General features: G+C 39.9%; 1 protein-coding gene across 1 annotated transcript; it reads left to right on the top strand.

Annotated features, from left to right (window-relative positions):
• Window positions 1–46,783: 46,783 nt before the first annotated feature.
• Window positions 46,784–58,718, top strand: LOC119156412 (phospholipid scramblase family member 5-like). Its single transcript, XM_037406095.1, has 7 exons — window positions 46,784–47,002; window positions 49,565–49,716; window positions 54,214–54,256; window positions 55,085–55,305; window positions 56,292–56,453; window positions 57,510–57,671; window positions 58,641–58,718. Exons 1-7 carry the CDS (start codon window positions 46,990–46,992, stop codon window positions 58,677–58,679), a joined length of 792 nt encoding a protein of 263 aa, XP_037261992.1. The 5' UTR covers window positions 46,784–46,989; the 3' UTR covers window positions 58,680–58,718.
• Window positions 58,719–72,089: the final 13,371 nt, after the last annotated feature.

Raw genomic sequence — 72,089 nt, 5'->3', positions numbered from 1 at the left:
CTCCCACAACACCTAATCAGGTAGAGCTCTTTTGTTCAGTGCCATGACCTAGGAATTCTCATTTTCACACGTGGCTCCCAACTTCTTTGATTCCTGCAGAGTTTCAAACCAAAATGGTTGATGCATATATTCAGGGGACTGGAGTATATTGCTTTGATTGTTTAGTATATCAGGAATCAATACAGCATTTATAGTTTATTATAAGCTTAACACAAAAGTGAGTTGGAAACTACACAGACCGAATAGAAACATCTCGCCGGTCATCCCTGGTGCTGTAAGGGCAACTTCATAGTTCATGGGGGTGGAAAGTTATCGTCAGCAGTGTTCCTCCCCTCCTCCTCCTCTTGCACTGAATGAACTATAAAAAGACCAAAATGGTTACGTGACGAAGAATTAAATAGATTGCAGCAGGTGGTATCACAGGTGCCTGCCTAATTCCTGTTGACACAATCTGTAGCTCAGTGACGGGGAAGGGTGGAGATTCCCTGACTGCTGGTCAGAATTAGGGTAGGGTGAGGGGAGTCAGATTAATGGCTCTAGCTCAAGCCATGAGCCTATTACAGGGGATTATTATTATTAGTGGAATTAGATGTACTGGAACAGACCATGGGTCCACCCAGTCGAGTATCCTGTGACTGGAAGAGGCACATGCTGATATGTTAAAAGGAGGTTTGTTACATTCCCTCGCACCCCCCTTGGAAAAGGCAAAATGGTCAAATCTGTGTTGTCTCTCTTGCTGGGACAGATAGAGGGATTGCTTCAGCAATCTGCTTACAGTTGGTTAATGCAAGCACAAAAAAGTTCAGGTTGAGACAAGCTTAGTGTAGCTGCTGCTATTGGTCAGGGGGTGAGCTCCTCTCCATCCCACTGGCAGCACTGCTGAATTTGGGCCATAAGGCTCCTGGCTGGGAGCATCAGATGTTGGTGCATGAGGGACATGCGTGGACCCTTCCTACCAGATGGGGTGCTTTGCTAATCATCTAAATCTGCTTTAGCTGATCTTTTCATAGCATGGATGGAAACCAGATTTTTGAGTTTATTTAAGTGGGATGGGAATATCTAGCAGCTAAACACAGGCTTTCCTTTAGATTGCACTGCTGAAACAGGAGGTATACATAAACTGATTTCCCAAATCAAGGCAAATGTCTGCATTTAATGTAAGCGTCTGTATCTTTTTGTGAGGATTGTTTTCATTCATATCTGCCTAGGTTAGTGATAACAAATTAAAAATTTATTGTGGTCAGGTGTAAACAGCTCTCACACTTGTACGTTAATCTCAAATAGCGGTGGATTCCAGGAAAATGGATCAGTCCTTGCTGAAAGACTGCAATAACCAACCTTGCAGAGGATACCAAAATCATATGTGATAGGAGGGGTAGCTCCCTTTGTTCTGCACATGTCAACCTGCCGTGGCCTAATGAAAACAAGAGGAGGATAGCTGTCACCAGAATGATGGAAGAGTCACCACTGCATCCAAAAGCAATGAGGAGGTGAGTAACCATGGCTGAGGAAGTATTCAGGGGAGCAAAAGAAAGACCTGTGAAGAGCAGCCCCCAAGAGCTCAATTGCAATGAATTTCCAGTACAAAGGGATGGAGAAACAAGAGCTACCCGTTCCTAGCTAAGGGAAAACCCAAGGAGACAGCTGCTGCTTTAAATAAGTTTAAATCTGCAGGTGGTTCTGGCTGAAGAATGGTAGAGACCTGTTCTCTGCAGTCCCCGCGCTGCCAGTGCCCTGCGCTATGTGCACCTGCCTGTGCAAAGCCTGTGTACGAATGAATTTGGATGTGTGGGTCGGGATGAAGTGTGGCATGGCTGAGTGAGCTGGGAACTCCCACAATTTGGTAACTGCCAGAGGTACCGGGCAGGGGAACTGCTGCTTGCCTCTGGCAGCAGGAAGTCATTCTTGCCTCGCCTGTGTGTCTGCCTGTCATGGTTTAACCAATAACACAGTGGGTACAAAAAATATGGAGAAAATGCCCTAAAACACATGTTAAAGGATATTTTGGAACCAAAATTTAGGTATAATCTGCCCATCTTGATCTCTAGATCTGAGTGCTTGTGCTTTGTCACAAAGACTAAGCTTTACCTAGGTCCTAATTTATGTTTATAATGGAAATGTGCTTATGACTTATAACTAGTCTGTTTTAAAGAATCACACTTCATTGAATGGTGTAGTTTTGATCCACGCAGAAAAGAAACTTAGTAGTAGGTATGCACACTACACACATTAATCCATTCTGCATGAATTATGCCATGCGTGGCTGTACAATGACACTATTATTCAGGTCAAAAGCTGAGCAAATGTTTTGTTATAATTCACGTGATGATAATTGATACATTTATATTGTTGCATTTTTATAATGAATAAAGGGATCTGCTTTACTGTTGCAGCCAGTAGTTTCTCTCTTTAAAATGTTTGGAATTTTTTCCCTATGCTTAGTTATTAAGGTCCAATTACTCTGCTTGGTTTTCCTGGTTTTGTATTGCAAGTTGTGAGGAAATGGACTAAGGAGGAAACGTGAATACTAGTACAGTATTATTTCTGTTGTTTTTCTGCTTTGTGGTAGCACTTTTTACTGCCTTCAAGAGAGTATTTAAGAACTTATTAATGTGTAGCTGTCTGTCTTACTAATTAAAAACATTTAGTTTGCTCTCTAGTAATTGGGAGTTGGGTTTGCAAACAAGAGCTGGAAAAGTTTTAAATATAGGGAGTAATCTTTGAAAAAAAGTTTCAGTAGAGAGCTATCTTGGCCTTGCCTTTATTTAACACCGGTAACTTAGTTAAAATCATGTCTATACTGAAATCGTATATACAGGACTGAAGCACTATTAGATCAATTCCTTAGTATTACTATCTCTACTAGCTGAGTATCTTTCCTATCAAGCTCAATATGGACCAACAATTTCAGTCTTTGGCATCACAGACTGAGATTCATGTTGGCAGTTACCATCCAAGTAGTGTCAGACCTGCACAACTACAAACTAGTTCAGCCCTGCCCACATGAGCTGCAGCCACAATAGTACCAACAGACCTGGAAAACACTAGCTGGTTTTTATGAAAACACTGAAAATTTTGCCTGTGTACATTCCAGCCCCAGGTCAGTTGCTGGGCAGACAGCTGAATTAAGCTAAAAAGTATGTAACCTTGCTTAAGAAAGACCCAGTGATTTTGTGTAAAAGGCACAGGCATGATTTCCCATTCAATTTGTGCGTTTACAGCCTCCTTTTTGATGTCTGTTGCATTTCTGTGGCTGTATGATAATGGCACAATACAACATATGGATGCTACTTTTTTCTTGGGTATATATTATGTTGCATATGCATAGGCATGGATTATGGTAAAACCCGGTTCAAAACTTTCACATTTCTTGGTATGAGAGGCATCAAGAGGAGTGTGGAGTGTGATGGTTTTGTTTTGTTTGTTTTAAGAAAAGTCTAGAGGCTTAATGTGTGGAGACAATTTACTGTCATATGTACAGCAATTGCAACATAAAGAAAAGTCTTTGCCTAATAAATGTCACACCTTACATTAAAAGAATAATTTTCATACTTTTATGATGATACGTAACAACACAATGTGAAAGAAAGCATAAACCCTTACTTTTTTTCCCCTACTAAATCGTGTTAGAGTAGCTGAATCATTAAGGTACACAAGGAGCATCTCCCTGCACAAGGATTTTCTAAAATTTGCAGTATGAGTTAGATTTTATGTATTTGTAGTCTGGATTTGGTGAATGCTGGATGTAGTTTTTCATGTTAGCTGAAGCACTGTGATAGCAACAGGAAGAGAAACAGTTCTAGACAGAGTTGTGTTTTAGATGTAGTGCCTGGTGAAAGATGGGTTTAAAGCATCAGACTAAGCCCCTGCAGTGCCAGTGGCCAGGGATTAGTATTTTGATGATGAGTGTTTAGAGCTCTCATGCCAATGTAGCCCTGACAATTTGATTTTTTATCATCTTTCCCTTTTGAAAATAACAGCTCTTGGTCACTTTAGACTTTCCATACTCACCAGGAAGTATGTTTTGTTTTTACTTAGCATCTATATCAGATTTAAGTATTTATTTCCAACTACATAGCATATCTGGAGTCTAAGAATATATTTGAAGCAAAAGAAAGCAATGATTGCTGTGCCATAAAGATATTTTTCACAAGCTGTAGATTTAAATTTAAAACACCAACTTTCAGAAATGGTCTACTCTTTTCAGTAGATAGCAGCACAGGACAGAAAGATCTATGGAAAGTTACTTTAGATTAATAGTGTATTATTTTATTGTGATGTTTAATCCCTTTGTTTTATAACAGTGGCTTGCTTTCAACCTGCACATACTGCAGAAATTCTTGTCAGGGTTTCGTTCCTTGTCTGCTGCAAGTTTGCAGAGCTTACCTAAGCTCGACGATGACATGAAATTAATAATTTAGTCAGAAACCACTGTTGTAACAGTACATGCATGACTCTTAAAAACAAATTCCAAGCAGGTTTCCTCTTTCACTGAAGCAGGCAGTTACCATGGTGATGGGAAGTGTGCAAAAGCTAGAAGAGACAGAACAATGCATGACTTCAAAGTGCTCCCCTTCCCACCAAAAATGTCAGTGCTCCCCATTCCCCAGCAATTCCTATGCATCAAGTAGTATATGCCAGGACACAGGAGGAGTCCTGAAAAAGCTTTTGCACAAGCAGAAATGTCTGTCTTCTATTAAGCCAAATCTCACCATCCTCCGTGTGCCTTCTAAACTTTCCAGTGCCTTGGTTTTGGCAGAAGACTTTCCAACTATCTTTATTCAGAAATCATAATCGCTGTAATTCAATGCTCATGGCATTTTAACCTTAAATTGCTCAGAACAATAGAATAATTAATATAAATACAACAAAGCATATACCAAAAGGAGCAATCTGGGGTTTGTTTTGAAACTTTATCTTTCCAGCTCTGATTTAAACATTACTCAAGGCACAGAGGTAATGATAAATCTATGAAGAAATAATACTTGATCTCAAAAGAATATATTTTAGCATAAGATTCAAGACTGACTTCTGTCCTGACTCACACCTATGATGATGTCAAAGAGGAAGCAACACGATGCAGGTCAGGGTAGAGATTGCCCCGAGAGAGAAGCTTTGAACAAAAAGAGAAGGCCTGGAGCTTTACAACAAAGAAAGAAATGCCTACGGACAAATGTGGATCCCTGTAGGCAGTGGTAGGCATGGAATTTCATTCAAATGTAGAAAATAAGCAGTGAGCTCTTGGAAAGGTGGTGTGTGTACAGTTGTGCTCTCTTCCACTTTGATTCCCACCAGCAGTGGGAACAGATGGCACATTACACCTCCTCCCCAAAACGAACCATCACCTACGCTCCCATCTAGCAATCCCTGCACTGTGAAAGAGGCAGGGACCTTGGAACAGAACGCCTTCATGCTGATTTTGTGTTGGTTTATTTCCACTGAAATGATTTGTGTAACACTAATGGAAAAGGGCTAGGAAATAAACATGTTGTCTGTAGGAGAGGGAAGAGTCTTGAGGGAAGTATGGGAGGGCATACTGAAGATGCATCCAATTCTAGAAGCTGAGCTAGTCAAGAAGGTTAAGTTCAAAACTGTCATAAGATTTTGCTGTAGTAGATATCACCAAATAAGCTACTTAGGGGAAAATGCATCTTTAAAAATTAAGCAATTTCTCTTAAGGATACTGTTTTAAGACATGCATAGTAGAAAACCAAAGAAGTAGAAACCATTCACCAACCCCTCTACATAAAAGTATTTCTCAGACTTTAACAGAAATATTGCATTAAATAAACGCACACTGCTTACAGCCTCATGAAATTATCCTGACCACAGCCACATTGGCTAGGCTTGAAGTCAACTGAATCAAAGCCCATTGAAGTAAATGTGAATATACTGAGACTTCGATTTGACTTTAAGTGAACATCTAGACTTGAATTAAGCATACGTATTATACTTATATTGTACAATTTGGGCAAAGCAAAAATACTTTTGGAATATTTGGTGATGCTTAAGAGTCAGAATTTTTTACTTCAAAAACCTTTATTGCCCAGACCCCTTTTTTAAGGACACTTCAAGATTATCGTAGCTATTTTTCTTGCCTTTTCAATATTTATATTAGTGTTGTCTGTTCAACTTGTTCTCTGTGTTTCTGTTGTGGTATGTACTTGTGTGATACCAGGTCACGAAAGCTACAATAGCAGATGGTTAATAGAGGAATATTATACAAAATCCATAACAAATAATTAGCAAGCTGGTTTTTTGGGTTTGTTTTGGGGTGGTTTATTTTTTTTCTTAATTTATACAGCTGCAAAGTGGAAATAAAGATCAGAGAAGCACTTGGCTTGTGTATGAGAATAATGTGCAGGTTAGCAACTGGCTACTTATCAAGAGGAAAGCAAACTAATCATCCTCTTTTTTTATTGCTTGCTTTTTTTTTTTTTTCTTAGTGAAGCTAGTTTAGCTGGATGTAATGGATACCTATGTCATATTGCACCATTTTGGGCTGTACAATGGGTGTACAGCACCCTCTACTTTCTTTTGATCAAATAACACTCCTGGGCTTGAAGAGAAGGGTGTGTAGGGGAAACATCGATGTTTTCCTGCAGATTTTTGTACTGAAATCAGAAGAAAGAATTTGTCTATAGGGTTCATTAACTGTTGGCCTCTGCTGGCAGTAACCCATGTTATATAGGCCACCATTGTGACATCCTCAAAAGAACTCCCTGAAGGAGGCAAAGTCTAGAAGGAGAATATCTACTCTGAAGTTTCCCACCTTCCCTGAACTATATCTGCAGAGCCACCCCAGGAGGGGAGAATGTGGCTTTGAAAAATAACACCTTTGTTATTCCAAGTGTTAGAGATGAAGCAGAGTTTTCAGATGGCCCCAAGGTTTTTGCACCCTTCACCAAACACAGATGGAAACTGGACTCTTTGAACTGCTTTGAAAATCTGTTACCATGCATTGCTGTGGGGTCTGTGAAGCAGCCATTGCTAAATTCTGTCTGCCTGCAATTTTTATGACCATGTGATGACAAGGGATTAAATAGCTTCATTTTAGAAGCAGACAGCTTTTAAATGTAAAAATGAAAAACAAAATAAAACAAAAAGCCCAATAATTCCTTGCTCAAGGCAAAACCTTAATAGATGCTGAGGTAACGTTTCAATGAATGAGGTGAATTTTGAAGTAAAAGTGCAAGCAGTTTAGAATTTAAAATTGTATCTTAGGCAATAGTTGCAAGACCTTTATAACATTATGATCTTAGTACATTGGAATCCAGAAAATATAGGTTATCCCTTGTTCCCCAATTTAGGATTTATTGGAATTATGGTATATATCATGACTGTTCCTTATAGTGTTTTCTATTTAGTGCCTGTAATCTACACGAAATTATTATAGAGGTGCTGAAAAAACTGTCAATTTATTCATATAATGAAAAGTTCTTTGCCTTATCTGAATTAACTGTGTAGTTGATGGCAAATAGCATAGACCTTTCTATAAGAAAACATGGTCTTTAAAATTTGTATTGCATCTTATTCATTCTTCCAGACTATCTGAAATGCATATGTTTATTACATCAGCTCTTGGCTTTTTAAAAAAGCGATAACCTGTTTCTACCACTATTTTATATGATGAATTGAATTAGCAGTAGAGTGTATTTTCATAGTTTTCTAGAAGTACTCAGTTTATCTGTTAGTAAACAAAAAAGACTTTTTTTTAAATAGATACAGAGTAATTATTCAGATTTTGTTTTCCTAGCAGTAGCACTGATCTCGGATGCATGAATCGGGAGATGTATGATGCATCAGCTTTTATCCAGTTTTCATGAGCCCAAATGCTTTGGGCAAATTCAATAACACGCTAAACAGCTGAATTAGATGGGCCAACACAGACATCTGATAACCTGTGCTGCACTCTGCTGTATTCTTATCTATTCTGGGTATGAAACTCATATGCAGCAGGTTTTCTAGTGGAACAACTTCAGAGGAGACAAAGTGGGACCTTTACTGCAGTCTGTGTCCCAGCTGCCAGGGGTGACCCCGGGTCTAAGTGGGGCAGTGGGCACAGGAACCCCCGGGCTGTGCTTCTGCCTCCTTGGGCTGGAGCTTCCCTGAAGTCTCCTCATTCCAGATCCTCACCTTTTCCTCTCAATAAGTTATAGGGTTGGCTTTCTCTCAGCTGAGATCTTCTCTCCAGCTGGTGAAAACTGGGACATTCTGTGTTGGCAGAATGTTTTGTTGTTTCAAACACTGCGTGTCTTTGTTATCTGTGTGCTTGGAGGTGGAGCAGCTGATCGTACTCTGTTATCAGACAAATTAATCTTTTTCTGTAGCCTGTAAACATCTCTTACAATGATTAATTTTTCTTGAAGCACTCTACAGTTCTGTGCTGGGATATACTAGCAATTTGAGAAATCCTTGTCTAAAATTACTGGACATTTGAATCAGATTTGCTCTGGAAACTGCTGCTCCTCATGTCACTTCAGCCATTCTGGTCCTTTCGAATGCTAATTCTTAGTCCAAAATGCCTTATCACACAAAATACAATATGATATATGCAACTGCGGACTACAAATTAGTTAAAAACTATAAATAAATATTTTAGTCTGTCAGCTGGTAGGAGCTGCTGTGGTGACTTTGTAGGAGGTAGAGGGTTCTGCCTGGAACATGGTCTACCCAGAAAACGGGAGGGAGTCCTGGTCTGCAGCTTCTCAGCATGTTCCTCCTCCCAAAGGTGACAAAGGGCTTTCGCTTCTCTCCACTGAAAGTTTCCTTTCCCTGGGAACTGGTACTAAGAGTTACCAGTGTGTGAAGCCACTTTGGATCTACTGCCTTTCTGGGTGATATTGCCTATTTTGAAATAAGGTGGCAGTAAGGGCAAGTGCTGGAAGGCATATCGGAATATAAGGTGGCCTCCAAGAGCCGAGGTTGGAGCAGCAGTCCTGTGGATAATTTCCAGCTCAGCACTGAAGTGGCAGAATTATTTTATTACCATCGTGAGGCTGCAAAGTTCACCACAGCTTTCCTCTGCGTTCAGTGCAACTTAAAATGTGTACATGGTTAGGACAAAAGTGTGTTCTGCATGTACTTGCATCACATGAAACATCACTCATGAAAGGAAATTTTATCCCAACTCAAGGAACCTCATCATAGTTGCAGCTTACATGGAAATCCTAGCTTGCAGCAGGCATTGTGTCATGTGTATTAGAATTTTCACTTTGGGAGTAATTCTTCTGCTTTAAATGATACTATGCAAAAGGCATTTCAGCCACATACAGGGCCCTGCATCTCATCTTTTTCATGTTAACAGGAGTGCAAATGTGTATGTGTGTGTATAGAGCAAGGATAGCTTCAACAATTAATGAACAAAATAACAATGGAATTTTTTTTTACCATGTAAGAGTGTTCTTATTCACTTCCCGATAAAGGCAGGGACAGTGTGACATGCAAGCTGGACAGTCAGTAACACAAGGTGTGGAGGCACAGGGTTGGTGTGAGCAATGATAACCTGGTAACACATCTTTAGTACTTGTTTGCCATTAATATCACTGACATCTTGTTATCTACTAATTGAAATATTAAAAATAGAAAAGTGAGTTTTGAACTATAGCACAAGTCATTTTAACTCTGAGGAGAGCCCAAGGATGTTTTAATGTTATCACAAATCTAAGCTAATGCTGGAAACATAAGGGATTATATTTTCTTTAATGGAGGTCCTCCTGTATTAGGAAAGGATACACTTTCTCTTAATTTTACCAGAGAAATATAACCCGCGACAGAATTCTGATCACTGATTTTAAAAGCTCTATTCTATAAGATCCATAGATCTTCAAAGACAATTTTCTCGATCACTATTGATTTAATCCCCTTAAAGAGTAGGGGTCAGTCTAAGTCATATGTCACTAAAACTCTGTAACAGTTTTTGGAACAAGAACAAATGTGCAGGCACTGACATCAACCCATTTTTCTGTAGGTTTAATAGGTTTTGTCCATGTTTTAAATCTTGTTGGAAATATATTATAGAAACTTATTTTGCAAGCGTGAAATGTTCCAGGTGGAGCTTTTACTCACAACTTTGGCTTGGTAAAAATCATAAAATTGTTTCAGATACAGTCTTTACTGGCTTCTCAAGTTGTCTAGGTCTCTGTATTATCGTTATTTCCTTTTCTTCAGGATCAGTTCCATGCAAACGCGTTTTCGCAGGGAGTGGTGGTGAGAGAAACTACCACACTCTTGGGGTTTTGCGTTCCCCATTTTTTTTTTTTTTTTGTTCACACTTATAAGAAACAGGAAGGTGGAAACTTGCCACCAGCTTGTCTAATTTCTCAGTTAACCAGAACTCATTACTGCCCACAGGACCTGGATTTTTCAATTTTTGAAAAATTATTCTAGAGATGAACATAAAGGTAGTTAGCTATGCTGAGTGGTCAGAATCATTGCTTCTGTTTCTTTCAGGATTCCCTTTAAAGTCAGCTTTTCAGTCTGACTAGAAAAAGAAAGAAGAATAAGTTACTACGCAATAAATGTGAAAGAAACAAGAAAGAAAAACCTCAAAGCATTTTACCTTGCACACTACAGTTTTACTCACTGTGTATGCTTCCCAAAAGAAATATTTTGACTCTTGTTCTTTAAGATCATTTCACTACTTAATAGAAACACATCACTACCAGGGCTGCAAGTATCTGACACTATCAAACAGGGCCCTGGTCTTTCACAGATCCTGGAAATGTTTTGCAGCTCAGAATTACCATTGGTCTGGTGGGTCAAACACTTGGGTGCAGGAGGGATTAGCCTTGTTGCTGCTACAGGGGACCCGTCCTGATGAGGAGGTGAATAATGATTCCGGATCCTTGATTTGGTCAGAAACAGCACTGTGGTGCTTTCACCTTCCCAGATAAAGCCGAGCATCAAGAAAATGTTTCAAGTAACATATACTTTTATAGTATCATGACAACTTCTTAGATGCCTTTAGTTTGGATAGAATCAAAGGTTTGGGATCACTGGAAAGCTGAATCTTGGCAGTAAGAGGGAAATGGAGAACATGAGGAAATGCAAGTACAGTTATTGTTCTCACTAACAAGCTGAGTTAAGTTCTCATATGCTTCAAATAAAACCCTTGTGGATGTAATGGGGAGGTGTGAAAAAGACTTACAGGATAGCATCCTGCTCAAGGTTGTCCTGGCTCTATGTACCAGTAGTGTGTTTCTTCATTGCCCCAAAGCACACCCTTGTTGTGGTCTTTAAGAAGTAAGGCTCCCTGCTGGCAATTACAGCACCTGCAGGTATAGATCACCCTTTTATGCTGCTAATACAGTCAGATTCTCTACTGAGGTCTAAAGTAATACTATACTGGAGATATTCAGTCTTTTTCACATGGCCAAAGTTTTCTGTAGCAATAAAAGTTCAGTTCATAAGCCTTTCCCTCTACGAACTTCATGTGTGCGTAGCGCTGTCTGCCTTTGCAGTGTGACTATATTGATCACATCTAAATACTAGATCAATTGGTCTTTTAGCTCCTATCCCTCAAGCAGGAAGAGAGAGCTGATGTTTTGCAGCTTGGGTCTGTAAACATTGCATTTACTAAGCGTGCCACATGTTTTGGGGCAGTGGTAGGTCTATCCTTGTTCAGCTCACCTTGGCAGCCTAGGTCTTTCTCTCATAGCAGACAGTTATCTATGATACTTTAAAAGAGACTTTGGACTAATGACAGGGTGCATTAAGGCAATTCAGTTCGTATTAGGTGCAGGAGATGAATGCCTTGACTACAGAAGGGCAATTGGTAGAGGCTTAGTTTAATAAGATACTTGTAGCTCATTAATGCACATTACCTCAATCCCTTCTCCCTTGTGAACGTCCTACTCGGAGTACATCGATCTTGGTAACTGTAGCTTTGTTCAAGTCTTAGGCCCGACACAGAAACTGAATCATACAAAGTGCAATATATTTCAGACTACATGCATTGACCCTTGGTTGGCTTGTGAACTTTGAATGTCTCCCTGCAGCCAGGACCTGTGCTGCCTGCCTCACGCCAGCCTGCCATGCAGAAGCCCACTGCCTTCTACCCCCCTTCACCCTGAGGGCAGGGACTGATTCTTCCTTCCGTGTTCTTAGGAAAGTGATTCCACTTCTTGGTTGTGGCAAGGAGGCCACGAGCAGCATTGTGGGATGTCCTTACTGTTTGGCTGGTGTGGTGCTCATGCACCAGGCTTGTGCTCTCAGCCGCTGGGGAAAGAGAAGGCACCATTAATCATCTCTCTAAAACAGTGGAAGCATTTGGTGTGATGCACTGATTGCTGCTGCTGTTTAAAAGCTTGCAGATAAATGCTGCTGGTGTAACGCACCACTGGTCTGTAGGTAGGTAATATGCTTTTGTAGGTATACAACATGACACACACCTTGGCTACATCCTAAATATATGCCTGAGGAAAGACAGAAAATAACTGGAGAGTGGCAGATATTATTTTTGAGTCTCTCAGCTTTAAATGTAGGAAGGGAACAGAAATGAGCATCTCTGCAGCGTGCAGAGACACATTAATCCTCTGAGCAATAATGGTGTTTTTGCCACTATACTGTGAACAAGGGTTGTCTAATCTAAGGATAGAGAAGCATGCAGTGAGACAGTGTTGACTCAGCCCTGCCTCTTCACAGAGAGACTTTCATAAGTCTTGGGAGAGCATTTGTATCTAAGCCAGAATGAAATACTTAATTTTTGGAGACAGCGTGCAATCAGAATCACTCTTCCCAGTGTTACACTATGCCTACTGGTTTCAACACCCTTTTAAAGAAACTAAGACTGAGCTAGGCAAGCCTTTCCTACTGTTCAGCTTTCCAAAATGGCTAGCCCTAAAACTATGAATGCCATTTTCTTTAAGGAAGTGATGAAATGTTGTGTTCTATATTGTTGTTATCCTGGAGAAACATTCATTTTTCATCAGTAGCTAATGAATGCTGACAATTGTATCTTGGAGGTTACCAGACATACAAGAGACAGTAAAATTGGTCATTGTGATCTAACTAGTAGGAAGCAATTATTTTCACATATTTTTTTCTTTTTCTAATACATCTGTAAAATTCACTGCTGTAAATGACAAACAATGCACCATCTCAGGTAAAGCTCCTTAACATGTGGCTCTACAAGATTTAGACTTAGGCAAGCAATACTTTTCAGTACACAGATGACAACAACTCTGCATCTTACGGTTTTTCACCTTGTGCTGAACAAGTCACAGCAATTTGCATGTAAAACACTTTCTGTACTGGCAAGTGTCTTTACCTTGGCCTCTCACCAGCAAGTTAATCCAGGCTTTTAAATTTTTAATAACTGAATAAGTTTCAAATCCTGATGCCTTTTATAATCAGTTATATAAATACAAATCTGTGGGAACTTGTACTTTCCAGGGATGGGAAAGACATGAGAGCCTTGACAGCTATGAAGTTGGTTACTAGCTCCTTTCTAATCTCTTGCACAATGTATATAAAATGTAGAAGCAGGTGAAAATAGTATTTGTTGGATATTATTTAAGAGAAGACAACCTATTTTTAATTTCTAAAGATAGCTATAGTATTCTGAAAGGAGGTATTTTTTGAAACAAGTTTCAAAAATGAACTTTTGGTACTCAGAAAAAATCTACTAAACTATTAAGTAACTTTAAGAAACAAAAAGAAAAAACTCAGACTAATTAAATTTAGTCAGCACATTTATCAACAGAAGTCATCAGGGAAGAGCAGTAAGACAGTTCTTGGGAGAGCCGTAATCAATCTGTGCACTCTAGTTGAATGCATATGTGTAAAACTATACAGAAATTACTTATATGAAAGAAGATTTAATTCACATTCCCTAAACTGAAGGAAATCTGCATGCTCACAAGGGTGTCTGAAGAGGAATGCTGGATGTATAGAAGCTGAATCTGTTCTGTGTCCTTTCATGGCCTTGCAATCTTCCTGTTTTTTCCATATTTTTTAATAGTGCAATTGTAGTTCAACATCTAATTTTCCACATTTTTTTAATATTAAATACTTGGTTATTCCTTTCAACTTTTCTCTTGGAGCATGTTGGAGTGCTACTTTCTCAGCTGTTCAAAGCTTCTGAGCTCCCTGTTGTTTCAATATATTCAGGTGTATTTGTCCACATCAGTTTAGGAATAGGGCTTAGAGTAATCTTTTTTTTTTTTTTTTTTTTTTTTTAAGTATGAACTTAATATGTAAATGTTCTGGTGTCTATTAATGCTAAAGGTCACCTGGCTGATTTTGTTCTTTCTTTGCATTGCAGCAACCCTTTGAAGAATGTTAATTGATTGTAATTGTTTTAGTTAATCAGTTTCAGGGGTCAGGAATCTATTTTATATGCAGGAGTTGTTTGCTTCCAGGCAGTTCACAGTAGTAGTGCAAACTACCTGAGGTCAACTGTTTCTTTATTTTAGGAGATTAAGTGGTTTGTATGTAACTGGTGACACTAGTTTTGATATAAGTATTAGCAGTGCTATGAGGGGAGTATAGCTCCCTCGTATACAAGTTGGAGAAAAATTTCTTTGGTAACAATTGCTGAAATGGTTTAATATTTCAGAAGGGTTAAAGTTTCTTCTGATAATGAGAAATCAAAGATATGGAGCATGTGGATGGGAGTCTTCTGGATTCAGCCTTTCTAATTATTTTTTTTTTTTATTATTAAAGAGAGATAAAAGGGCAAAACAGAGGAACCCGCTCTGGCCTTGATATTTCTAGCAGTATTTAAGGCTGCTTCACTGATATGGACACCAGTGTCTTGCCAGCTCTGAATGATCGATCAATCCTGTTCTTTGAATGAAAGCTTGAAGCTCTCAATGTACTGGGGAATATGTACCAGAGTGCCAAGATTTCCTTAGAGGCTGGGTGAAATCCAAAGGATTTCTGTGCAAGAACTCTCATTCATCTGTGAATGGCTGTTTATTTGCCTAGAACAGCATGTCAAAGTGTTTGCAGTAAGGGTTTGTGAAGTATGATAACGTAATAAACTCTAAGGGCAGCTCTTGGAGTTTTTGATAAGCTGAATTTATCTACCCAGAAATATTGGGATAGAGTAAAAGTCTGTCCTCTCCTCTTCTTTTCCATTGCAATTTCATTTTCCGTCTACCAGTCAAATAAGGTACGTTATCTGAGAATGGGCTAGTTAATGCATCGAGTGTATGTTGTTGTGTATGAAATGAAAGCAAAACATTATAATTGGAATGTAATGTGGCTTTTAGAAATCTTTGGCAGGTAATCATTTAAACCCACCAAAGTGACCTGTGCTGTGAAAAGAGGAGGAGCTACCTGGTTTCATAACACAGCCCATAGTATAATTTCATGCTCTGTGTGTCTTAAAACAGGGACCATGTACGTTTGTGCATAAAGTGAGTTATTTTTTCCATAAATGTGAAGCTGATACTTGTTTCATAAACGTCAAATAAGCTGCAAGGCTGTCCTTTTCCTCTCCCAAATGTGTATTTTTCTGGATTTCAGGAGCTGGCTGTTCTTTTCTCCCATGACTCTTGCTATCTATGCAGTGACATTCAAAATTGGCTGATGTTCAGACGAATTAAATACCAAAATTCTGAGGGGAAATGGAAAAGGCTTCTGACCCAGAAGTATGGGTGGCTCACTGAGGGAATGCAAGGATGGTAGTTAATGTGAATCCCAGATTTCTGCTAGGAAGAGAAAAACAGAAGTATCAATGAAATGAAATTACCCAAACAAAGAAATCTGCACTTGTGAGCTAAATAGTACAAATGTCATGCAAGGGGACTGTGAATTAAAGGCAGTTGAGCATAAATTTGACCATATAACTGGAATGTCTAGAGGGGGAAGTGGAAGAAGGGACAGAAAGTAACATTCACTTTAATGAGTGAAAATTAAAACATACAATGCCATGCAATGAAGTAGTGACTGAAAAAGGAGTGCGTGGGCTCTTGTAATTCTTCATTCCACCCTTGCTTTCCCTCTCAAAGCCCTGTCTATGACTTGACCTGTGTCTGCTCACATGTACCATGAACAAATGTTTCCCCCTATGCTCTTGGGACCCCTGGGAATAAATGATGTTGTTGTTGGACCCACCAAACTGGGCAGAAACTGGGCATGGATACCTGCACTGCCTACATGCTTATGCTTTTTAAGGCATGGATGATTATTTGACATCTATTTAAAAACCACCTAAACTTCGGAGTCCTAGTGGCTGAGCCTCTAACTAGAGAATCTCAACGCTGAAAATCTTTCTACTTAAATAAAGAAAATCTGAGGAGGGTGGAAAAATGGCTAGAGAGGAGCAAAAGCAGCAGCAATTAAGCTGGTGGGTGAAGATTGTTGTGTCAAGCCCTAAATGTTGTCCTTTGCTGCGTGCATTTTGGAGGGGAGTAGGACTGCAGCTGGGACACATCCTGATCCCTTTCCTCTTGGGTGAAGTACCGCTGCAATCCCTAGGTCTGTTAGGGGAAATACATAGAGTAGAATTTTCAGAGGAGGAAAAAAAAGAAACCCCAAACCCACAACTTAGCACAAAAAAAAATACCGGCCTGGTTCCAGACTGCTAACTTCCAGAAACAAACAGGAGTTATGGCAAACTACAGCACATTCCTTCTGATTTTATCTGCCTCAAAAAATCACAGGTGTTTGACTTATTTTGTATACCTTTCTGCTGTTAAGACAGGCAGGAAATTCGAGAACAATATAATTGTCAGTATGATAAATGAGAAGGCAAAATACTGTTGAACAGTAGAGGACACCAGTGTTATTATGGCCTATTGTTGCTATGAATAGAACCACCCAGACACCAATTAACATCTCATTGCTATGATTACTTGCTACAGTATCTGTTCCACTAATCAAACTTGCACCTTTTTAGTCCATATTTTGATTTCAAAAAGTTATACCAAGAAGAGATTACATTTATCTCAAATGCAAATAAATGTGGAGCTTAAGAAGCTAATTAAGTTTATAACCACTGAGAATAACATTAAAAAGAAAATTAAATTGCTTGGTTTGGAGGAAAGCCTTTTAGGAAACATTTGTTGAATAAACATGAAAGAAATTCTCCGAATGTACTCTTATGCAAATAGTTTTCTGTTTATATTTTTCCATATGCCAATCATATATAACTCTTATGATTTTTCCTTCACTAAACACTCTTCTTCATAGGAGTATTTATTGTCAAGCACACAACATGTAGTAAGTATGAGAGCTACACGACAGCAGCCTGCTATAACTTCCCAAACTTTTTGAGAATGGAGTTTCAGTTTTACAAAAATGATGACCCCATTACAAATATTTAGTAAATAATTGCTCCAGGTAAGGAGGTGGAAATGAAGGATAAAGCACACGAGAAATTCCTTCTCTCATTTTTCTTCTTTTAGTGGTCATAAATAGTACCAGATTGAAAGCCCTGGAGAAAGGAAATTTCTGCTTATGTGTCAGGCAGCAGTACTGCAGAATTTCTTGGGTTGGGCTCCATCTTCCAAAGCACTGTGGTGGTGCCCCTGGCCTAATAGACTGCTAAGGCATGTTCACCATCTATCTAAAGTTAACGAGAAAACAATGGTAGCTAAGCAGATGTTGTTTTGCTGGATCATGTTGATCAGTTCCTTGAGAGGCTGAGCCTGTGCCCTAGAAGCCCCTTTACAGATAAAAGGCTGTCCAAACTGCCTTCTGCTGGGAGCAGTCCTGGCTGGCACAGGTTTTGCAGCAATTAGCTGCCCAGGACAGTTGGCTGGCCCGCAGATTCTCTTTCATCCCAAATGGATTAGCTGCACTAGGAAAAGTTCAGGTTTCTGGCTATAGATCATTTTTCTGCTTGGTTTAAGGAAAAACAACTTTTGAGGCAGAAATGGGAATTCAGGGTCCAGATGACAAAAGTGAGGGTGACATGGTTTTTGCTGTTGAGTAGTCCTTCAAAGAGTATTGACTTGGCTTCTGCTGCTTCTGCTCGTTCTGTCCCACTCCCCCCTCCATGGAACAAACGCAATCAGTGCAGCACGCGTCCTGCCTTGGCAGCTAGCTCTGGCTTTGCCAGGGTGCAGAGGAGCAAAGCCAAGCCTCTGTATCCTCTTCGAGCAAGTAAATCTGGAGAGGAGGTTGGGGCATGCTTTCGTTCTTTACTTCTGTCTACTGTGTTTAAGATTTGACAGCAGCAGAGCTGCTCACAGCAAGTCATGGCAATAGATCTTTTGTTTTGTCTTGCCCTATAGGGTATGGGTGTCCTGCATTAGCTGAGCGGTGGGTGGATCTACCCTCTGCTGGTAACAGCTTCAGTCCTATGAGCAGGACACGATGAATATGGGGAGGAAACTGTTGTGATGGAAATGGTGGATATGATGTCGTTTTGAGGTCTTGAAATTGTTATTTTGTTAATCTTTAACCATGCCTTTAACTCACTGGTGTTCTGAGATCATCACTTTCACTGCAAGGTTTTCAATTATGACTAGAATATTTTGAATTTTGAAATGTGCCCCTGATGATCCATCACAATTTTTTTTAAAGCTTTGGACATGGAAGAGCAGTGTTGAACTTGGAGCTCCGATTCAGATATAATTTTTTTATAAAGCATCTGACAGGTTTGCTGGATTAGTGTTTATAATACTTATTGACATCCCATGATACCTTTCCATAGCTGAGCAGAGTTTAGATTGACTCTGGTGTATTAGTACTTGATGAAGGTAATCTGTTTTCTTGGCTGAAGCTCACAAACAAAGCAGTTAAATCCCCATTACAAATGGCTAAACAGGGACCCATTAAACTTCTTATAGGCCTGTCTCATTTCTATAGCCCCTGAAACATTTATAAAGGGCACTGTTAAAAATTTACAGAACCTTGAGATAGTGTCTTAAGTAAAGCTATTCTGCGTACACTACCTGAAATATGCAGTCTTCCTTTAAAAAGTAAAATAAAAGTAGTTAAGAAAAACTTTTTCCCGTACTTTGATCTACAGTAATGGTTTTGGCTTTTCATGATTTATTTTCAAAGTTTCATAGAAAAATAAATGTTGCAAGTAGGAAAACAACAATTCATGCTTAAGCTACCATAGAAAGGCATGAGGGTTGGTTATTAATAATCAAACTGTCTTTGTTAATATCTGTTTCAATTATTAGTTCTCCAATCACCCCTTTTATATGGGAAGTCACTCTGGAAATTATTGGCACCAAATTTGAGATGAATATGGTAATAGTGGATGTATCGTGTTAATGAGAATTCTCATATTAAGAAATATAAGACACATTATTTTAATGATTCTACTGGCATCAAACCATGGAAGCCACAAAGTTGTTTTTTTTTTAATGAACCATTCCCCACAGGCCTAAAGTAATTGTATGAAAACTGTTGGGCTCTTTCTATTCCAGTAAAGACAGCCCAGAACTGAAATTATACTTTTCACCGTTTTAGCTGATGTTTTGCAATAATACCAGGTATTTTGTAAACCTCAAAAGAAAGAAAACGTTTAGCACAGCACTGGAGTGGGGAGGTTGAATCAGGCCTCCCAATGCATGTCAATAAAGAGGTGATAATTAGAGAGAGAAAAAGCAAAGCCTTCATTAGGCCACAGATTATTTGAGTTGAATGGGCAAACTGTCAAATTGAGCTCACCAGGGATGACAGTATCTTGTGAGACAGCCTGTACCTTAGTGCGTGGGGATGGTGGCATTTGTTTGTAATAATAGGGACATGGTACCGGGAAGGGGGGAGGGGATGGCCAAGAATAGAAAAGCACTATTGTCTGGTTTGGTTCATTATATTCTTATTCTAGTCATCCTCTTTAAGAGCTTAATCTTCTGCTCAAGTATTTAAAAAATAAATAAATGAGAGGTTCTGTCTTTCTACATATGGTCGTGTAGGGAATAATGAAACCACATTGTGTATATATTTTTTAGTTCCCGTGAATTTTGATAATTTCCAGATGGTCACTTGTAAGTATATTCATGAAACATGAAGAATGGTTTTGTAGACTACTACATATACTCCAGGATACTCCTAAAATATCTAGAGAACTTGAATCTTTAGGTATTGTTTTTCTCCCTAACCAACCACTGATGTTGCAAGGAGTAATAATAAAGAAGTTCATATAATAACGTGCCTTTTATTTTCATGAATCCTGAAAATATATGCTGAGCCATCTCTGCTGGGGTCGAAGCCCCAGCTGTACAAGCTTAAGAGTAATTGCTGAAGACCTGATATTTTATATGGACTGAAGTTGTTTTTTTAAGTACCTTCAAGCAAACTTTTCACAAAATTCAGGTATGCCAGCAGCATTTGTTAGTATACTCCTTCTTGTGAGTTTTCAGCTGAAAAATAACAGACCTTTTTAACAGATCTCTTAAGCAAAGTACAGAAATCTTACATCTCAGCTGGGATCAGAGAAGCAGAAAGTGGCTTGTTCATGTGCAGTAGATATAAGAAGGGAACTACTGGTCAAATAGCCAATTAAATCCCCAGCATAATTTAGTTGGGCAATCCACCAGTTTAACAGTTTCTGCCTGCTCAGGTCCAAAATATGGCCCAGGTGTAAAAATGCTGCCCCATGTTGGTTGCCTTTCTCTTCCTTTCTGTGCTGCTCTTTGTCAGTTATTTGTTATCCAAGCACAAGACATTAAGGATTTATAGAAATCCTTGTGATGTTTATACATGGTCCAGGTCCTTTTTTTAGACCTGTGTCCTTTTCAAGTGGAGAAGTAGATCATTAGACAGAGGACAAGAAATGCAGGAAATTTGCAGCAACATCAAAAAAAGGAAGATCCATTTTGGCTATCCTTGCACTCGAATGGTTAAATATCCTAGGATATCCCAGTACCACAGTCCTTGTTGCTAACCAGCTTGTGTTATCGTGACTCTTTTGAATCTTTTTAGATAAATATGGTAGAAGGATAGGATTGCAGAACTTCAACCGGAGTTTGGCCTTCACTTCTGTTGACTTCACTGGCTGTCTTCCTAGAAGATGCCGTTTTCATGGTGCACTTGCTTTTGCAACCCTATCAATCTAAAATACTTTTTTTACTAAATAGATGAAGTACTTTCAACTACAAGAGTATTTCCAGCCCTGTGCATCCTAACCATACAGTCAAACTATAATCAAAAAAAGCACATCTTCAGAATGTGAGATAAGCCTGAAATTACCAGGGATAATCTACTGCTTTCATGCAGCCATCATTGCCTCTTAGTGTATTCTTCTCAAACATTAGTTCTCAACTCCATAACTTTAAAGAAAGCCAGGAATCCCCCACTCATTTCTTTCTATCTCCTTAAGCAGGCACTCCTAGGTGTCACCAAGTATTTCAGTGCTTACATCTGGAAGTCTATGCTTGAAGACAGTGATGAAAACAGGACTGAAAATACAAACAGAATACTTAGAAATACTGCTGAGGGAGAGGAGCTAAAAAAACCCCCTCACATACCACATTTCTACCGTTCTGTCTGTTTAGCATTTATGCCAGTATGACATACCAGAATGTTTCAGTCATGAAATTATTGTTATTTGTTATTACCACATAAAGAATTTGAAACCCATGGCTTGCACAACTTCTTTAAATGCCATTTTGTGCACATCTGATGAAGTGCTACTTATTTGATACTTGCAGGATCACAGTTAAACAAACTCTTCTGGGAGCTGAGGTTGCCCATTGGAGTGTTATTTTGATACCACTAGTAGTTTGAAATAAGCCACTTTACGAGTCCTCTGTGTGTTCTTCTGCAAATCAAATTATCTACTTGCTAACTGGGAGAGCAAGAGGCAAGAGACAACTTGTCTGAAGAAAGGAAGGCATAGAGAAGGGAACTAGTGACAGCTCCAGTTACAGCATTTGGTATATCCTTGAAAGAGAGGAATGTTGTTTTGAGTCTGTCCACAAATAATGGCCCAAGAGCTGTGGAGATCATTGGTACAGGTCTGTCTTGCTCTGCTCCTGTGTACTGAAACCTGTCTCTGTTACAGTGCTCCAGAGCAGCCTTGCTATGACAGGTTATGCAAGGGCCACAGGTAAAGACCTGCTATAAAGCCCCTCAATTACTGGGTGTGGATTGGATTTTGTTTTGGTTTGGGTTTTTCTTCTCCCTTGCCCTCTGAACACAGGCATTGTCTCTTCTTAGTTCAGTGCCAGCACTAGGTACTGAAGTCAGAGGTGTGAACTTCGGCAGTAAAGGCTGAGGGTGCTCTGTGGAGTCTGCACTGCTGCTTCTGGATGGACTTTTAGTGACTATGCTATCTCAGTTTATCTAAGTGTTAGATTAGGAAACTAGTTTTGTACCCCTTGGTGTTTTTGTGCCAACAGAAATTCTTAATTTGTGATATTTTGGCCAAATTTAGCTACAGAAACTAGACTACATTTCATCTGATCTTTATGCGTGTTACATCGGGAGGCTGCCACTTCATTCTCCTACTCAGATCAGTCTGTACATGGACAGAATAAATCACTTTGGTAGGAAGGAACTCATACTGAGCAGTACCCTCCCTACTAGAATTAAGTATGATCATGATAAACTTTGCAGTTTCTGCTTGACAGGTAAGGCCATTCTAGCTCAGAATTTTAATCCATTCTTTAAATGTCATGCCAGGGTAAGTTTTCAAACTTCAGGTATTCATAGGAATATGGTACAGTTACACCAACGCTTTTTGGAAAACCTTTGAACCTATAGAATGGAATTTAATGATACTTGACAGTGCTTTCCCAAAAGGTCACTACCCAAATAGTTTTGCCATCCTCAGCAGCTCAAATTCTTCTCTTCCTATTCAGGTTGGGGATTAGATCGACAGCTCCTAATGTCTCTCCTGTTGCACCCTCTGAGCTGTCAGAAATGGCGATAACCACTTTCTCTCCCCTAGGATCCTGAACTCCTCGGTCTAATTCAGATTAGGAATAGCTCTGGGCTGTCACAGTGCTGGATACGCCCATGGGATGTAGAGGTTCCTCCTCTGCCTCATTTGGGAAAGTGTTTGATCCTGAACCTCCTTACAAGGCAAGAAAATTACTTCCTACCTCTTCTCATTTCTTTGATGTTCTTTTTTAGTAGGAGATAATGTATTCACAAATGAGTTGCTACAAAATAGTTCGGCTTGGTGTGCTTCTCTACATGGGGAAAGAAAGAAACGGAGTTGTGTGGTGGACACCTTACTTGACGTGTTACTGGAAGGTGCTTAACGGTAGCATTGTAGGAGCACTTCTGTAAAGTGTTGTAAGTTACTGTACCTTTCCTGGTCACATCGGCAGCTACCAGAACACATTCCAAACCTCCCAGGCTGTGGATTTGCACCTCTACTTTGATGCATACTGTTAGCTTTCATGGGAGTTTTGTCTGGGTTGTGGATTAATCTTGCTGTGAATTCAGAGAAGCCACACCGAGCCTGGGCTGGGTGCTGAGTGCATCAAGCTGACCTGGGCACCAGAGAGTGCAGAGGGCAGGTTCCGACTGCTCTGGGGGCTCAGGACCTGGTGCTGAGGACCAGTACAGCTGAGTGAAGGGCTAATGCACCCGTTCACCTGGCACTGAGTGTCTCGCTGCTACGCTCTGCAGCACATCACCCAAGTGTGTTGGCTATTCAGAGTATCCTCACTTATCATTACGCCAGGTAATGGGCAAGTGGTTCATTTTTGTGGATGCAGTTAACGTTATCCGCTGTTCTGTTGAGTTCTCTAGACATTTTAGAAGCTCTCACAAGTAGGATTAGTCTTTACAGAATCATGACTGCAGGTGCTGTGAAGAAGCAGTGGCTCTTTCAGGCCATAAGATATCTATTTCTATGAGAAATGTTTATCTTTGGCAGACTGCTAAATATTACTGCTTAAATCTATTACAAAGAAGCACAATTTTCTGTAACTTAATTTCCTAAGCCTAATGAACCCAGTAAATTTCCTCTGATGTCTTCCCAAGTTAATATGTTAAATCTAATTTATTTGGCAAAAAATTGGACAAATTTCCTCCTAATTGAATTAACCTAGGAGAAAAAAATGTATTGTTATGGAAATCTGTGACTAATAATTCACAGATGTGAAAGTCCGGGTTTGGCTCCATTCATTTATTGCCTTACAATTGCTGTTTCTATTTGCTATAATTTAACTAGCAATAGTTAATTGAACCATATATGTATTTGAAAAGTTTGATAAATGATACTGAATTACTTTCTTGTTGTTTAATGTTGCAGAAGATTTTTCTTTCCTACTTGATTATTTGTATGCTTATTGAATATTATATTTGCCAATTGATTTTCTTGATATGTTGCTGATATTTTGTGGACACTGCTGCTGAGTGGATGATGCGTTTTCATCAGCAATAATATATTCCTAGCAATTTTGCTAGAACTCAAAGTGGTACAAACAGAATTCTCATTGTTTATGTCTTAATGTTGGCAAAACCAAAGCACCAAGTCCCAACAAAAGCCGAAGCAAAACCGTGACTGGCAGCAGGTGCTGAACATAGTTCAGCAGCAACACAAAAAGATGAGTTTGCCTATGCATGCTACTTTAATTTTACATGAACAGGGTATTGATAAGAGACATACAGTTCTGTATCCTCCTGGAATGTAATTCATGTTCTTCATGCCAACAGCTATAGCCCTGCTTTCCTGCCCCTTCCTGAATGTATGTGAAGAGGTCTGATGTAAACAATGAAGCCTAAAGCTCTCACAAATAAATTACAAGGGCCACTAATGAGTGCAAATCCGTGTATGACCTTTAAAGAATTCATGCAGCTGTCTTTAGCTTCTGATGTGGTTTGTGCTGGAAGAATACTACCAATACCTAGCATTTCAAAATGACTATGTGTATCAAAATAAGTGAGTTGGCTTCTTTCTGTTTGTAGATCTTTACCGATTTCAGAATTGTTCAGGACAGAATTTGACTTTAAAAATACAGGCCAAAGATCTTTAAAGTTCTTGCATTTTAAAGCGACTATTAGTGATATTCAAGAGTATTTACAGATGGTCCAGCAGTTTTCCTGCTATAAATTTTTATCCAGACATCTCTATCTTTTTCAGCACAACAGCAATTGTATGAAAAATAGTCAATAAGCTGCAATACTAAGGTCAACAGTTTTAGTATTAAAATCAGTTTACAGTATGTTTGCTTGAAGTGCACATAAATTCATAGAGGCAAGAAGTATAAACAGAATAGCTGATTTCTTGGATGCACTCCAATATAATTATAGCTATTCACCCTTGTGACTATTTGTGTGTGTAGCTTAAAGCTATTTGCCTGCCCTAAGGTACAGTAGCAGTATTTTTATACATCTTGGTATCTGATTGAAATGCAAAACTCAGTAAACCTGGAAAGGATGCTAACAAGCTTAAAGAAACATATGAGTAAAATTAACCAGCAGATTGAATATGCATTTTGACATTTGTTAGCAGCACCACCCAGTTCCTGGTACAGGTACCTCTCATTCTCTTCAGTTTTGAAACTGAGATATCCCTTAAGGATTTGTCACCAAAATAGTGTATTTCTAATAAGCAATTATGAAAAAAAAACCCACCCAAAACCATCATCAATCACATTTATTGCAAACATCTCATAAAACAGTAAAACATTTATGTGGCTATGGAAGGCAAGTATGTTGCCATGTAATATACTAAGATTTGCATATAAAGAACAGCAGGCAGCAAACAAGTATCTTTTCCTTTCTTATTCCATTTATACAAATGCCTTTGATCCAATGTATCTATTTAATTTACATCAAAATGTTATAGCTGCAACACCTGAGTGATATTAACTGTCATTAGGTCTCAGAAGCACACCATGTGAAGGTAACGGGTAACGCTGCTTCCTTCAGGTAGGGTTCCTCAGGCATGTCGCACCTTGTCACAGCCTATCTGTCACCCAGGAGGCAGGGTTTGCCTCAAGCTGATGTGCACCTGTCATGGATATATATATATATTTAATTTCCCTCTCCCTCCAGTATGATTTTTTTAACCAAGATAATTCGTGTCAGGATTTTGCTTTCAGACTAATTCCAGGGAAATTGGATATATTGTTTCCATGTGAATAAGAATAAAACGCAGTTGCTTGGAAAGAAATGCAGCTCTTCTTGCGGGGGGGGGTGGGTGGGGGGAGGGGGCGGTGCGGGGACATGGCAACTGACTATTGATACCAACATCTGCTGATCTTCTCTGTAATCATTCGTACCTTGTGCTTGGCAAACAGAAATCATTTTCTTGCAACTTTTTTTTTTAATAGCTCAGAGTGCATCTACTGTGGGGCTGTATGATATAAAATGACTAATAAAACGTAAGGTTATTTGTGTGTCAAGAGTTGGTAACAACTGTCTTTATCTGGGTTTTTCCACAAGCCTCAAGGTAAAATGAAGCAGGCAGCATTGCAGAGAAGAGAGAAATTAATGATAACACATTGTACAAATCTGTGGGATTTTTTGACATTTGACTTTCAACTATCATTTTTAAAAAATCTGCCTTCTATTTACTTGTCAGAACTGGATTTAATTCTTATATGCTGCAAGGAATTTGCCATGTTAAGATATTGATATAACAAATTGCCGAATGTTTTAGAGATTGATTCTTGCTGACCAAAATGGGCTTTCAGATTGGAAGTCTTTTTTTCCAGAAATCACCTGCTGAGATAGAAGTCTGACAGCTACACAAAAGAAATATACGGTTTGTTTAGTCTGCTCCTATCTGGCAATCTGCAGATGCTGTCAAAAATTGCATTTTTTTTTTTAAATGAAAATTACCTAAGGATTTGGCAAAGGACCTTGGCTAAAGTGGACTGAGTGGCCACTGTCAGGTGAACATTAGCAGACTGATTGGTTGTTACTTCTGTCAGTCTTTCTGCAAAATTATGACAGGCCACACAGCAGGGAGCAAATGATCATTAATACTTCATCCCCTGGGATGCAATAAACTGCCATCCACTTGCATACAAATAAAATATATAAAGCTTCTCAGACAAGGTGACAGAAAAAGGTGCTTTTTCAGTATGATTTTATACTAGAGTGGGATGTGATCAGTTCAGATGTGTTTTTGTCTTGTGAGGTGTATGATCTTGGCAGCAGTGTCTTTGAATTCATTCTGGTTTAAAAATATATTTTGGTGCTTTTGCCTGGCATTAATTTTATTTCATTAGAAGAACATAAGATTTGAACGCTATTCTGAGCTACACAGCGGAAAGTTAATAGCTTTTGCAGGAAAACACTCCCCCGAAGCCCAGTGATGTTTATGCCATTTACCCTTAACACCCAAACAAGACCAGCCCTGTGCACCTGCTGGTGCATGCTCTGCACGGGGGAACACGGAGTCTGATGCTGAAAGATGCCCATTGGAACACAGATTTCCAAGCTAGAAAAAGCTGTTCTAAGCTTGGATAAGCTGTTTATGCAACGTTTTTATCAACAAAAAATAATAATAATAAAAAGTGTTATGTTGTATTATACTTTTGGTCTGGTCAGAAGGAGATTAGAATCTGAGGTATTTCCTTAGCCACTGCTTCCAGTAATGCTTTTCTGTTCTGGGAAGGGCACTGAAGAAGAAAATTACTGATTTATGGGGAGATTTACATGGTCTGCCTATAGGGTGTTTTGGTTTGGGGTTTTTTTTGGGTTTTTTGTTTGTTTGTGGTTTTTTTTTGACACATCTGTCAATGAATTGTTAGGTGGTTCCTGCACTGGAAGCCTTGTGTAGGCAAGGCACATAGGGTTGCTTAAACCATTTAGTGTGGATCCTCATAATCTCACTATATTGGCAATGAATTCCTTTGACATTTACTAGAAAAATAAGTTTTCTTACATGCTCTTCATGCTTCAGCCCCCTTTCCTCCTTTAATATTTCCTATGGAAATTTATGGGATGCACAGTCTGTCACTTTGTGCAAGCATTTGCTTGAAGTACTTCAATTTCATTAAAACTACACTTCTTTTTTAAGAGAGCAAAAGATGTTTTATCAAATATTTTGACTGTTTTGTTCAACTACAGCAGCTTTTATCACACCAATGGATCTTACCTACAGAACTTTGAAGTCATACTTTGTTGCTTACTTCACTTTCAAAGCAGGTGAAGAAAATAGGACTTTTCCTTTGCCAAAATTGATTCTGAACTAATTGTTTTGGTTGGTTTTTTCCTTCTCCTGGCCTTGATGGCAGAAAGAATTATTAATGAATGCTGTCACTTGACTGGGCTAGAGGGAAGGAGTACTGGAAGTTTCATGTGAAAGCTTGGTAGATCTGCCTGTGTTCCTTTCTTGGGTTCCTGCCCCATTGTCACCGTTGATATTGTAATGTCACCTACCTAAAAGATCAGATATATAGCAAACCACCTATGAATAACATTGCCATCTAGTAACTGAGAATCAAGCATGTATGCTTGTAAAACCTGGTTTGATCAGGAATCTGTCAATATTATGGAGGAAGAAAAAGGTAAATGTTAGTGAATCCACAGCACCAGTATTCATGTGCATGACTGGACAGAGAAGGAAAATAGAAGGACTAACAGAAAATATTTATGTCACTCCTGCAACTTCTCTAATTTCTGTTCTTCCTTTGTGCTCTGAATTACCCCGATTCTAGACAAACTCTACACAATGTGAGAATGGAGCTGCAAAATTAAACAGCGCTCTGGAAAAATAGGAGAAAACTGTTATGCAGGGTGATTTTTTTTTTTCCCTTTTATGTACATGCATTAAGCAGTCGTGGGTTATTGTTTTTATGTCATTAAGGAAATGGAAAAACACCTGCTGATTTCAGGCCTAAACAGAAAAATAAATAGTATCTTTAAACAGATAAATTTTCTTTTGACAGAAGTTTATATTAAAGATGGACTTATTAATAGATTTTCAAGGTAGACCTTTTATATTAAAATCTATCTTCATATTAAAGGGAAGACTCCAGAGGGCAAGCCTGGGGACTGAAAGCAGGCTACATAAGGTAACAACTGCCTTGAATTCTGTTAAGTATTGTGGTTCACATTGCTTGGGGATTGTGAAATTCAGTGATGAAATCAGGTTGGAGTTTCTTTGCATAGTGATTTCACTTCACCTTTCTTAAGTCCTATCCCTTCTGCTTTGTGCATGCAGAAGCATGAAAGTTAGGACTGATTAGATGGCATTGGCATTGCAAAATCCCAAGAAAAATACTACTGTTAATGAGAATTGTGTGCATAACCCCCTGCTTACTGCAATGACAGTTCACTTTTATGATTCTGTCAAACATTGCAAAAAATAAATAAACCTGATATCTCAATAATAAATAACAGCTCAAGATGCTTCTTTTTTTTAAAAAAAAAAAAAAAAAAACACTTTAAAATGAAATAGACTAAATCCTCAGCTAGATTGAATCTACCTCTCTCCACTGAGTTCAGTGTAGCTAAAACTGATTTACAGTGATTGGGGAATTAGCCTGTTGTTACTCAAACTGCAAAGTATACAAAAATGGTGAAAAATCCAGTTGGAACATGAATGGAAGTGAATATGGGGATTGTGAATGTTAGAACACAGCATTGGTTAAAAAAATCCCCACAACTTAAACCGCTCCTTGAAAATCCGAACTACTGCATATGTTCCAGCAATTTGCTCAGTCGTGCAGTATGCTGTATTCACTGAACGAAGAAAACTTCTCACGAGAATGTTTAAAATGTCACTGAGGTTCATTCTGGATCAGGGTGCAGGTGGCTCTACAAAGGCTTTGCTGAGGGGATGTGTTTATACAGTTGCTGCTGACGGATGGTATTGATTGGCTAGGCAACTCATAAAACAAGCGACCTCACTTTCATCTTTGTGGTTTCTGTTCCTTCAATAGATAGAAAAGTGGTTTTAATTATTCACATCATCCATTTCAATATTTTTTTTTACTCTTATCCACCCACTCTCTTATAACCAAGTAATATTCTCATCTTCTGATTATTATACAAAACTTGCAAAGGGGGAAAGAGTGGGAAGATGGAGAAGAAATTTTTTGAGAACACAAAAGCTGGTGCTGCCTTATTGGTAAGATTAGCAGAAGTCAAGATGTGCTGAAATCTCCACCCTACGAGACTGCCCGAATCACCTTTGGGATAACAGATCACTTAACAGCAACTGCGAATGAGGTGTTGCTGCAGTATCTCTGGTGTTTTGCTTGTATTTATTTGTGACCAGTGGTTAATAGAGTATTGTGGCTTCTACATGTAAAAACAAATATTTGCTGCTGCTGTAATCGCTGTTCCCTCCCTGTTTACTAGACTATTACAAAAACCTGCAGCCCTGGTGTGAAAACAGTTGTTTGGAAAGAGAACTGTAAACAGACTTAATCTAGCACTTGGATTTGCAGACAAAAAGTGTACCAGAAATAATTAGTGGGAAAATAAGGCTTAAAGTCCAAGATGCTTAAAAGGAACCTCAAATTCTACTGATAATAAGCAATTCTAACTATGCTTCTGGTTGTAGTAAAACAGTGTTAGTGTAAGGCATGCTCTGCACTCGCTTCCTGCATCCGCCCTTGGATCCCCTGGAATACCTCCTGCATAGCACAGCCATGTGCTCTCTTCAAACCTACAGCGGTACAGGCTGCACTCCTTTCCCCCAGAGGATGTATTTTTCTCCCATTAGATGACAAATTTTTGCAGCTTTCATATAACTTGGGACTTGTGATAAGAGCTCGAGGTCATTTAAAGCTTCTGGGTTTTGCAGTTTGCTCATCTTTAGAACAGGAGGATGTGATTCATACCATAATGGGAATTTTAATGCTTTTAATTATAATTGCCCATTCTTTTATGTATTAATGGCTATTGAGAAGAAAGAGATACAACACAAACGTACAAATCAGAAGACAAAACCCTTTCTGTTTGTGTTTTTAGGGGGAAAAAAAAAAAGGTGAACATCTTCTTTACCATTTTTGGAAGAGCTAACAAAACTAGAAAAAATGTCCTTGGTTTTGGGAACAAAAATACTTCATTGGATGATTTACAGTTGTCAGCTTTAGTTAATATGGGAGCTAGTTAGCAGATGCATATCATCATCATGGCCTGTATGTTCTACTCATCTTCACAGACAAACTTAACAAGCAGCAGTGCATGGGCATGATGGCTAAGCTGCTTGCTAATTCTGTGACACAACCGACTTGAGTCACGCTCTCTGAAAGAGGCTTTGAAATTAACTGAGGTTTTCTTATATGTAAACTTCCCTGGAATTGCTCTGCTAAAAAAATTCCCCCTTGGAGCTGTGAGCTATAAATGAGTTGTATTTTCTGAATGCCCAGATTTAATAAGCATTTATAGAAGTTATGAAAGCTGCAAAATATTTGCTACTTTCTGGCTTCATAAAAAATATGTGAAGTAAAGAACCATGAGATATGATAGAGCAGAAGAGTTTTGAGGTGGCCTTGTTGACAACTCCAAGGAAAAGCAGCAGACAGAGACAGAGCATTGCTTCTGCCTCTGAAATAGCCTTAAGGAGTTCTAAGTTCTAGCAATGGTTCTCTCAGATGTGTTGTGTAAAAATGCACAGGTGTATTCTGGTTCAGAAATACATGTCATATATATGGCAGAGCAAGTAAAATGGGAAAGAAGTATAAATGTAAGAGTCCCTTAGTCAACTATTGGAAAGGATTGTTCAGACAAAGCTGTAGGTAAGAGTGATTTTTCTGTAGGTTTTTTTTATCTTTTTGAGATGCTCCCTTTTCCTTCAAGCTGATTTTAACTCTAAACCAGCTGTGATTATTTTCTTTTTAAATGAAGTTGAGCTTTAAGGGGAAGGAGAGCAGGGAAACAAGAACCAAAAACTGCAAGGTGGGATCCCTCCTGCATGCGGTCTGCTGGAATGCAGAGCTCTAGAGAGGAGTACTGGTGGGTCTTAGGAAAAGCTGCCTCACTCTCCCCATGACAAATATGTAGGTAAAAGGATAAATAAGAAAAAGAAAAAAAAGTACAGTTTTTCAAAACCTTGGTTTATGCTTCCTTCATATTTAGCAGTCCAGTGTTGAATACAGCACCAGTTTAGAGTATGTATATACTCTTTTTAAGCTTGTTTCCTCTATAATTTCAGCCTGTCTCTCGGAAATAATAATTTACATGTGGAAGAAAAAAGTTGAGCTGATTGCAAAGGATGCATGTTCCCCATCCCCAGTAAAATAAACTAGGAACCCATCTAAATGAGGCATACGGTTTGTAATGAATTGGGTTGATCGCGATGATGTGTTCAAGTGTATCTCCCAAAGTTCATTAACTTAATGTAATATACAGTGGCAAGAATGATACCTATGATTACTCCAATTAAAATTATAGTTTTGTGCTTTTCTGTGATGCGAGTGCTGTGAGAACATGAAACATCTCATAAATGCCACCCAGCTGCAAAAGTGACAAAGTGAGTCTGGCAGCTTTTCCTGACGGCATCAAGAATAATAGGCATGGCTGCAACTGGCTTTTGTTATAGCTGGAAGCGCCAGCAGCTCACCAATATGGTACAACCAATGCAGTAAACCTGTGATAACATTGCTCAACAAGTGATTAAAACGCGTCACGGAAAACATGAAAACATGTACTCCTAAATGGAAATAAAAATAAAGCAAATACCAGGTTTTTTTTACTTGTGTGTAAGTATACGGTGTGTGCATAGCACTAGGAGAAGGCTGTAAGCGAGTGAGGAGGGTGCATCATCGCACTCAAAAGTGTAGAATTAAACCTTTGCTCTGTTTTGAGCTCACTGCTTATTAGCAAAGAGTGGATGGTAGCTGAAGAGATGAAGAGGCTGTATTGTGAGACACCACAGAGCACTGCGTGTGTGATGTTCTTTCTGAAGCCATAATAACCGTTTGATTTCTGACCCTGAGGTGAATTTTGTATACTCGTATGCATGGAGGAGGTGAAAGGATATGCACTGAGATATGCCCTTCTTTCCAAACACTGTTTTTAGAAGTAACATAATTGAGGTATAAATAAAATAACAAAGAAGGTTTTTTTGTAGATATATATTATTATTTCAAACTACCAACAGTTGTTTTCACACTCGCTGGTATTTTAGAGTCCTGAATTTTAAATGGCACTGCTCTCCTTTACCATCTACTGTAACATACTCAGTAGAGAATACATCTTAGGGGAAATTTCCAGAAATCGGGTCTGTAATAAACAGTCCCAGGAACTTTACCTGAGTTCTCTGATCATCTTCTATTTGTCCCATGACATCTCTGACAATAAATAATACAGCCCTGAAATTGGCGCTTAGCTATAGGCTAGTCCGTGTCTTTTCCCCAAAATTAAGATGGGGGACCAAGTGCACAGTAGTTGCTTAAAGGGTCTGCCATTACGTGGGATGCCAAGAGGCCACCCCCTGCCATTTTCCATTCAGATGAATGGGAAACCTATGGATAAATTACCACCTGCAGCGCATGATAGCGGACATTGTAAGCAGCTGTCACTGTAGCTCTGTAATTATGCAAGTATTCTTCTAATATTATACAATTAGATGGCTCCATCTCCCTTTCTTTCTCTTGATAATGTTTTTGTAGGTGTCAAGAGCACTGAACTCTCTCCTCGTTCAATCACTTACATCTCTGTGCGATACAACCAGCACTTTCTTGATGTTCCTGGAGCTGGCATTCTTCCTATACCAGAGGTTGTCTTCTGCTGCTTTTTCAGTGTGGTATTAGTTTTTTGTATTGTGAGATAGCAAAAACCATGGGGATTACTGTCAGTAAGCAGTCACACCTTACCTTTATTAGAGATACCAGGCAGTGCTGCCTGTTAGAAAGACACAGCTGGTTTTATTTGCTTCAGCAGAAGCTTCCTGGAAGCTTTTGGTGACTGAAACGTGATGTGAAAGACAGACCAAAAAGTATCAGTGCATCCTTTCTGCATTTGAGGGGTCTTTGTACTAAAAGGAACGGGAGAGAAACTGGATGGCATGAAGCAAAACCAACTTTTTCAAAATTAAAAATAGTGTGCAGGTCTCAGCTGGGGAACCATCTTAGTAGCAAATGGTTAGTTTGTTCCTTGAAGTTATGTAGAAAACCATATTGTACCACAAAATATTTCTACTTTTCTCATTATATTCTCCTTTTTCCTCTACTCAGGATGCCAGTCTATAATTAGCAGTGAGTTTAAGAATACTAAAAGCTTGAATTTTCCTAAAGATATTAAATGCTGATATTTCATTCCCCACCCCCTTGCAGAACCCAAGCCTCAGTTGCCATTTTATAATCTGGTACTTTTGAATTTGTCCATTTCTCCTGTATTTTGTTTCTGCAAGTCCTTATTTGAACAAGAAATTGCAGAGAACTCTTGATGCCATACAGGATATCAAATCTCATCCATAGGAGGTTGGCATTCATTCTGAAGCAGTCTAACTATTGTTAAAGCAATCTACAGAATCTGCCCATTTGAGTTTTTTTCTGTATTTCTTAATAGGAGATACAGACTTTCTAAGGAAAGTCAGTTACAGAAGGTGAGGATCTGTTCTTCAATTAACCTTTTTCTTTTAGACTAAAGTTTAAAATAAGTTCAGATTCAGCACCAAGATTGCTAATTAGTACCTACTTTTTTACCTAAATTTGGGCTAGGTCTCAGTGAATTTTATGTTTGAAAGGCTTCCTTCTTGCTGCCTTGAAGATAACTCCCGTAAACAAGAATAGTGAGCCAATTTTGAAATTGCTTTTTATTCTGCTGTTTACAAGATCCTCCAACCTTCTTTCTGCAGAAAGCATGCAAAGATTATTAAATTGCGCTTTGGAAGCAGCTGTAACGATTAGCACGTGAACCCTCCCTCGGCAGCCACCCGGCACCCGGCTTTGTGAGCTGCACCGGTAAACTGGAGTGCAGGCTCAGAAAGGCTTATGGAAACCACCATTTTACAGGTCTGGGCTCACCTTGGCTGTTGTGTAGCCATATGAGAAGTGAGCAGGGATAGCGATGTTTTAAATCACTGCTGTTGTAGAAATAAAGGTGTGACTCTGCCCCAAGGTTCCTGAGCGGTGGCATCCTGGGTACAACCCTACTATCAGTCTCCGGGGCTTTTGTTGGCTGCGTGGTGGGTGTTTACATGCCACATCACAGGGGACCAGGAGTCTGCCTGAGACTTGGTGACAAGGCCAAAGGAATTTGGCCAGATGTGGAAGATTACAGGTTCTCCTGCATGTGTCTGATGTGCCATGCAAAGGCACAGGTGTCGGACCAGGGCCATCCTGCTCTCTCCCCATCACCCCTGCATTTGCATTTCTTCTCAAGTCAACAGCGAGGGAATACCTTCATGCTGGGCAGAGCCCAGGACTTTAAAGTTATGTTGCCTTTCTTATCTCTTCCCAAAGGTTAGTCCCTTGCTTGTTTTGTACATTCACTCAACAACAGATTTTTGGCACTTTATGGATTAATCTGCACATTTCAGATTATGTATATGGATCTAAATTAAGCTGCAGATAATGAGAAAGGGTGCACGTCCCATGCTTTGGATATCCTGGAAAGGACTTTTAAAACAGCTGAATATGTAGACCATACTTTTCTGCATTTATTACTTGAGTTGGTGTAAATACAGGGCTTTTGAGAGCTTGATGAATTCAACAATAGCAGAGCATCATTCTAAATTGATAAATTAGAAGAACAAACCACGGTAACATAATGCCCCCTATGGTTTGTAAGGCAGCATGTACAATAGCATTAAAAAGAATGCTTCCCTACATACTTCTTTTTAGTAGAATTAGAATGACATGCTATATACCTCAGCTGCAGAGGAAAAATATCTGGCTGGATTTGCTTAATAAAGAGGTCAGGTGCTGTTAATTTCGATGGTCTAAATCTCCTCCTTCTTTTGGGGGATTCAAAGTAATTGGGATCAAAAGTGTTGCTGAGTAATGTGATTGCATAACTAGTCGCAGCAGAGTTAATACATTTACGTACCAGCCAGTTTACTGCAGGAAGCCACCACCCGAGGCGAGGCAGGGCAGGGCAAGCAGCCTGCCCCCGAGGGTGCCCTGCAGTTGGGCAAATGGCCACTTGATGGCAACGTTTTCCCGCGCATCAGTAAACCCAGCAGAATTTGACAGTAGAAACTATAAACCTGGAAACGTGCTCGTTTCCGCGGGACCCACTTAAAATAGCTCCAGACGTTCATACAACATTGTTTTCCAATAACCTCTGCAAATAAGACTTCCACCCACCATACTTTGTGTCTATCACAATTTTACGTCCGTTTAGGAATTCCTGTATTGTATAGAACCTTGTTTAGCAAGTCAGCGAGTGCTTCAGCAAGCAGAAGTGAGCATAAAGTTAACAGGTTTGCAGAGTGGCAAGTTGCCTCAGTGGTAAGTTATACAGAAGATAATGCATAAATAACGATAAGACATTTTGCAGGTTAGTTAGTGCTCTTTCCACTTCAGTTTTTTATCCCGCTTCCCCACATCCAGTTTAAAGGCAACTCTTCCCCTTGGTGCTCTCAGTTCCTTTATGGGATGGTGCGGCTGAGGGCAGTGCTGCCGTACCCAGGAGAGGGATCAAGCCTGCTCACTTTCCGGGTGCTGTGATCTGGAGGTGCTGACAAGCTGGGCTGCCCAGCTCTGAACCTACGTAGGTAGTACTATGGGTTCCTCAGTGCAGTGCGGTGAAGTGGTCCAAGACCTAAAATGGATGAAGTGAATTATGCCCACCTTTGAAACATGATGGGAAACACCCCGGAGTCAGTTCCCTTTCAGTTCCCGTGGAGCCCACCAATTTACTTTTAAACCTTCCTGGTGAAAAAAGCAGTTGCTTGGATGGTGGTGAACTGGCAGCAGCCAGGGCAAGCTCACCGGTGCCAATGAGTGCACACGTAAAGGAAGAGAAAACGTATATTGGTTGCTGCAGGCCACCAAGGAGCCAAAGAACAAATGTGGGTTTTTTGGCTATTCAAGCAAGCTGGCTACGTGTAATGTGATAGAGGAGATGAGTTGTCTCCCAGGCCCAGCATTTTAGGATTGTCTGCGATTGTTTTGTGTTTCGAGGCTTAATAATCTTGATTACGCATTTCTTCTATTTCAGTAACTATTGAGAAAGTCAAGGTTTTCATATATTTATGTCTTTGCAACCTGGGGACTGGGTGGGAGGGGAAAATACAGGGACAAAGACTCACTGGGAATAACTATTGCATGTTGGCAGAATGTAATGAAAATTATTTTGGTCTTCTGCTTATAAGCTGGAATCCTGCTAGTAAACTGTAGGCAGATTGATTTAGCAGTAAGTACACTTAGAATTCTGAAAAACCCCAGACATTTCATTTCACTGACAGCTGATGATAGTAATCCTCTTGCTGCCTTTCAGATACAGCCAGTGCATGCCTGGGGTGGGGAGCACCTCTTCTTCTTGCTCCTTCTGCAACAGACGTTTATCTGTTGGACTGAGACCAAAAATACAATTCACTGCTAAAATTGCCACAGCTAAGGTTAAACAAATAGTTATTTGTTATCCTAGCTACTGGTCTACGGGCATATATACAGTTAATATTTTAAATCCATGGAAAGACATATTCACAAGGCTTGTGAAAAATGAGGCAGTTTTTCTTCCCATAATGGCAGGGATCTCAAATGAGTTGTGTTGTCAATGGGAGCGCAAGAGGTTATATAGTTTTCCGTAATCTATAAAGCTTCTTCAGAATCATGTCATTAGCTTTCCTGTGGTAGTGCACAGCAGAGCTAATAATGCAATTACGGTTCATGTAGTTAAACTATGCTATTGATATTTTTTTTTTCCCAGGAGGCCTTCATTTCTCGCAATTCTAATCATCTTCATTGTATAGCTGTATGGATTCCACGTTTCACTATGAGGGAAATAAAATTGCAAATAAATACCATCTTTCCTAATGTCTCTGTAAATGCCAGATTTAGTAACCATTAACCAAATGTTGGAGTCTATAAAATGTATCATTCTTTGTATTAAAAAAAAAAAAATACAGAAGAGGCCACATTCACATACCTACCAGTCACCAGAATAGACTATTATGCTGGAGTAAATGAGAGCAGAATCTCATCCAATATTTGATTATTCTCATTTCTTGATGCTATAATTCGTTAAATTTTCTGATTTTGGTATACTAACTTTTCCTCTGTCTATCTACTGTATTTAAACTGTAAGTATTAGAGTAAATTAGTGTAATTACCACATGAAAATGCTGTTTGTGTTTAGCAGAGGGGGAATCTTCTTTCACGTTCCCACTCCTTTGAACAAATCTGGAACCTGGAGTTCTGTACTTTTTGATACGCAATAAGTATGAGAGCTGGCAAGTGCAGGATAATGAAGATACTCTTCACTCTATTATTAAGCATTAATTTATGACTTCCATTAAGGATTTTTTTATTTATATTTTTTATTTTTTTTTAGAAAATGAACAGTTCCATCTGTGCTAATCCCTACTACAGCAAAAAAATCTCAATCCTGAGATGTTGGAACCTTCATTCAAAAACATAAAACAAGAATTTGGGATGTTCACTGTCTCTGTGGTCTCAGTCTTCCACAATCAAGGTTATTCTGAGAAGCTAAATTATTAGAGCAATGAAGCTCTGAAAGGACTGCCCTGTTTTCTTGGGAGAAATCTTGTTTCTATTAACCATTGTGTTTCTTCTGAGAAAACTACCAAACGCATTTCAAAGCCTGTAGAAACAGACAATAAGGTGATAGTGTGTTAATAATTTTGCTAAGAAACTTCCTCTTCCTTTAACGTGCCTGGGACACAGAATTGAAAATAAACACAGGGAATGTTTGCTATTAGGTGGCTGAGGAAAAAATACAGATATGAGAGGGACCTGCTAATTAGGCTTCCTCAGTGGACCACATGGACATGGAAAGGAGTTGAAAATAGAAATAAAGCAAATATAGCCAAGGTCTTTATAGCCAAGTCTTGCTAAAAGTTGTTGTCCGTGCTAATGAACTCTCCATGCTCTTAGTATCTTTAGAGAGAATGTCTGTCATTTTCCTGCATCCCTCAGAGCAATGTAGCACCAGGTTGTCACTTAGGGATCTCATGGAATCTACAACAGTCCAGGTCAAACCCAAGGGAGCCGAGATGGGGAGACAGCAGGACCAGCTTTAACTGTCAGAGCACCTTGATATGGGCATAGAGCGGTTCCTGCCATTCCTCCCTCTGTAACTGCTGGAAGCAAGAGGGACTGTGCAGTGACAGAGCTGGCAGAAGCATTAGTGAAGTTCACATGCGTTTTCCATTATAACCTGTATTTTTAAATTGCTCAACTCTTTCTCCATACTCTATTGATGCTGTTTTTTTCTTGTTACATAATAACAGATTTGACTTCTGTTCTTCAGCAAAACATTGAAAACGTTCAACTTAGTGTGAGATATATAAGTAAAATGCTGCCATGATATACTAATTAGAAAAGTTGTGCATGTTAACTTCCTAGTGTCCTCTTTTGCTGTTGTTTGTTTTATAGATGGTGCCAGGTGAAAGAAGCAGGCTGTCTTTACAGGACAAGAAGTTCTGAAATGATGCACATTAATACATTTTAATTCATACAGAAGTTTTCTCCTTTGCTTTCTTTACTAACCTAAACCTTTTGCAGTTTGCTGATATTTTCTTCTCTCCTTTTACTTCATGTAACAGGGAATGTGCAAAGTGCTTTGCAGGAACCTAAAGTACAAATTTACTGCTTTGGGAATAAAAAACAAATGGAAAAACTTGCTGTGATTGTTCACCAGTTAAGTGAACTGTGATACAAGAAGAGAGCAACATAAAACAAACTTGGGAAAAAAGAATCAGTTTTCCAGATCTGCTTTGAGGAGACTAATGAATTAACACATCTATAAAAATGTATGATTTGACCCAAAGTACAGCAGCAACTCAGTGACCACTGAACAATCCAGGTAAAACAAGGCACACAGCACCTGCTGTGCAGCTTAGCATCCCAGATATATTCCTAGAATTTTATTTGACCCAGTTGGGATGCTAATGGGTAACTGCTGTTGTGTGGGTTTGTTGGAACATCAGCAGATAAGGACTTGAAAAAACCTCATGTGTTATTCCTATTTGTCATCAGTTTTAATAGTAGGAAATAATATGAAAAATAAAATTACCTGCTACCCTCTGTGAATTACTTGTCTTGGGCAACTGCCATCCCTTTGATAGGTAGAATGTCTGAAATGCAATAAGTACAAAGCCAAAACATTTTCAAATTAAAAGACTAATAGTTGTGCTGTACTATTGGGTAGAATTTCTGAATGTTGCTACTAAATGTAGAAAACAAATTGGATTGAGATCCTTAACTCCTTTTATTATTTTTTTAGGGGATGAAAAGCTTTATTAGAATTAAGCTCATCTGAAACTTATTATTCTTTCAGTATGCTAATTAATAGAGCAGGATCATGGATTTGTTAATTAAAATAAGATACCTCAGGGAAACTGAAATTAATTTTGGTGTCCTAATAGAGTTACCATTATGTCATTAAATCTTGTGGTTGTCTTATCCATTTATCTTATTTTTCTTCCTCAAAAAGTGAAAAAAAATGTTTTATTTAGTTTGAATTTAGAATTAGAATATTGAATGGTGACTTTCTGAAGATGTGGAGGCGATCAGCTGATAATCCTGGAATAGCTGCAGCCCTCATGGGGCTATCAGGGCTGTTCACCTGATTGTGCTCTAAATGAGCACAAAACTGTTCACCTCTGGGTCCCTGGATCTGTGTTGCCAGGAGTTAACTTGTAAAGAGTTGCTCCAGTAGCCTACTAGAGTGACTTAGTAATGCTGGCTTATGTTTTCCAGAGATGGAACTGGCAAAATTCAACCGTCTGTCAGACATCACAGTGACTGCCAAGGATGTGTTGCACCTGAATGAAACGTCCTTCATGGATGGAAGATATCATCTGACAGCAAATACCGTGGTCAGCTGGGTACGTCCATGTTAGTGGTTTGGTTCGTATAGAGTTTTCAAAGGGAATCTCTGTGGGTGCCTCAGTGACTGTGTCAGTGAGTGTCCACAGGTCTGCTGCTGTTGCGCCGCGTGGCTGGCTAACACAGACATAGTTAGGGCTGTCCAGACTTACCCAGTGCAAGAGATCAGACTGTAGATGTGGCATTTGATGCAAATGTTGATTTCAATTTAAGTCATTTTTACAGAAGGGAAAGCACCTAAAATACACTCGGTGTTTTCTGATACTGACTTTCCTGTACACTTTCTCTCAATTTATATGTTTCAGAGTGTAGAGAAAGGGAAAAGGAGAGCTAAGTATGACAGAAGCACTAATTTTTCTTCTACAGCAAAGCACAGTTGTCCTAATTTTACTTAATTTTTAAGGCTAACAAAGAAGTCCTGCATCACCACCAAGAGTGTTAATTGCATTTGTGTCCAAAACTTCTGTCATTCTAAGTACTAGAAGATAGAAATAATCTTTATTAATATACCAGCGTATATTGCTTGGTACTTCATCTCATTTTAATCACTGGGTTAAATGGGTAAAACTGAATTAGAGACAAGCGCTAGATCTAATTGTTAGAGGCTGCTGAGCAACTGCAGTTTGTTAGTCTTGTGAAAGCTTCTGACTTCCCAGGAAGAATGCCTACTGTTTACTTTCAGCCTGAATAGTGTTCAGAGGGTTTTGTTACATGTGAGGAAGGGCAAGATGCAGTTCCCTTATTCCCAACTCCCTGTTTAGTAAGCAAAAAGATGTTGAGATGATTTGTGAATTTCAATTAATCTTGACAAATAGTTTCAAGCCAAAATAAAATCAGGTGAAATTAACTTCAGCTTCTCAAAATAGATTAACCACAGGTACTGTTTACTGAGGTAAGGAGAAAAGAGGCGTAAATTTTTTTTTCCAATAGACAGTTAAAGCAGTGAACTTTATATGTACCTCCAGAGCACTCTTGCCAAGAGCTATAAAGTTATTCTCTCTGACCCTCAAACCTAATGAATATTAAATGATATTTACCTGGAGCAGGATAGCTTCAGGATACACTTGCAAAAAATTCGCCCAGAGTGCTCATTAATTAGGGCAAATTCACTCAGAGGTGAAAGACCACTTTCAAACTTCCTTTATGACCAAAGAGAAGGTTTGGTACATGGTTTAGTGCAAGATGCATTCAGGTCTGGCACAATGTTCCTTTCCAGCCTTATTTTTGCTTAAATCACATTGGTCTGCTTAAATAATCTCTTCATGGTCATGCTTCCTCTGCTTTTATCCTGCATTGAAATATTTGGGTCTGGGGTTGAATTCAGTATTTTGGACTAATTATTTCATGCAGTTGTTTCAGAACTTGTAGGAAGCCAGAATGTGCATGAGGCAGTGCTCACCATCAGTGCCCACAGCCCCTCAATGTGCTGAATGTTCATGAGAACAAGATTTTACAGATGATAAAAAAAACCCCAAACAACCCAAACCAAAAAACCCCCAAACCAACAGCCTCACCCCACCCAAAAAAAGCCCACAAACAGACAGAACCGAAACTTAAACACCTCCTCCCCAAAACAGCCAGGCAAACCCCGCCCCAAAAGTCTCCTCTATCTGCTGTGTCAAAATGGAATATATAAACTGGTTTATGAATTTCCAGTTTGCTGTATTTTGCCAGCATCTGTATTTAGGCTCTGACCCATATCAGTACTTGCTGGGGGCAGCATTACAATTTCTGTAACCTATTCAGTACCCATGTAGCATTTCTAAGCACAAGTGCTTGAAATGTTTCTTTCTTGATCTTTTCTTCCACAATCATTTAAAGATTACCATTTTGATCTCCTTTCTCCCAGTTCAGTTAAATGCAAAATAAAGAGCAGATTGCTGAACAGTTGATATTTTTTAAGCTTGTATTTTTCTATTAATTCATGCACAGCAGTCACCTTGTGGAACAGCTATGGTAAACCTACCATCAGCAGACAAGCGAGAGCCGCCTGTTCCGCAGCACTGTGCGGTACGTGTGCTGGTCAGTGCTGCCGGGGCTGCCTGCAGTATTCCAACATGATTGCAGGCACCTTCGGAGGGGAGGAGTTACTGTAGACACAAGCTGAAGCAAGACGCCTGGCAAACCAAAGTTCAAGGTGAGATCCATGCGAGCTGGTAGCTGATTTAAGGAATTGATTTTTTATTTTTCTTGCAGCGCAGAAAGCAATACTGGGTATCAATATGTAACCTGGAGCTTCCTATTGCACAGGGTCACAGCCTGATACACTCAGCATTTCACCCTGTGCTAAAGGCAAGTATAGGAAAGGGAAGAAGGTTGTTTAATTTCCTACAAAAATAATATGTGTTGATAATAGCAACACGTTTTCATGCTGATGACAATTGCTATTTTTGAGGAAAGGAAATTTAAAATGGAAATGGGCATTAACGGTCACCCTCCTTAGCAGCAGGGAAGCTCAGGCATTGCTTGGTGAGGTTTTGGGTGCGTGCCATGATTCCTGTGTGCTCTCCTTAACCTGCCCGCTGGGCAGCACAGCACATCCCTGGCTGCTTGGACCTTGGTAAGGGCAGGCGGGGAAATGCTGAGCTCTCTTGCCTGCACTTCTTTAGACTGTGGGGACAAGGGGAGAGAGGCAATTCCTGCTTGCCTGGGGATGCTGATAGTGATGTAAGTGGGGAAAGGGCAGTGTTGTGTTTTCCCTGCTGAGTACAAGGGCAAATATCTTGCATCAGGTTTATAGGGCAGTTTTCCAAACAGCAGGGAGCAGGACAAGAAATCAAACCGCTTTTCCTAAGACTTTGAATTTTGTTGCTGTCTTATGTTTTTTCTCCTGATGCTTCTGACCACTAGTGAATGTGTTTGTTGTGAAACCATTGCCATACTTGAGCTGTGGTGCCTGTAGAAAACAGAAGGGTGATTTGGCTCCAGAAAAGCAGCACCTATGCTGAGCCATATGGCACCTTTGCTCTATTGATCTACCCCACCTGGCTGACTATTACTATATGCTTCCTACAGGAAAATCTGTGTTTTGGCTCTGTGCTGTCCGGGACAAGGATGTCTTAGTCCATGGATAGGTTTCCTACAGGCTGCAGTAGTTTGATGTACAAACACCACTGCAGTTAGTAGTTATTACACAGTTTAGTGGGGATGGATCCTTGTGCTTCTGGAGAAGTGGTGGTTATAGAAAAGATGCAATGTAACTTTTCTTAAAGGAAAAAAGGAAGGTTCTAGATGCGTCAGCTCCTCCAGCCAAGCACTGTTTGCCCTGATCTGAATAGTCTTATTGATTTTAATGGATCCATGCTAACTTGAGCCTTCTGAGGATTTGTCCATCAAATTTTATAAGCTTTATAAATGGAAAAAGTGGAATGGAACAAGTATATTTTGCAGGTAGAGGGAATACATGTACATGCTCTTGGTTTCTTTTTTATGTTTGTTTAAAAACTTCTCAAGTCCAACACTTTCATACAGAGGAAGGAAGTATACTCTATTTTAGTGCTCCCACTCCTAATCATAGAGTAAATGTAGGCAACGATTCCCTGGAGCCTTCTGCAAGGGGCAGAGGCAGAGAGCTCAGTGTCTCGACAGAATTCCCCTTTGGGTGCTTCCCTCTGCTCTGCTTCCTGAAGTCCTTAAGGCTTGACTAGAAATAGCTGTACACAATGCTTTAAATGTTTGTCCTCATTTCCTGAGTACTTTTTTCCTGTGCATTTCTAAATAGCACCAAAGTATGGCTGCATTTGTGCCTGGATAAATATGATTAATTCTTCTGTTCCTGAAGTCCTTAGTGAGGCTTTTGATCACAGCTGGAGCAGACTTGGACCAATATGTGGGTATATATTTAAAAAAAAAAAAAATATTAACAAAGCCAAAAATTCAGATTCAAGAAATTGCTAAATACATAGTTTTACTTGTAAGGACGTATGCCAATGCAAGACTATTGTTTAAAAATCCTGTAGAAATCTGTTTATATCATCTATTAAAATTACTGCTTCAGTGTAAAACATTAAGAATAGGGTAAGAGGGGATGTATAAGACATGGAAATTTGTGAAAGAAATGGAAAAACATAAAGTGTACTTCAAGCTAAGTTTTATATCTTTCTATTACCTGTTTACTGCAATTTTGTAAATAATGTCAGAAAATTAGTTCTTTGGGGCAGAACTGCTTCAGTAAATGTTGATCTCGTGAGTGGCAGGATAATGAAACCTGGCTCCTGCAGAGGGTGGACCTGTCGTGCCACTGCAGTGGCTCTTGCCTGGGTGCCTGTGCCACGGCCACAGCAGCTCCCAGTATAGTCAGGCTGTCCTGTCCCAGGGCCCGCCACCGTGGTGGGGATGGCTGGGACTGCTCCAGTGTCACAAGTGGAGTGCAGCCCAGCCAGGCTGCATTGGCCTCCGTGTGTTCCTCTGGGCCAGCAAGTGCGCTGCTTGGACTTCTCAAAGATGTTTTTTAAATGTTTGAAATGTCTTCTTTCAGTATATATTTTTTAGTGTGTTTTGTCTATTTTAGTCATCTTTCTTAATGTACTACGCTTGCTTTAAGTATTGACAGAATTATGGGGATTTTTTTTTTTGTTGGTTGGTTTTCTGGGAGGTAAAGTATGTCTTTATTCACTTTTAAAGGTAAATAAGTGCTATCTCACCTGAGTTTTCATCTGTCATTTTCAAAGTTAGGTTTACTATAATTATCCAGAGCCATCTCCCTCTATTCTTCTTTGCTTAGGCTTTGTGTCTGCTTTCCAGGTTAGATCCTCTGCTCCAAAGAAACATGTCTCTGACAGAGAGAAAGGAAACAAAACTTGTTAGTCATTCTTCATCTTTATTTCCAGTGATGTCAAACTTCTTCTGAGTCCAGAAGGTTTTATTTAGTGCCCAGTTTTCAGCAACCAAAGCCTTTGTGGGCTGCCTGGTCCCTTACTGGTGTTTCCTGGGTTGAGCGCAGCAGGGACTGGCTGCTGGATTGGGCTGTGCTGCCACCACACCCAGGGACTTCTCAAGCAGGCAATGATACACTCCTGGGAAGTTTTGCACAGCCAGATTTTGACGTGTTCCATAGGTAGACCTGAGGCTCTTCCATTTGCTAATATAGTCAATAAAAATCAGCTTCCATATGTTTTTGGGTTTGTTTTTTTTTTTTTTTTTGGGGGGGGGGAAGGGTTTTCTGTATTCTCTCTTAGAGGATCCTAATTAGCATCTTCCTGAACTGTAAACTCTGGAATTAAATCTGCCAGGCATGCTCATACAGACTGTTTTAAACTAGTAGGATGTGCAGTAGCAGAGAGAACAGAAAATGGTCCCAAACATCTCACTCTGCTCTGCTGGGCTCTGTGAATAGGCTCTGCCATTTCTGTAGCCATGCATCATATCTGTCTGCAGATCCCATGTGCTTGATGATCTCCATGGCGACTTGAGTACTTGAGGCAGAATTATGAGCTGGTAAGTCAAGTTTATTCTCCCTCTTCCTCCTCTCCTCCCAGTGCAATGCAGGTGATTACATGTGTTGCATTTTGGTGTGGAGGGTGCTTGCCTGGAGCAAAGTACAGCCAGTTTGTTTTAATTCTCAAAATACAGTTTAAACACCTCACACAGATCAGCAGAGCCCTGCCGAGACAGGTGGGGTGTGTGTGTGAAGGGAGTACAGGATCATTTTTTGGGTCTGGGTGCAGGCATGACATCCCTTGTAGGGGAGGCTGATGCTATGCAGATGGAGTACACTGAGAAATCCAAGGGAGTTTTTCCTACTCTGTGCACAGGAAATGTTGACTGGGGGCCAGCAGTAGGGAAATGCAGGTAATTAGCTCCTCTGTCTTTACTGGATACCCTGAAGAAACAGAAACATAAATATTGAATTACAAAGATAGAATTTGTGTAGTCTCAGAATATATACATACATTATAAAGCAGAATTTTAGGTCTAATGTTTTCAGTTAGCCGGTGGGTACATTGAAGTTTTGCCTCTTTGTATTCGCAAAACACTTTTTCCTCTTTCCATTGGTGCAAACGACTTGAATAATGTTTTTCTTGTTTGTTAGCATCATCTCCCCCTGTTGTCCATCGACATAAAATGCAGTGTTCTGGAACATGAGAAAGGCAATACATTTCCTCCAGTTCTTTGTAAGCTGATATGAAGTAGACAGACACCTTCTGAAGTTTTGTGCATGCTGTGCTCTTTTTTTCTTTGCTGCAACAAGAAAAGCCTTTTCTTTTAACCTGGCTTCCTTTGAAGAAGTAACTCAGGAAGCTTCATGGCCTCTCAAGGTAAGTGCATCTATAGTCTGTATTTTTAGATCATGTTTACAGAAAACTAGTCTTGTATGTTTCCAGCAATCAGCAGTCTGATGAAATGAGAGTTTCAGGCTAAAACCACATCAGCCAAAGCACAGTTGTTTTGGCTTCCTTTAATTTTTCAGCGTTCAAGAGGCTCCTAAGGAGACTAAAATCTATACTAGAATGTTATTTGAATAAAATATGTTAGAAGATGTTAGCATTTGCATTCAATCAGAAAATTCAGTGTTTGTATGTTTGTGCCTGAACCTGTCAGTACAGAATGCGTGGGAAGGGCAGGTACTGAGCCAAGGGTACCACTATTTTTGCACACTTCTTTCCTATTCCACTTTGAAAATACCAAGTCTGCAAATGCTTTTCACTTTCAAAAGTAGCCAGAGTCCCTATAACCAAGTTGGAAAAATAAATATCTGAAGAATAACTGAATTTAATTAATTACCCCTACCTGCATTCATCTTTGTCACATAATGTCTTTCAGCAGCAGTCGGCGGGGTATGCAGGGCTATAGGCAACCATCGCAGCATGCTGATCCAGCCAACCTTCTAAATTCATCTTCTCCATGCTTTCAAACACTTAAACTAAGCAGAAGGACACAAATATGTTTGTTCTTAACATGAACGCAACTCCACAGAGGTCACCCTGTTCTGACGTACAAAGGCAGATGTTGGCCCAGGGAATTGCAGCAATGTCTATGTTTGCCAAATGTTTACCCCTCTTTGTTGCCTCCAAAATACTCCATTCTGCATTTACAGCACTAAAAAGTATACAGCAGCAAGCAGGTTTTACAGCACTGTTGTACTCTTGCAATATACTTTTTAAAAAATTTTGCTTATCTTTAGCCATATAAAAGAGATCTGGTTTTGTATATTTTTAATGCATAGTAGTTAACAGAAGCAGCAAAACAGTAGTGTTGTGTAAGATGGTTTTCATAATGAAGAAACTTAATAATATACTTCTTCTAGGAACAAGTAACTACAGATTATGTTTGAACAGAATGCTCACTGTATCATATGGTAACTTTTAAGTTTTCCCATACCACAAATGAAATGGGAAACATCCATAAAAATAGACAAAGTGTCAGAGTAGCTTGGATTGTCATCAATATTTAATGTATTTACTGTTTGATTTTTGTATAGCTTAAAATTTGACAGGTAGAACTGCAATTTGTTGTCTTTTTTTTTCTCTTTATTATTCGAGAATAACACTAACGCTCGGCCACTTCATGGCATTTCATGTAACAACAAGAGTTATGGCAGTAACAGAACCCTGTGAGGTAAAATGATGCAGAAGAGCATATAAAATATTTATTACCCAGTTATACATTTTTAAAAGCCAGCTACAAATTCAAAGGGGTTACTTCCTTCTGTGGTCTCAGACTTTGAAAGAAAGCATGGCTGCAAAGACAAATTAAGATCAAAATATGATTAAACGATGAATCAGCCACAGTGAGTTCAAATAATGCTAAAGGATTTCATTTAAACCCACAACAGCAAAAGAGAGCTTCAGACTTAGAGCCAAAATTCCTTGTGGACCTCAAACCCCATCGTGCCTAAGTATTGTCACACATGAGAGAAAAACGATCAGTTTGGGGACTGCTTTACTGCCGAAGCGCAGGGGCTCAGCTTAATAAAAGGAGCTGCCGTTTAGATGTGGAGAGCTTCAGCTTGCTCTTTCTTGTTCTGGCAGAGCCAGTGTTACTGAAGGCTGTGGAAAGATGCTTGTAGTAAAACCAGTAGGAGTGTGCTGAGAACCAAATGGCTGAGTTAATTGCTGTGTTGTGGGAGGCTGTGCCTGTGCGTATGAAGGGGTGTGGGCATACAGGTGCTGTAGCAGTAAATACTCTCGTTATCATCACAGCACTAACCAAGGTAATCATCACTGTGTCCTAAAGGATGTGTTAGCAATAGCAGATGCAATAGCATTTGCAAATAGCAATAGCAAATAGTTTAATGGTATCTAATCTTTTCATTGAGATAATAATGAATATTACACTTTAAAAGGCTGCGTAGACTTTGATACCAGGGTGGTAATATCCAGCTTGGGGAACCTGAGATCCCTGCAAAGATTATCTCCAATTAAAAGAAGATATGCATGCCCTCAAGGTGCTAGAAAGCATCTTGCCAGAAGCAAGCCCTCAGCAGCTCCGTGTACATTAGCACAGGGAGCAGGACTGAGCAGCCTGTGCTGAGGAGCTTGTGGCCACCCTGTGTGTAAGTCCACACCAGATCCAGCCTCGTCACACAGACTCAGTGCTCGCAAGCTGTCAGAGTGGATTAGGTGCCCTCTAAGACCACATCTCCTGGTTTAGCTTCATCTACAGCGATTCCACTTTGCATGCTCTAAGACTGCTTTATAAAGTAAATCAGAATGCTCGAAGTGTAGGACCATCAGGAAGTTTGTTTCAGATCCTCACTCCTGATCTGAACTAAAATGCTGATATAGTCACAGGCAGAATGTAACATTATTGCTCTAGCTTTGACCCAAGCTGTTTGTCTCTGTTAATTTCTGATATATTTTTTTATTCTTTTTCTGCAGAACCTCAGGTACAAACCAACCCAACCTTTAGGGATTACCTCCCTGGTTCTTCTGACTTTTCAGAACAGAATAAGCCCATTGAACCAACAAGTCTCTGGAAGCAACTATCACACGCTCATAACTTGCCACCTGGTCTGGAGCACCTGAACCAAGTACTGAATCTTTCCAAATGTTAGAATTGTTCTGTTTTCCTTGTAGACTTCTTTGATACCTTGGGGATTGGGGTGATTTGGTGGGGTTTTTTTCTTGAGGGAGGAGCAGGTGGAGATGGAGAAGCCTTTTTGCTGTTTGCCTATTACTATGAGATAAGGAGTGTAGGAATGACAAGCCCTTCCTTAATTGCTGTCATTCATTTTTATAGAAATCCCTTTGTAGTGCGTGCAGGTCTCCTTGCACCAAACCCATGGTTCTCTTCCCTTTAAGACTTCTGCTAGGTCATAGCATTGCACCTCTTATTGTCCCCCCAGTTTCCTTCCAGCTTCTTAAGAGCTCACCTTCAGGGATATAGCTATCAAACTCTGGCTGGCCTCAAAAAGACTATAACAGGGAGTGTGTGAAGGAATTGTCACTTCCTTATAACCCACGCTTTGAAGAACACAAAGGTCATCTGAGCAAACATCTTCTGCCAAGGACAGTGCTCTCCAGGTTAGAGGTAAGGTCCCAGGGAGGCAAGCTCCCAAGGGGACACTTTGTGAGGGTGAGCTTGGGTAGCCACAAACCCACACCAGCCCCTCTGTGCTGGGTCGTGGGGCAGGAAAGCACTAGTGCCCGAGAGAGGGAAACGCCTGGAAATGGAAGCAGACAAGTAGGTCACAGGCAGGGGAGGGAAAGATAATGCTAAAGTCCCGTTCGTCCTACTGCTGAACGTGTGGCTGTTCATTGCGCTCAGTGAGACCTCTCGGCTCCTGGAGCTCAGACCAGTGATAGTCTGAACCTCTGCTCCACAAGTTTCATCTCTTCCTGCATATTTTTACTGGGAGGATCACTCCCTGGTGCTGCTTTGACACTTTCTCCAGTTTGCATTTCACATGTGGCAGGACTCTGCCACTCTTTTATATGCTGAGTGTCATACATGCTGCCTGGTAGCGGCAGGGACAGAATCAGGCCCCTGGTGTAGTCAGGTTGCGATTCAGATACACACGCTTCTGCTGTGTTTGTATTTTAGTGGTGCTGGGAAATGTTTATTTCACTCAAGGTCTATGTTTTAGATATATATTCCTTGTAGTTTTATAGAGAAGCAGAAACTGAATGTATTTTATATTTGGAGCTAAGTTACCTAGATAGTTAATGAAACTGGGACACCCTTCAGAAATAATCTGCCGTGCGGAGTTATGATTTTCATTTCATGGCGCCCATGCGCAAAATGATATGTGTTGTCAATTACATGAGCATTTGCTCACAGACTGTGGGAGCTACATTTTTTAGTCTAAAAGTGATGGTGATAGTAAATGCTTGGCAGGTTACATATTCAGTCTCCTGTATGAACATGAATTATACCTCAGATTTACCCATACAATGTGGGCAAGCAAATTCTCTATTACTCCATTCTATAGAACCTTTACATCTGACATAAAGACGAAAGAGCAAGTCACTGTCAGAACTATAACTAGAACTCAAGGCCCCATTCATGCTTGTTCTCGGCCCAATAACCATGTGTCTGTGCTGCAGCCCTCACTAATTATTCTCAATTTTCTCCGCAGTCTGAAAGTGGAAAGCATGTGTGCAATGCTGATTATTGGCACATACCCACAGCCAGAGTTTCTGTGCATTGCAGAACATTTTGGTGTGTGATGCTGAAGTCATACCGTCTGTGTGACTAATGAAACAAGCTCATACAGGAGAGATTGGCGCATAAAAGAGATTTGACCAGCAGGGAGAGGGCTGCTGGCAGAATGAATGTGGGATTCACAGCTGCCAGGGTGATCCCTTGGGATTTATCCTGATGGACTAAGAGATTTTCACATAATGAAATTCTCAAATGAAGATGTTTCTAGCAGAACTGGGAATTTTTTATGCTATTGGGAAGACTAGAATACTGTGTATCCTTCTGGTTGTGTGTGTATTGGGGAAAGGTGGGTCCAAGCAGAAACAGGCACAGACAAGTGCTGCTGGAAGGTTGTGGGGGATAGAGAATCTGCTTTAAAACAAGACTGCAGTTGTTTCATCTTTAGACCAAAAAAACCCCACGCTACCAGAGAGGGAACCATGACAGAGTACCTAGAAGACTGAACAGCCTGTGGAAGAGAGAGACATTTATTTTATAGAATTATATTACCCAAGGAAAGATTATATAGAAAGCAATTGTGAATAAATACAGGATAACAAATAGAAATGAGGTTCTGGGATTATCTCCAGCAGGAGTGGGGAAGATAGCTGGATAGATTTGAGGAAGCTGAATATATTTCTTAATAAGTCCGTGATGTGTTTGACTTTGAAACAAGAATCCAAATTTAGTGAATCTCAGAGATCCCTACAGTCTTATTCTAAACAGCAACTCAAGAGCACAGCATATAGTGTTGGATGAGAGGAAAAGAAAATATCTGTCCTGTATGTTAAGGCCAGAGAGTAACATTTCACTCCGCAAATACAGACCTGGAGTCAGTCAGCCTGCAGAGCTCTTTGCTCAGCTGTTCAAGGTGCACCAGAGAAGGGCAACAAACTGCTGCCTTGGCAAATAGATACCATGCTTTCTATAACTATCACAGAAGTGACACTCCTTAAACAATTTCCTACAAAGAAAAGCTACCAAACCTCATTATTATCTTCCAGATCACAGCCATAGTTTGAGGAATTGTCCAGCATCCATCACAAAAAAATCAAAGGAACCTTTTCCCACAGTAGGAATAGACAGATAAGACTTTGGAGAAGAATTTTCCAAGTAGCTCAACAGCATGTTGTACCACTGTTCAGGCTTAACCGATTTTGTAAAAAGCTTCTTAGTTTAGACTTGGTTAGACTGATCAGATGTAAATGTAATGCCCACAAAACTGAATCCTGAGAATTAGCTGTGTATAAGGAAGTTTCACATATCTGAACTCAAGAGAATTCAGGCCCCTGTGAACCAAAGGGCTTTAGATGTTTTCAAATACAAATGCAGAATTCCCTTAATCCACAAGCACCGCAATAAATGATGCATCAGAAGAGCTGCCTTGCAGAAACCAGTGAAAGGCAAAACCAGCCTAACAAGTGGTGCTGCCGTGTTGTCTCAACATTGGTTCTACATTGTTCGCAATAAGCCAATACACAGACCAAAATCACTCAAAACTTTTAACAGTTCAGGCTCATTAATTTTCTTTTCCCTGTGAAGGTCTATGTGGGGCAAAGAAATCTGTATAAAAATAAATACTAAAATATTAAAATAGCCCTGCCACCTTTAACTTCTTTATTCTTTTTTTTATCAGCAGAGCACTTCCCATGAGCTCCAAGAGTTCACATCTCTCATGAAACTTAAACACAAACAGCAAAGATGCTTGGGAGAAAATTTTAAGTCCAAATATTTTTTATTATTTCAGTTAGTGGCACGCACATTTCAGAGATTAATGAAAGGGATAAAGAAGTTCCTTTTTTTGACCAGTTTTTCTTTGCAGACTGAACTAGCTGCAGGAGATGACTAAAACTGACAAATGCCTGCAACAGTTTAAATATGTAGCAGGCAAGATTTATCAATTGTAGAATGTACAGATGCTGGAGAGCTATGACATGCCGGTGTCAGAAGGTTGCTGTGCGCTTTCTGTCTGCAGCTGTGAGTAATGGTAAAATCCCGTGCCAAGAATTTGCCCATTAGGAATTTAAGGAAAAGAGATTAGCAAAGCCTAAACTATCACATAAAACAGGCATAAAAAGTCACATTAAACTGAAAGGTAGACTGAAACTATGCCTTGCTGGTTTTATAATACTAATGGCTGTTCTCTAAGAAGAATAATGTTAGAAGGGCGATAAGCACAGCAAAGCTGGGTATCATGGCAAACAGTTTTTCTCCTGCATTTGTAACCAGCTCACAGGGGAAGACAGTTTCAGCCAGCCAAGGGTTTCTCTGAGGAGCTGTTGTTTTGCTCCTTCTGGCACCCTGGTGTGGCCGTTTGCCAGACTGAGGGTGCAGAACTGGTGCCTGATATCAGAGTGTTAAAGCCTGTGTGCCGTCGTTGGCATCGCTCGATTGCCCTGCTGGGCTGCTCTAGTGGGGCCCTTTTGGATGTGCCTGCAGCACGTTTTGAGCTTGAGCTCAAACTCACTCACTCCTGTACTAGCACGGTGCCCAACAGTGACCTTAGCTTTGGGGTAAGGGGTTTCCCCGCTGCCAGGGCCGAGAGAGAGGAACGGGAGTGAGAAGTGGGTCCTGCTTCTCACAGACATCTTTCCATTGCTGTTGTCTTCTCATTCCTGCTGTGAAGATTATTTTTCTTCAAATGTGTGGGTGAATTACATGACTACAGCACTCAATGTCACACTCTTCTGTCATCATTTCAGAGAGATGTCTAAAGTGTGACTTGAGATAGCCCTCAGGCACCCAGTTTGTGCACCTCTGGAAGGAGAGCAATCCTAACAACAGTGACATGAGCAATAAAAACAGACAGGTGATCACTGGCAGCCCCAAACCTTTCCAGCACCTACCATCTTGTGGTTTTTGTTTTTGTTTTTGTTTTAAACAGCTGGACCAGATAATTATTCATCAGCAAGTGGACCTTCTTGAAGGTATGGTGCAATCCTTGTCGCTCTTTAACTGCGCTGGTACACAGATGTTTCCAAAAGGCTTCCAAGTCTTGCCCCCAGCTCGCTGAAGTCATTGGGAAGGCTGCACATCAGGGCTGTGGTGTGGAGTTAGTGTGGTGAAAGCTTGCTCTTTTATGCCTGTTCTGCAGCAAATCAATGAGGAGAGAAATTCCAGGGAGCAATCTCTATACCACTCCTAAATTATCTCCCTGACACCTTCCTCTCAAAGTTATTGAAGTTTAACCATCTCTCCAATCCTTTGAAAACTTTATTGTCATTTTATTTAACAATAGCTATCATGCTACAAGAAACAAAGGAAATAAAGACAGGAAGGCTGGAAGACACAAAACAAAGTGTAAGAGTTTCTGTTTACATAGTTCTCAGAATTTCAATGTACTGAACAAGTATTAAGTTCTGAAAGTAAACACCTTTTTAATGTATTTCTCCCATTCAACAAGTTTTGGGCCTGACTCTTGGATGCCTCACTGGGTGAAAGTTTTGTCACTGAAGTGCAACAGACTCATACTGTTATTTTTCACAGATGACAAAAAAGCCCAAACCAAAACTCAGGGTCTGGATTCTGGTTTGTGATACACATTTTATTGCACAGCAAATTAAAGTTGTTGAACTAAACATTCCTCCAAATACAGACCTGACATTATTATATCCTTAAAATTGTATGGTTTTAGTGTCATTATTTCAAAACAATTTTTTAAACAGTCTCTGTTCCATATATTCTATATAAATATCATATATATGTTTATATTAACATTATACTGAGATTATGTTCTACTTGTTTTGCTTTATTAGCTATACTTGGCACAAAGACTTCCAGCAAATATGAGATAAAAAACCAGCTGGGACAAAGAGTTTACTTTGCAGTAGAAGAAAATGATTGCTTTGATCGTAACTTGTGTTCGCCTATAAGGTCTTTCACCATACGGATTGCTGATAACGCAGGCCGAGAAGTGATTACAGTGAACAGACCCTTGAGATGCAACAGCTGCTGGTTCCCCTGCTTCCTGCAAGAGGTGAGTGAATCCTAATTGCCTTTTGTCCAAGCACCTCGCTGTATGTGCACAGCATTAATGAAGCCTCCTGCAGCCTCTGCAAGGATGGCAGGAAGGAATGCACACCCTCCGTTCAGCCTGGGGGACCGCGTGGAGGTTTTTGTTTAGATGTAGCTATAGGTACACAATGCCCTCTGAGTTACGTTCCCAGCACGCCTCCTCCCTTTTGTGGGACCTTACTTTCCTGACATCCTAAATAAAGTTTTGGCGTCTGATGATACAGCTGCCTCCCCAGCCAGGTAACCCCCCAGAACACTGCCTGCCCTGACAGACCACATCTGCTGGTGTCACGGATGGAAGCCACCCCCTGCACTCCCGGCGGGTGAAGGATGGCCGTTAGTGCCTGTGGGTATGACTAGGAAGCAGCTCTTCGAGGAGGCTGGTGCTTTGCACCATGGCTCTACCTCTTCGAGGCCATACATCTCTGGGGAATTGTAGAACTTGGAAAGAAGCTGCTTTGAGTGAAAAATGCAGATCCTGTAGAGTATCAGATCTTTTCTCCTTATTTTTCACTCTCCTTTGTTCACATGTCTGTCTTGTTTTACAAAAATGTTTTATAGGTTAACTCATCTGCCTACCTTCTCAGTACTGCATCAGGATTTAAAAGAAAATAAGAAGGTCCTTTGGTAGCACAGCTACTGTATAAAAAGACTTATAGGATACTCACTGATTACAATAGCAAAAACTTTCACAGCATATGGCTTTTATCATACCTTATATGTAAGATGTTAGCTTCTGGTGCAGCTTTGGAGCTTTATATCATCCACTGTATTTAAAAACACCATTAGAGAACCCTGTAATACCCATTTCAGAGTCTGATAAAATTATATATAGTTATAGTCTATAAATAAATATTTTTTCTTTATATAAACAATAAATTATTATGGACAAATACGCTAATATAAAATCACTTTGTAAGATTTTTTTTGTTTTCCTTTGTTTGCTAGTTAGAAGTTCAGTCCCCACCAGGTACAATAGCTGGCTATGTTGTACAGAACTGGGACCCTTTCCTGCCAAAGTTCACTATACAGAATGAAAGTAAAGAAGATGTACTAAAAATAATCGGCCCATATGCAACTTGTGGCTGTTTTGAAGATGTTGACTTTGAGGTATGTTTCTTATCAGTGTTAAGAATTTTGAAGTTTTAGTCATTCAAATACATTTCTTACTCAAAAATCCTGTTATTCTACCCTTAAATATATTATGTATATTGCTATAATTATGGAACAGAAGTACAGCAATATGCATTGGAGTTCCTGACTTGTACACCCAGATTCCTACAGATGTTTTTTGGACAGGAATGACAATTCCTTCAAGGAAATAAACCTGTCACTAAGTGAAGTCCTGGTCCTCTGCAACCCATGAGCACTCAACTGTTCATTTTGATAGGCTCGGGGTTTCCTCCCACGTGCGTTCATTGTTACCTGACACATAGTCCCGTGGAGCCTGTGGCATCAAATCTGTTCCCTTCATTAATCTCAGACTGAGAACCATGGGCAGGATTATGGTCCAATATGTTTACATCCATTTGACAACATTCACCAGGAGATAAATAATTCTGAGGAGCAATTAAGATATTTAAGAGATGAGAGGGAGAATGTGAGATGCTCAAAGAAACCCTGGACAGAGTTTTCTGATGTGAACAAAGCGCTTTGCCTTAGTTAAGGAGTCATAAAAGAGCTTCTGTGTTGATTAACTCATTAGCCAAATCAGAAGACTTCAGTGGGTACTGTCCGAAATTTCAGTACACTGTGAGAAACATGCAGATGGCTGCATAACTGAGAATATAGCTGTCAGTGGTAGGGGACAGTGGTCCACAGCAATGGTACTGATGCGACTTGGAGCATACAGAAACACAAGACAGGGGGGGGAAAAATCATTGTGAAAGAAGAGCAAAAGTGATACAGACTTTCACAATTGCTTTCCTTTACTTTTCTGTCAGATCTAAAGATGCTGATGTTTCCAAACTTGAGACCCTTTCTTGTGTGCCACTCCTAAAGGCAAATCTGACACTAATAGAACATCTCAATGATAGGAATAAAAGAAGAACATGACAGCTATAGCATACTCAGAGTCAGAGCGCAGTCATTAATTCTGTGGCGATACAATCAGTGTGTACTTGATTTATTTATGTTTAGTTTTATTCCTTTTTTTTATTTGTGCAGGTAAAAGCTCTCAACGAGACGTCAACAATTGGCAAAATTTCCAAGTACTGGTCTGGATTTGTAAACAATGTCTTCACCAACACTGCCAACTTTGGGATCCAGTTCCCTGTAGATCTTGATGTGAGAATCAAGGCAGTAATGATTGGTGCTTGTTTCCTCATTGTAAGTATGCAAAACCAAGAGGTAGACCTATAGAGGTGGGTAGACTAGGACCAAAGGTGACTTTGCCATCAGCTGTGATCCCACAAAGGCCTAAGTGCAGTGGCAAGCCAAACCCACTACCTAAAAGATAAGTTAACTGAAAAACTTCTAATTTTTATAGCTGCTTTTGTTTTTTTTCTTATTTTCTGAGCTTCTTTCGGTTCCTGAATTTCTGTTTATTAAATCATTTGAACTACATGTGGAATAGTATTTAATATTTTGCATGGCAGGATCAAATGCCAACATACATGTCAAACCTACCAAACTCCCCCAAATTCCTTACCTGTTGTGTCTGAATGGGTGTATGAACCCGAACAAAAGTTATGTCATTTCTAATAATAATGTCAAACTGTGAGTGCCACTTCAATAGCTCTGTTGATCCTTGAATGGAAGACCTGACCTTCAGGTCATATGAAATTTCCTACAAAAAATTCCCTTGTTAAAATAAACATAATATAAGAACGATATGAAAGGGAGGATACTCACCGCTGGGGGTAAGGATGAAGTAAGGATCCGTATTTTCTAGAATTACAAATTGGTATTTGCTGTGTACCTCCTTTGCCAACACTACTGTGTTAATATTAACACACAAAGGTTTCAAAAGCATCTGTGATACTTACATCAGAGAATATAAATTTATGTTATAAATATATATAAAATAAATAAATTTAAATTATTCACTGGAGAGTGTTTGCTTTAAAATAATTAGAAATTCAGAAATTTTGCTTTTATTAGGCTAGAAATGTAACTTTCATGACACTTAAGATTTTCAGATTGTCTCCTCCAAAGCTCCTGTTTCTCAGTGGCAGAGTGATAGAGAACGATTGACTGATCTAATTACTTTATGTAGTAAAACCCTGCAAGTAAGACTTTACAGTAATTGTTGAGGTTTTGTACCTTCCAAATCATTCACAGTTTGTTTATTTGTAGGACTTAATGTTCTTTGAAAACTCTTTGGATGGATTATAACAAGATGACAGATACAATAAAATATGCATAATGTGTTTCAGTAAGTAAAAATGAACATAAATTGATCTTCTTGCTTTGAAGACTTATACATTAGATACTTTCTAATTCTTTTTCATTTTCTTCCAGAAATCCCTTGAGCTTTGGACATGATTTTGAACTGCACAAATCCTTGTTCCTTATAGGAAAAGATAGGGAGCTAATGATGATATTTATTAAAATATGTCTCACGTAAATAATAATTTGGCACTTACATTTTATATGCATTGTAGCTAAACACACACTTCTCACACAGAGCACTGTTGCTTTGGAACAGTGCTATTCTCTTCTTTCTCTTTTGATGTTCCTGCATGGGAAATCATGAAAGATTAGATGAAGGCTTGCAGCATCACTGATGAAAGTCTATGTTTAGAGAAGCCTTTGATGTTTTGCAAGTGCTGGTACCAGTTACTAACCACATGAGGGTGTGTACTGGGGGTTTTGCTTTTTCATAATTTTAGAAGTAATTCTCTGATTTGTTATTTAATTAATGGCAACAAACTGACATTGAAAGCAACAAATATAAAGACATTACCAAATGGGAAGTTCAAGATGTTATCTGTTTGAGTGAGTTGAAAGAAGGGAAGTTACGTTTTCTAGTAAATTAATTTTACGGTAAAGATTTGTTTAATGAGTGGCAGCCAGAAGTTAGGCTTCCAGCGCTAGGCTGGGGAATGTAAGCTCTGTTCAGGAGATCTGCCTTCCACAATTTTTACTGAAGGCAGGCCATCAGGTTTGAGAGATGGTCCTCTATGTGCTAGAGGTGCCCAAATCACTTCACTTTGAACTCTCCAGTGCTAAGAATCCTTACTGCCATCCACTCAAGGCTTCCCTTAACAGGTTCGTTCCTCTTTATAATACCTGGTGGTTGATCACTTCTCATTCAGACTTGTCTGAGGCCACCCTAGAACAGAATTAGTCTTTTCCTCTGGCAAGTGCAGGTATTTTCTATGACAGGACTGTGCAACAGGAGCTGTTTCTATTTCAGACAGCAGTTTTACATGGCTGTTCATTCCTGCAGTCACACCTCATCCTACTATTCCCAGACCTTCCCACCACCAGGCTTTTACTAATACAAGCTGCCTTTGTAGGAACTTCCATGCTATACATACAAGACATAAACAGAAAAAAATTGTTGCGAAATATTTGCTGTATGAACTTGCTTGTGCCTCTCTTAAAAACTCTAATGGGTCCTCCAAGACGTAAACCAGTACTATACAATAGTGGTGGTAAAAACAGATGCTATTATAGTCGACGGTCAAGTTCCCAAGGAAAACAACTCACGAATTGCTGGGAATGCTGAAATATTTTTTTAGCATGAACTAGTAATTCAATTCTTGCAAACAACCAACACATCAACGGAAAGGAGAGGAGATAATGAATAATTCATTAAAATGAAAAAGAGCTAAATTTATCAGGTGATTAATTCTCAACAAATATTTAGACTAATTTTAAATTAATGTTCATGGATATGAATTCAAACACGGTGAAGTCAGGAAGTCGCAACTAATGTTCCCATAGTGAAATTAACTCAGGAATGCTTATAGATTTAAACAGTATGTTTTAGATTATATACCACACTTAGGTATTTATACAGATTTACATATGTCTTGAAAATAATTGCGGTTAACAAGCTCTGACAATCATCATTATCTGTTAACCCTTTCATTGCTGGCTCTCGCTGTGATTCTTAGCAGTGCAATCAGACCGCAATCTGCAGAAGTTACGCACCCAGAGGGAACGGCTGCTGTCACCCTTCCCTCTCACAGGAGAAGCACCCTGTGAGCTTCACGGGCGAGAAGCTCCCTCCTGTGGAAATTTGTAGTTTTGCAGAAGAGCACAGCCCACGCCGGCCTGCAGTTCTCACTGCTCCCGCACTGGTCTCACTGTATTAAATTCAGTCCGTTCACTCCTAATGCACTCTAATGCAGACTGAGAAAAAGAGCCAGATTTTTATATTAATTTTTATCTTTAAATCCCTTCGCCGCCTTAGGCAGAAGTGACTATTATTGTAGGCAACAGTCTTGGGTCTCGTGCAAAACCACGTTCTTGCGCCGTTGTGTGTCCCCAGCCAGCCGGCTCAGCGCAGTGCCTGGTGAGGTCAGCAGGCTCCCTGGCTATCCGCCGCTTCCCTCTGCAATCTCCAGCCTTCTTATGACCCTCAGCAAGTCAAAGACATCTTTGAAGTAAATGCATCCAACCACCATTGAAGTCATTACCAAACAGGGTCTTATTTACCTGCAGGGCTGAACTTGGCTGTGCGGGCCCACATATATACCTTGTAGGTAAGCAATACACACATATATTTTTGTATGTATTGCAACCGGATGGTAGTACTGTATTTCTTGCACTTAGTGACTTTGTTGTTGTTTTTTGTGTTAGTACAGCTTTTGGAAGTGTAATGCTTGCATATGTGTATAAGTATGTTTGAATGCCTCCATTCATACCCAGAGGCAGCTTCTGGGACATACAGGAACAGGTTCAGTCCCTGTATAAAACAGCACTGGGGCTGGGGTAGCTCTTGCCAGCTAGAACTTCCTCAGCAGCCTGCTTGACCTTGGTCCCACCCTTCAGTATCCTGGTAGGAACTCAGTGGCCATGTCAGCGCTTTTTCAGCTGGAAGCTCCTTCATCTAAACCACAGCTGCCATGTGTGGGCAGGTTTTCATCCTCAGTAAAGACGACGGACTTCTGCGTGGTATTACTGAAGAAAAACTAAGGTATACTAGGATGTTTAAAAGCTGCAGCTCTAACTAGTAATTCCTTCTTATTAATAGCAATGTGTTTCACATTGTGGGAGCTACGTAGGCTCTTTACAGATCTCACCTTTCACGGTTTCTCCGTGCGTTGGGACTGGCTTTCCAAAGGAGAATTCAGTATTTTCCAAAAGGCGGACAGGTACTGTCTAAAGCCGATTTATGTCCTGAAAGTCCTCTAGAAAAAACATGATTATTCTCATGAAACAGAAATTTTACTTAATACAGCCAAGTAAATAGTTTCACACTTGATCACTAGCAAAACTGTAAATCCGTGTAGTACCTAATCCTTGTGTTCAGTAGATGGCAGCAACAGTTCGTTATTACAGTATTTAGCTTTCCACAGATCACAAGCTGTACCCAGGATACTGACTGAAGATCAACACACCTTTAACCTCCAATTGATTTCTCCCCTTAACTGAAGGATTTTATTTTCTTTCTGTGATATTAAACCTTTGTCACATGATTCTGGGTTATCTTTATTGCCTGCAATTTACAACTGAATTATTGGTAACTGGTATTTTACGAGATCTGGAAGGTGCATAGGCAGAATCCAGTCTATCACAAAGTGAGCTTTTCTGGTGAGCCCAAATCCTATTTTCTGCACCTGGAGAATTTCCTCAGCTTCCACAGAGGAGATGCTCCAGCCCCAGGACATTCCCCACCTTCTGCAGAAACAGAAAGGGCTAGTCTAAAAGAGATTGCTTTGCGATGGAGTGCCTAGAAACAGGGAAGGTTTCTATGGGTAAATTGCTTTGCCCCCATGTCATGTCATCACAGCCCATTACTATGTGCTGTCCTGGGGCAGAGGGATGGAAACCCCCTGAGCACCAAAACCCAGATGACACCAGTACCTGGGAAGGAGCTGGTCTGTCCATAGGAAGATCAGCCACTTTTTGTGAGAGAGTGACAACACAGCATCTCTGTAAGTTCAGAGATTTTTTGTTTATCTAATAATTCAGTGGGTGCAAAAGTAATTATTTTCATGGACTCTAGTGTATGTATTGAAAAATCTCTTTTTGTTTCAGTTGAGTTATTTGTTTTAGGGTTAGACAAACCTGGAAATGATCCACAATAAACATTTTCTAATGGAGTTGCCTAAGTGGCACCTGTTGGGGTGGGTGGAGGGGGAAGTAAGCAATTTCCTCCTCCTGACTCTCTTAGTTGTATTGTCTTTTCGATTAGAATAGTATGTTCTATGTTGGAATGATATATACTAGTTTAATTCAAGGATCAACTTTAGGTTTTCAAATGTGCTTTTTTCTTCCCTAAAAATGGCTCTTAGGGCACAAAAAAGACTTTAGTTCCTAAGGGAAAAATACCACGTATCCTGTGAAAGAACATTTGTTTGTGTTTTTTGTTGAGTTTTTTTTTTTCTGGAATCCTAGATGTTTTTCTAAACTCCATCTTTCCTAGGAATAACTTCCTTAATGGCAAATCATTATTGAAGTACTCTGTTAGCAGCTGCCATGAGACAGCAGTTTATTCATGATTTATCAGCATTTTACTACTTCACTCCTCTGAAATGAAGTTTAAAAAGCAATTTTAAAGAGACTAATACCTACTTTTTGGAGCAAGACAGCCTTGGCCAGATACAACTTTCTGCTTTCTTTCCACAGTTGTTAGTATTATGCTTATAAAACCACAGTAATCTTTTACAAAAGAAAGGTCAGAAGGACAGAGACTGATAGGTGCCCAGTGACTGTGCCCCCAAAGCGCGTTCATTTCTTTATCCCAAATGACAGTGAACTCCTGCCACTGTGAAAAGGAGACCTTCAGGTGACCTCACATAGTTGTGATCTCCTAGATTGCCATTGAAAATTCATCTCAGTTCACAATCAGGTCTAATTCTTCAGACTCTCTTTGCAAAAACCATACAGAGACTTCTCACCATTGTTCTTGCTTTCATTTTCTTCTGGCAAAGGCTAAACATAGTTATTACGTCGTTGCTGTAGGGCTCGGAGTCCTGACCTCATTTGCCTCAATACCCCACAGATCTACTTGAAAGGTACAGGTTTCATATGAAACCTTCTGTGTGGATGTACACAGGACTGTTCAATCCAAGGAACCTTGAGTCTCACCGGTTATCGAAAAGGCACACAGAGAAGTTCTGTTGTTGGTGGCTGTTTGCAGTGTGGAGCCCTGGGGCTGGCTACGAAGCCGTGCAGTGCCGGTACTTGCACAGCGGGTTTGTCAGTCTTGGTTTTGAAATAAATGTACTGTATTGCACGGATTAAATTTATCCCTTCCATTTAATATCCTCATTCATGAGGAATAAATAAGTGAGGCAATCTTATATAAACCCAAGTTCAGTGTTTTCACAGGTTGCGGGTTCAGTTCTACGTATTTCTTATTACATGGGCTCTGGCACAGAATAGGTCCTGAAATCTGGATAATGGCAAGCAGATAAGCGTGGAGAGTGCTTGAATGCTTTAAGCTAAGTGAGCACTTTGCATGCTCTTATTTCTAAAGAACCCAGCACCTTGCATGTTTAATCCTCTAATAACTATGTAAATAAAAAATGTTGACAAAAGCTCCTGAGCTCTCACATAAAATCTGAATTGAGAAGAAAGTCCCCACTTACTTGAGTGACCTCATTAATTCTGATGCTTGTTTATCTAAAGAAGGAGTACTTTCCAGTAACGGTTGACAGATCAGGCTCAGCATTCCATGAAGTAAAATAGCACTATGGAAAAACAAAAGGCAGGACCAGCTGCAGTGAGCCATGAGGCAGCACCGAGAGAGACTCATAGCCGTCCTTGGGCTGGGGCATCCCCTCCTCCATCGCCAAATGGAAATTTTCACTTCGGGTGCATGATGCTGTAAAATAGGGAGTTGCACACTGCACATTTTCTGTTTTTAAGTTTCTATAGGCCAGTCATAGTATGTCTAATAATGCTTTTATTCTGGCAGCTGGGTGAGTATTGAAGGCAAAATCTTCCTGCAAGTCATTTCAACAGGACTTGCTAGCTCGACATGTTTTTCCACTTTAAGATATTAATTTGAAGCACTTATTTTGCTCTGGGCCAACTACATCAGGTAAGTGCCCTATTTACATTACGGATGTTTTGCATTTAAAAAGACCTCAAACACAAACCCAACAAAACTGCAAAAACCCCACAAGTTTCTGTTGCAGGCATTGCTCTACAGAGAAATTCCTGTTTCTATCTAGAAATGATCCTGGATTATTTTTTTTTCTTGCCCCTCCTTCCCCACCTCCAGATGAGGACATTTACAGAAAGAAAATCTCACAGTGCGTGTCAAGTGTTGCTTCCTAAGTCTTTTCTTAGTTGTTAATGGACTGCTTGCAGAAGCATGGTGAATTTTTGGGCAAGGCTAACGACTGCATTAGTTCGCTATCCATGTGTTTTTTCTAGACCCTTGAAGAATTATGTTTTGCTATCAGAAATCATTTTGGGCAGCTTTTATGATAATTCCCCTACATACCAAGCAAGACTGAAATAAGAAATACAGCCTGGGACCAAAATAAAGACCACTACTAGAAATACCTTGCATGCTTCGTACTTTTCTAGAATTCAAATGAAAGTTTTGAGCATTTTTTTCTAATTGCTTCTGGGTTTCATGAAGAACCCAAAGTGTCAAAAAACTATTTTATTTAAAAAAGAAAAATCCTATTTGCTTTGCAAATCCAGTGGATATATTTTTGCTATTATATAGAGTAGTTTGCTGAGTGCTATAGCATAGGAGTAAAAAAGATTATTTTTCAATTATTTATTCACTTTAGATTCTCTCCTATCTCTAGTTCCATATGGTTGTAGATGAAGGCTCAGAGCACCTGAGCACCGAGAGCCACAAATGATGCTTCCTGCAGCCTTCAGCATTGCCTAACACCAGGGCAGCAACACTGCACCTGGAACTGTAAGTTCCCCTTGAAAATAAGACTAGGGTTAGACAAGTCCTTTCTGTTTGCAATTCAAGGGAATTTTTTACATGTCAGCGTTCAAATCAAGAGCTAGATGTGCGTTTTGAACTCCTTAGAATTTGGAACAATTCTGATTTGATAAACATTTGATTCTGAAATGTTTTCACTTGAGCCTGCCATACCTCAGTAACATCACTCTAACGCTCTAAAAATGCAACAGCTCAGATAAAAACAAGTTCAGTGGAAGTTAACAATTTAGTAAATAAGTGAATTCAATAGTTCCCTATCAGGAGCTGTTTTATCTCTGCCTTTATTGCTGCAGACTGTCGAAGGCCTGATATAACATGGTGTCATCTAATACAAGCTTGCAGAAAAGTGAAACCCCAAGAAGAATTAGTGGTGTACAATGTATTCTGTCCTTGACACAGGGTTGTGGCTATTGTCCCAGCAAAGTCAATACAGTCCCACAGTTTGGTTCCTTTCCTTTCCTTTCCTAATGGAGGCTAATAGAAAAATAAAGACATTTTTAGTTTTCAGTGATCTGCAAGATGTGTCATTATTGATGCCCTGCATCCACTTGGACGCCCCTATCATATTCATCATTGTGGTGACATACGGAATTAAACTCTATAACTCGAAAGTTATAAAGTAGGTACGTTTATTGTGCGCAGATGCACGGGGGATCGCTCCACCACAAGCGTGCATGCCCGAAGTGATGATCCATCTCACATTTATACAATAAAACAAATGAATATTCAATTAATGCCTATACATATTCGTTACCTAAACCCGCTTACTCTGGCTTTGTATGTTAATAAGCTTATCAGTCCTTTGCCTGGAATGTGGTGGTCTTGCAGGTTTGTAGGTGATTCGTGTCCTAGTGACCACCCGATCTTCTCCAGCAAGGAGACTTAGAGCTCCCTCTAGATAACATTGGAATGTCTCTCATCCTTTTCTCATCCTTTTTATAAATAGCCCCTTTGTTGGAGGAAGAAGAGTAGGTGTCTCCTCAAAGCTGTATGGCTATGTGACCAGACACCACACCCGTGACCAGTCACCATACCCACATTCCTTGAGCAGACATATACAGTCACAATTGCTGTCCATTGTCCCTATTTCACACTATTTCTTCATATCAGTGGTACCGGACCAATGTTGTTAAAAACACAGGCCATGTGAAGTGGTGCTGTGCTTGCCACTGAGGATAGCCTGAATGGGTGCATTTGCTTCTGGCTTTGCTGAATAACTGCAAGCAGCCAGGAGGAAATAATATGCAAGTTTCGGAGCAATAAGGTAAGGACAAGAGGCGTAAAAGCCAAGGAGGACTGTAAAGTGCTGTGTAAACAGACTGGGTGTGCCTTTTGGAAAGGCTTTGTTCAGCACATGCAGAGAAACACCTACTGATATGCTGATGTCCAATGTACCAGGAAGTGTGACACCTAAATACAGTGTGTGTGCATCATCCACTAAAACTTCCGTAAGCTAAAACTGTTTGCTTTTAGCTGCAGTGGTTGGAACCGGTGGGAATAGGCATTTCATCCTGATTTTTTTTTTTTTTTCCAAACAGAAAAACTTACCTCCTCCGGTGTGTATATGAGTATGGCTTCCATATGCACACCGGCTGGGAGTGCATTATCACTGAGCGGTGTGGTTAATAGGGCTGGGGCAGGGGTGGGTGGGAAACTGTATGTGTCACCTGACTTCGGAATCACCTGTTTGTATAAGCAGTCTCATAAAATTACTTATCTCAATTCTTTCAGTCTTTTGCTCAATCCTGTCTTGGCAGTGGTAGGTTTAAAACTTTTCAGGGCACACGGTGTTTTAGCTGAACTGTCACCACCCTGGGTAAGGCCGTTGGCCTGATGTCAGGGAAAGGTGGAATGATTGTGGAGCTTGGGAAGAGGAGTCTGACTGAGATGATTCCCTGTAAAATCACAGGGTAACTTGAGCTGAAGGAAAAAGCAAGTGTCATGGGAACAAAATGAGCAGGAGGCAGAGAAGGACACATGGAGAATAAAAAATTTTCTATCAGAAGTAAATGGATGCTTTCAACTAACTGTGAAGTCTAATATGATCTTTACAAATGTGTGCTCAGTGGAAATGATAGATCTTCATTACAAAATAAACATCTGCTTGGTGAAGTCATGGTTACCCAATGAACTGCTGATCTGTTCAAGCTATAATGTTCTCTTATTTTATGTTTGAGGAATATCAGTGGTAGAAGATGATTAAGAAGGAAAAATGTTTTAAGGAAATCTGCAGAGAAGCAAAATGCATCATGCAGCATTGATGTGCTTGGCACCATATATATTTATCACTACAAATATGTGTTAGAGTTCTTGGTGAACTTTGTACTCTAAATCACTTAACTGTAAAAAAACCCTAAAATAGAAGCCTTTCCTGATGGAGATATATCATAGCAGAAGTAGTAAATCAAATGAATAACCTGTACTAAAGAGATCAGACTTGTCTCTTTTCCACACTGTCCTGGAAATTAGATTTTGTAAATAGCTTTGTTCAGTCTGTTGTTTATAAAGCAGCAGCATCTTAGCTGCAAACTTTGTTGACATAGAATGCTTTAGAGTTCCAATGCTACAGTGAAGCATTAAAACCACAGGGCTTCATGCAAAGCCCGATCAATAAAGGTTAGCCTTTGGATCAGGTCATTATTGTCAGATGAGACCAGAGTAGTTGTACGCAGCTCTACCAGCAAGTATTTTATATTATTAACTTGGAGGAAATAACGAGTAAATGGTGTAAAACATTTGTCCTAGTTCTAAAGCTATAGAAAATACTGGTTAATGCTAACACAGATCCACTTAGGCAGAAATTATATGCTTTGAAATTCCGGGAAGGATCATTGAAAGAGAACCATATAGAATAATTGTAAATAATAGAGTAAAAAAGGCTTTTACCTCAATTTTTGAGATCTGCCTAAAGAGCATATTGGTTCCAGAAACCTGCAGAGCCTACCTGCATAGACTTGCAGGCTAACTCATCCCATCCAGCTTGCAGAAGCTGCAAGTCCAGAGGATTGGACCTCCCATCGCCAGCAGGAGAGAGTGGCCATTTCCCAGGACTGTGCACTAAACCTCCCCCCGCAGCATCGTGTGTCTCAGCAGGGCTGGCTCCCTGTGTGTGGTGTCCTCCAGCAGCACACTGCAAACCTGCTGCAGCTGGAAAAGACACCACAGACTTCGGCCAGGATCTCCCACCAGGACCCGTCCTTGCGCAGGCAGGGTGAATGTATCTTGCTTTCCCCTTTTCAGCAGTGAGATGTGGTTAGGGGGGAGGAGAGGGCATCTCCTCCATCAGTAGCAACAGCAGCTCAATTATGTTAAACAATTGTATCAAAGATTGGGTGGCAAATACAATTTCTAATACCATATGACATAGCAACCAGGGAGAAATATCTCCTGGGCTGTAACAAATGGGGCAAACTTGATTTGAGAAGTGATAGGACTAAATGTGAACCTCCTGGAAGCTATGCTCAGGATTTCTAAGGAATGGTCCTGGCCTGAGCGTGAGGTCACTGCTTTGATAAGCAATTTCTTCATGTGTAATTACTCCACTTCCCAGGTAATCAGTATGAGATAAAGAGTTTATTGCACCTGACCTTGGTGGCTAGGTCTTAATAGTGAATAGGGTTTATGTCTGACGTAAATTATCTGTTTGCCTTTCTCTTATGTTTTCTCCTCCCCAAATCCCCCAGCTTTCTGTGTGAGAAGCAGTTCATGGTGCTGGGTTTCCTTGACCTATAAATTCCCCTCATAAATTCTTGCAGATCTAGTGGCCTTCCACCTTTACAACATCTTATCTTCCTAATTAGTGAAAGCCTCAGTGTCTCCAGTATATTTTTATCAGACAAGACTGTTGCGAAACACATTAACTTGCACTTTATTTGTTTTAATAACATCATCTCCTCAACTTGGTTATGTGTTCAGGTATTGCACTACTCGTCCTCAGGTTGATAAAAGAAGTGCCAGTGTATATCACTGCCTAATCAAACCCAGCCTCATTTACAGCTGCTTCTTTATCAGGGGCTCCCTGACAAGCCTAGGGTGCTTATTCAAGAATAGGAAAATTAAAAGGTGTTATTGTTTCATAAAGCTGAATTGAAACACAATGCTAGTATCCAAAAGATTAAAATACTATAAACAAAAGCAGATATGAGGGTGGATACTGTTGGATATTCTTCTCTGTGCTGGAAGAGAGGTGTGGCTCCGGAGGACGGGCAAAGGGTGCGGAGGGGACTGCACCCCTCGAGCCAAAGCTACCCCAGGCACCACGGCAATGGGCTGCTGCTTACCCACTTTATTTTGTGTGCTTTTTAAAAAGGGAGATGTCAGTTCATGGCCTCGGGTGTCCTAACATAACCACTTCATGTGATTCCAGTTTTGCAGCAGCCAGCAAGGTCAGCTCCGGAGGAGATGGGCCAGTGGGTCCCTCCCACACACATTCCTCCCTCGTGAGGAAATGGGCTGGAGGGAGGGAGCGTTCAAGGGCTATTAACACTTCATGCCGATCCATGATCTAACGTTGCCTGCAACAGTGCTTAAATGAAAGAACTTGGCTTTACACAAACAAACTTAAAAACCTCTCAAACACAAACAAAAAACCCACACAAACACCTCCAGCCCCCCTAACCACAGGCAGCTCTAAGCAGCCTGGAAATCCAGAGTGCCAGCTTCAACAGGCAGAGCTGGACATCTGCAGGATGGGCCGTTTGGAACTGGCCCAAGTTGCTTTCCTAGTGTATTGTATTAATTTATGCTTTTTTAGGAGAAAAATCATACCTAGGAGAACGTTGCTTGTAAAAATCTATTTGCAGTGTCAGTATCCCTTTAGCAGAAAACAGGATTTACACAACCTGCATTTTAAACTCTTGGTATCACAGTTAATCCTAAATGCTGTAAACTGTAATGGCCTATTCCTTTATGTCGAGTTGTTCTTTTTTTCCCTGTATCCCGCTTTCTCACACTAAAGCAGCTTATGCAGGTTCATGTGCTGTGCTGACATTCAAAAACTTGTGTGACTGGCAGCAGTAAAACTTTATTTAGCCTCCTTGTCAACCTAAGAAAGAAATTGGTTTGGCACAAAACCATTTAGTAGCAAAATCAAATGGTTGTACTGTTTCTATTGTTGTTTAGTTGTTGTTTTCCTCTTTCCTTCAAGTATCTTGAAGAAAGACCGATGATGATGGCTGACAGTTCCCTGCAGCAATTGCTTTTCCTGTTTAAATGATTATCACAATTATTAGTGACAGCCTGAGAGGACATGTTGCTGGTCAGTATATATGAAAATATAAGGACTGCTGCTTTATAGGGTTTGGAACTCCTGACTGTACAATCCTGCTATCTGGATGCTGAATTAACAAAGTTATTATAATACTAAAACTGTTTTCAGCCAGTTTCCCAAAGGAGAACTTAAAACTCATTTGTTAGACTGCAGCTTGATGACTGACTTGACTTTGTTAAATGAAATCAAATACACTAACAGTCCTGTTACCAGTTACAAATCTTTAATACAGAGATAAGGTGTTAGCTGCCTCTTCTGGTTTCGTGAATACATTTTTTATTATCTTAGTGAAGGCCTAATTATCAAACCAAAAAGAGAGCTACACTGGGACTCAGGAGATGTCAGGTGCCTGTCAGCTGTTAGCGTGATAGAATCCATTTGCCCCAGTTCCACATCAAAGAAATAATAATAATAGTAATTTATCTAATTCTAAAAATGTTTGGATTTAAACTGTCTTTTACTGCACGTACATCATGTCTGACACACTGGGGGTGATCTTATATTAGACTCATTATGTTTCAGCAAAATGTAAATTTTGCCTATTGGAACATTTCATTATTTTTCTATCTGTTTTCAAAACCACTACTAGTTTGGATACAACAATGAGTATAAATACAAAAAAAATTAATTTATCGATTCTGGGTATGATTCCTAAAATATGAATGACTGGGGGTGTGGTTAGCTTTTTAAAACCCAAACTCTTGAGTTTTAAGTATTGTGAAAATCATATCGGGCAATTGTCACTGTAGTGAGATTTTAAAAATGCATTTTTGTGTGACTTGAAATTGAGTGGTCTTTGCAAGTAAAGCCTGTGCAGTGCAGAGCTGTGAATATTGTGGTCTCTGTAACAGTCAGGACCTACCGTTCTGCTTGTAATCACCAAAATGCTTCCAGTATTTGATACCCATTTTCACTTTTGCCCCGTCATCCATACAGGATCATACTGACTCCAATTTACTCCATTCTGCCTTATCCTGGCACCAGTTCCCACGCAGAGGGTTGGAAGGATTTCACAACGCTGATGCCCAAGTGCTGCTTGGCAGGTCCTAAATCTTAAGTCAGAAAACAAAGGTCCTGGACTTGGTCAGTACCTTCTGCCCCCTGCACATGCAGTTTGAGTGACACCAGCCTGTCAGGGCTGTGCACAAGTGAGGGATGGGAAGCAGCAGAAAAAAACCAGTGTACCCCCTATGTGTTGCTGCTGCCAGTGCAGCTCAGGAACATTTCCTGGCCTGCCATGAGGAAGGGGGTATCATCTTTATCCCTATTCCCCCTCCTCCCCTCCCCCTTCCCCCTCCCCCCTCCCTTCTTTTCTGTTCACTTGTTTCCTGGCAGCACCCTCAATTTTGTGCCTCAGACCTCACATCCTCTGTCCTTTCTGTATTGAAGACAACCACAACTACTCACAGCTAATCTTTCTCTGCATCTACTAAGGCTG

Source organism: Falco rusticolus, chromosome 13 (genome assembly GCF_015220075.1).
Source record: "Falco rusticolus isolate bFalRus1 chromosome 13, bFalRus1.pri, whole genome shotgun sequence".
NCBI lineage: Eukaryota > Metazoa > Chordata > Aves > Falconiformes > Falconidae > Falco > Falco rusticolus.
This window is presented reverse-complemented; position numbering and strand designations above follow the sequence as displayed.

Bases quoted from the DNA above. Each gene is read 5' to 3' on its own strand.
- LOC119156412 (XM_037406095.1), top strand. The intron at 49,717-54,213 runs GTACTGAATCTT...TGTTTTAAACAG, and splicing joins GTCTGGAGCACCTGAACCAA to CTGGACCAGATAATTATTCA. The intron at 54,257-55,084 runs GTATGGTGCAAT...TTGCTTTATTAG, and splicing joins GCAAGTGGACCTTCTTGAAG to CTATACTTGGCACAAAGACT.